The 64,588-nt window shown below is 45.7% G+C and overlaps 1 protein-coding gene across 1 annotated transcript; it reads left to right on the top strand.

Annotated features, from left to right (window-relative positions):
• Positions 1–4,433: 4,433 nt before the first annotated feature.
• LOC123491661 lies at positions 4,434–39,929 on the top strand. The gene is made up of 8 exons (XM_045223281.1): positions 4,434–4,715; positions 5,649–5,789; positions 6,009–6,112; positions 10,654–10,802; positions 17,179–17,407; positions 17,628–17,725; positions 18,111–18,233; positions 39,373–39,929. Exons 2-8 carry the CDS (start codon positions 5,662–5,664, stop codon positions 39,538–39,540), a joined length of 999 nt encoding a protein of 332 aa, XP_045079216.1. The 5' UTR covers positions 4,434–4,715; positions 5,649–5,661; the 3' UTR covers positions 39,541–39,929.
• The last annotated feature ends 24,659 nt before the right edge of the window (positions 39,930–64,588 follow it).

The following is a 64,588-nucleotide window of genomic DNA, read 5'->3' as shown; positions in this document are numbered from 1 at the left end:
GTGTATCAGTGTGTATGTCAGTGTGTATCAGTGTGTATCAGTGTGTGTTACGAACCCCGTGGCTCTAAACGTCTAGGGTGGATGGACATGAGACCCGTAACATAAATTATGCAAATTAGAGTGTGGCATGGAACAGTGAGAACAAATAGGACACAACTACCATGAACTACCGTCAAACACAAATGGTTTATTTCAGAACACACGGTAAGGGTTTGGGGAAAAAGGGCTGAGCAGGACCCAAGAAATGAAACAATAGTGTAAAACCCCCTAAACTGATCTAGCCTGCCTGAAGAACCGCTAGGCTACTGCTACCATACAAAAATACAGTGGGTGGTCCGCTCAGGTCTAACTAGTGTTTATAGACAGTTCTTTCTACGGGAAATGTACGCCCAAGGGCAGCTAGCTCAAACTCCCCTTTTCCCAGAAACACACAACAGTTACCAAACAGAGTAACCAGCAACTTAGTGAGTACTCTAAACAAAGGACATCACAGTATCCATTACTCACATACAAAACAGTAGTCTAACAGAAGTACCAATCATAGTAAACAGCAACTTAGTGAGTAATCAAAACCAGGACACCACCGTGTCCATACTCACATACGGAAATATTCTCTCTCTCTCTCCAACAAACACAAGACTGGTTTTTATACAATGGGATGTGTGATTGAACAAACGAGTAACAGGTGGTGCAATGCACAGGAATGTTCACTGATTGGTCCAATCAGCAGACACCTCAACGACCACCAATCAGGAACATACAGGACACCTGTGATTAGGGCAGAAGGAGAGAAACACACAAAAACACAGGATACCTGTATCCGTAACAGTGTGTATCAGTGTGTATCAGTGTGTATCAGTGTGTATCAGTGTGTGTCAGTGTGTGTGTCAGTGTATCAGTGTGTATCAGTGTGTATCAGTGTGTATCAGTGTGTATCAGTGTGTGTCAGTGTATCAGTGTGTATCAGTGTGTGTCAGTGTATCAGTGTGTATCAGTGTGTGTCAGTGTGTGTATCAGTGTGTGTATCAGTGTGTATCAGTGTGTGTATCAGTGTGTGTATCAGTGTGTATCAGTGTGTGTATCAGTGTGTGTATCAGTGTGTATCAGTGTGTATCAGTGTGTGTATCAGTGTGTGTATCAGTGTGTATCAGTGTGTATCAGTGTGTATCAGTGTGTATCAGTGTGTATCAGTGTGTATCAGTGTGTGTATCAGTGTGTATCAGTGTGTATCAGTGTGTGTATCAGTGTGTATCAGTGTGTATCAGTGTGTATCAGTGTGTATCAGTGTATCAGTGTGTATCAGTGTGTATCAGTAGCTCTTTGTGTATCTTAGGTCCAAAAAAAGATAATATTATACTTTCAAATGAAAAGCATTGCCACACCACAAAACATTGAGTAGTCTTGCATCTGAGAACTTGCAGATCATTTTGTGATCTATGCTACCTCAAGAACACTAGAAATGCCCATAGCATTATGCAACACCTCAATTGAATTTCCAACGCATCCGTATGATACGTTGAATAACACACATAAAATAAAAAGGTTTCTCCACTTGAAACAGGGCAGCTCATTAATCCACACAATGCAGAGGTATTTCTACAAAAGGCCCTCTTCCCTCACCCTCTCTCTACCGTAGGTGACATTACCCTGAGGCCCTCTTCCCTCACCCTCTCGCTACCGTAGGTGACATTACCCTGAGGCCCTCTTCCCTCACCCTCTCTCTACCGTGGGTGACATTACCCTGAGGCCCTCTTCCCTCACCCTCTCTCTACCGTAGGTGACATTACCCTGAGGCCCTCTTCCCTCACCCTCTCGCTACCGTAGGTGACATTACCCTGAGGCCCTCTTCCCTCACCCTCTCGCTACCGTATATGACAGTGTTCAGTGTTTTCATTGGCTCTCTTTGGCACTGCATTTCTATGTTATCCTGTCCACTACTTTTCAATAACAAGAAATTCAACAATACCAAGCGTTTGCAACAATGCTCGGTTGCACAGTCTTGTCCCGTGCCCACTAATTAGAGAAGTAGCTACATAATTAGAGGTCTTGTCCCGTGCCCCCTAGTTACATTTTAATCATTTAGCAGACGCTCTTATCCAGAGCGACTTACAGTTAGTGAGTGTATTCATTTTTATATTTTTTTCATACTGGCCCCCCGTGGGAATCGAACCCACAACCCTGGCGTTGCAAACGCCATGCTCTACCAACTGAGCTACATCCCTTAGTTAGAGAGATATCTACAGTGAGGGAAAAAAGTATTTGATCCCCTGCTGATTTTGTACGTTTGCCCACTGACATCAGTCTACAATTTTAATGGTAGGTTTACTTGAACAGTGAGAGACAGAATAACAACAACAAAATCCAGAAAAACGCATGTCAAAAATGTTATAAATTGATTTGAATTTTAATGAGGGAAATAAGTATTTGACCCCTCTGCAAAACATGACTTAGTACTTGGTGGCAAAACCCTTGTTGGCAATCACAGAGGTCAGACATTTCTTGTAGTTGGCCACCAGGTTTGCACACATCTCAGTAGGGATTTTGACCCACTCCTCTTTGCAGATCTTCTCCAAGTCATTAAGGTTTCGAGGCTGACGTTTGGCAACTTGAACCTTCAGCTCCCTCCACAGATTTTCTATGGGATTAAGGTCTGGAGACTGGCTAGGCCACTCCAGGACCTTAATGTGCTTCTTCTTGAGCCACTCCTTTGTTGCCTTGGCCGTGTGTTTTGGGTCATTGTCATGCTGGAATACCCATCCACGACCCATTTTCAATGCCCTGGCTGAGGGAAGGAGGTTCTCACCCAAGATTTGACGGTACATGGCCCTGTCCATCGTCCCTTTGATGCGGTGAAGTTGTCCGCCTAGCAGAAAAACACCCCCAAAGCATAATGTTTCCACCATGTTTGACGGTGGGGGATGGTGTTCTTGGGGGTCATAGGCAGCATTCCTCCTCCTCCAAACACGGCGAGTTGAGTTGATGCCAACGAGCTCGATTTTGGTCTCATCTGACCACAACACTTTCACCCAGTTCTCCTCTGAATCATTCAGATGTTCATTGGCAAACTTCAGACGGGCATGTATATGTGCTTTCTTGAGCAGGGGGACCTTGCGGGCGCTGCAGGATTTCAGTCCTTCACGGCGTAGTGTGTTACCAATTGTTTTCTTGGTGACTATGGTCCCAGCTGCCTTGAGATCATTGACAAGATCCTCCTGTGTAGTTCTGGGCTGATTCCTCACCGTTCTCATGATCATTGCAACTCCACGAGGTGAGATCTTGCATGGAGCCCCAGGCCGAGGGAGATTGACAGTTATTTTGTGTTTCTTCCATTTGAGAGAGGTCTTGTCCCGTGCCCCCTGGTTAGAGATGTAGCTACATAATAAGAAAGGTCTTGTCCCGTGCCCCCCTGGTTAGAGAGATAGCTACATAATAAGAAAGGTCTTGTCCCATGCCCCCTGGTTAGAGATGTAGCTACATAATAAGAGAGGTCTTGTCCCGTGCCCCCTGGTTAGAGAGGTAGCTACATAATAAGAGAGGTCTTGTCCCGTGCCCCTGGTTAGAGAGAGGTAGCTACATAATAAGAAAGGTCTTGTCCCGTGCCCCCTGGTTAGAGAGGTAGCTACATAATAAGATAGGTCTTGTCCCGTGCCCCCTGGTTAGAGAGGTAGGTACATAATAAGAAAGGTCTTGTCCCGTGCCCCCCCCTGGTTAGAGAGGTAGATACATAATTAGAGAGGTATTGTCCCGTGCCCCCCTGGTTAGAGAGAGGTAGCTACATAATTAGAGAGGTATTGTCCGTGCCCCCTGGTTAGAGAGATAGCTACATAATAAGAAAGGTCTTGTCCCGTGCCCCCCTGGTTAGAGAGATAGCTACATAATAAGAAAGGTCTTGTCCCGTGCCCCCCTGGTTAGAGAGGTAGATACATAATAAGAAAGGTCTTGTCCCGTGCCCCCCTGTGGTTAGAGAGAGGTAGCTACATAATAAGAGAGGTCTTGTCCCGTGCCCCCCTGGTTAGAGAGGTAGCTACATAATAAGAAGGTCTTGTCCCGTGCCCCCTAAGTAACTACATAAAGAGGGTCTTGGCCCTTCCCCCTGGTTAGAGAGGTAGCTACATAATTAGAGAGGTCTTGTCCCGTGCCCCCTGGTTAGAGAGGTACAGTAGCTAGCTACATAATAAGAAAGGAAGGATGTGGAGGGGGAGAGAACATGTTCCTCCTGTTATTGAATTAAGCACACACACACGCATACCATAAGATCATATGACTTGTTTATGCTAGCCATGTGTCTATGTTCTGCTGGTACGGGAATCTCCCCACAGTCAATGAGCATGGCAATGTGAACTGAATCCTACTGCTCGCTCAGAATTTGACACCTTGGCCCGCCCCATACTTTTTTTTTTATATTGAATTACTTGTTAGTTTGTGTTTCTCCAGTTGAACGTGAAGACTAAAATGTCCAAAAATATATGTATTGCTCCCAAATGACGTGTAGACCGACGTGACATTTTCCTGGGTGAAATCCGACCTCCACGGGGGTTTGTTGTTGACGTCTTCCAGGAACGGAGCCGTGATTGTGAAACGTCGTTCCTGGATAGAATTACACTTTAGCGAGTTGGACGGCTGGAAAGGATATCGGCTGCCTCATCCGCAAAGAGATGCTACAATACTGACTCCTGTTTGCGACTTTCTCTGGCTTTACTAAGGAAGAGTTCAACGTATGTCTCCGTCTGTTGTTCTAACGCATTATCATCTGTCTTGGAATGACTTGGCTTGCTTTTTGCTTTGTTTCCTCCGCATGTCACCGCTTGGTCAAGTTCATGTTTGAGTGTTTGTCGTGAACAAGCAAGCTTGTTGACATCGGCAATATAGAAGTTGGAGCTAAATACAGCGAGCTAATGTAATGATACGTTGTCCAAATAGATTGTAATTAGCTGGGACATGCTGTGCTTGCTCCCTCCAAGAGCACAGTCAAAAACATGTTTTTTCTTTTCTTTTTTAAATGTTGTTACAAGCTATATATTCTTGTTGTTAAGTTGTAGCCGTCTAAATGAGGTTTTACTTTCCTGTAGTGTGATGCGCTTTTATGTCAACATTTATCTAGCTACACCCCTCCACTTCTATAGCAACATACACAAACCATTAGGAACACCTTCCTAATATTGAGTTGCTGCCCTCAGAACAGCCTCAATTCGTCGGGACATGGACTACAAGGTGTCGAAAGCGTTCCACAGGGATGCTGGCCCATGTTGACTTCATTGCAGTTGTGTCAAGTTGGCTGGATGTCCTTTGGGTGGTGGACCATTCTTGATACACACGGGAAACTGTTGAGCGTGAAAAACCCAGAAGCTTTACAGTTCTTGACACACTCAAACCTGTGCTCCTGGCACCTACTACCATACCCCCATTCAAAGACACTTAAATCTTTTATCTTTCCCATTCACCCTCAGAATGATATACAATTCATGTCTCGAGGCTTAAAAAAATCCTTAATTAACCTGTCTCCTCCCCTTCATAGACTCTGATTGAAGTGGATTTAACAGGTGACATCAATAAGGGATCATAGCTTTCACCTGGTGAGTCTATGTTCCCTAATGTTTTGTACACTCAGTTTGTCCCAGTGATTATGAGGTATGGTTCGTTGTTCTCAGATCCACAAGAAGGATGTTTCAGTTTGGAAGCCGGCTGGCCCAGTTCCACTTATCCTCAGGACCCGGTACTGCTACGGCGGCCACCAAAGGAGAGAGTACGCAGCCTACCCTAACGGTACAGGACTTTATCCAACGTGGCAGGTAGGCCCTACGTCAAGGTCTAAATGATTGATTGAACGTGTAAGGGATTTATTCCAGTGTCTTCTGTACGTATGGTGAGGCTGTTAACGAGATGGTCTAGTTTATTCTCTACAGTGGTAGCTAGCTAGACTACAGTATGGGAGGGGTCAGGTTGTACGTAGGCTATATATAGTAAAATGCATAAGGACCTTTGACCCCTTCTTTCCAATATTGTCTTAGGAAACTTGGCGGCCTGAAAAAAGAATACATTTTCTGCAACCTACGAATCCCGACCCAGTTTCAAACCGCCAAGGGAGACGACGTCGACCTTGTCATCCTCACAGGTGCTCGGTCGAGCGTTAAAACGAACTAGGCCTATGTACTGTGTTGTTGACTTGTCTCCTAACCAATGTTCCCTCTCTCATTTTTTTTTTCTGCCACTGAGCAAATTTCAGTTCTGCTGAGCGCAAACTTTAAAATTGTGAAAAATTCTGCACAACTTCCAGCGCACGTTTACTGTGAACAAATCAAATTGTATTTGTCACATGCGCCGAATACAACAGGTGTAGTAGACCTTACAGTGAAATGCTTACTTACAAGCCCTTAACCAACAATGCAGTTTTGAGAAAAATAAGTTAAGTAAAAAATAGATAAGTTAAAAATAACATAATTAAAGAGCAACAGTAAATTAACAGTAGCAAGGCTATATACAGGGGATACCGGTAGAGAGTCAATGTGCTGGGGCACAGGTTAGTCAAGGTAATTGAGGTAAAACGTACATATAGGTAGAGTTAAAGTGACTATGCATAGATAATAAAGAGAGTAGCAGCAGTATAAAAGAGGGGTGGGGGGACAATGCAAATAGTCTGGGTAGCCGTTTGATTAGCTGTTCAGGAGTCCTATGGCTTGGTGGTAGAAGCTGTTAAGAAGCCTTTTGGACCTAGACTTGGCCCTCCGGTACCGCTTGCCGTGCGGTAGCATAGAGAACAGTCTATGACTAGGGTGGCTGGAGTCTTTGACAATTTGTAGGGCCTTCCTCTGACACCGCCTGGTATAGATGTCCTGGATGGCAGGAAGCTTGGCCCCAGTGATGTACTGGGCCGTACGCACTACCCTCTGTAGTGCCTTGCGGTCGTAGGCTGAGCAGTTGACATACCAGGCAGTGATGCAACCAGTCAGGATGCTCTCGATGGTGCAGCTTTTTGAGGATCTGAAGACCCATGCCAAATCTCCTGATGGGGAATAGGTTTTGTTGTGCCCTCTTCACGACTGTCTTGGTGTGTTTGGACCATGATAGTTTGTTGGTGATGTGGACACCAAGGAACTTGAAGCTCTCAACCTGCTCCACTACAGCCCCGTCGATGAGAATGGGGGCGTGCTCGGTCCTCTTCTTTTTCCTGTAGTCCACAATCATCTCCTTTGTCTTGGTCACATTGAGGGAGAGGTTGTTGTTCTGGCACCACACGGCCAGGTCTCTGACCTCCTCCCTATAGGCTGTCTCATCGTTGTCGGTGATCAGGCCTACCACTGTTGTGTCGTCGGCAAACTTAATGATGGTGTTGAAGTCGTGCCTGGCCATGCAGTCATGGGTGAACAGGGAGTACAGGAGGGGACTGAGCACGCACCCCTGAGGGGCCCCCGTGTTGAGGATCAGCGTGGCAGATGTGTTGTTACCTACCCTTACCACCTGAGGGCGGCCCGTCAGGAAGTCCAGGATCCAGTTGCAGAGGGAGGTGTTTAGTCCCAGGGTCCTTAGCTTAGTGATGAGCTTTGAGGGCACTATGGTGTTGAACGCTGAGCTGTAGTCAATGAACAGCATTCTCACGTAGGTGTTCCTTTTGTCCAGGTGGGAAAGGGCAGTGTGGAGTGCAATAGAGATTGCGTCATCTGTGGATCCATTGGGGCGGTATGCAAATTGGGGGTGGGTCTAGGGTTTCTGGGATAATGGCTTTAAGTTACAGTTTTAAGTGGCCTTGTAGGCTACTGTGGCTATTTGATCACATAGAGTGGCCTACCATCAAAAAACAATGGAGAAAATGCATCCCATCATATTTTAACATAGAAATATCTGTTTTGTCATTCAGCCTACAGTAGCAGCCAATGTGTTGTGTTCAACGTAGACCTACATTCCATGAGACTTTTGATAAAAACATGACTGAAAATGTTGTGGTGTTTGATGCAAGAAACCAAAATACAACACTGCCACTTTAAGACAAGAAAAAGCTCTTTACCTGACTGGTTTTTCTAGAAATGTACAACGTTCTGTGCTCTTGTAGGAAGCAATCACTCCCCTATTGCTGACTACAAATGATCTATAACTGGGCTAATAACTCACTAATTAGCAAAGGATGTGAACAAAATGTGCTCACGTGGCTACATGCAGCTCTCGCTTTGATCTCAAAACAAGCGCATCTACTCACGACCGCTCATACTGTAAACACAGTCCAGTTGAAAGTACACGGCACGGATCCATATATGGCAATGGTCTATTTGCATATAGGCCTACTGCAGCTGTGATTGGTTATGCCGCCCTGGTCTGTGTAGAGTAGGGGCTGAGTAGTGCCGGTCTGTGTAGAGTAGGGGCTGAGTAGTGCCGGTCTGTGTAGAGTAGGGGCTGAGTAGTGCCGGTCTGTGTAGAGTAGGGGCTGAGTCATGCCGGTCTGTGTAGAGTAGGGGCTGAGTAGTGCCGGTCTGTGTAGAGTAGGGGCTGAGTAGTGCCGGTCTGTGTAGAGTAGGGGCTGAGTCATGCCGGTCTGTGTAGAGTAGGGGCTGAGTAGTGCCGGTCTGTGTAGAGTAGGGGCTGAGTAGTGCCGGTCTGTGTAGAGTAGGGGCTGAGTCGTGCCGGTCTGTGTAGAGTAGGGGCTGAGTCGTGCCGGTCTGTGTAGAGTAGGGGCTGAGTCGTGCCGGTCTGTGTAGAGTAGGGGCTGAGTCGTGCCGGTCTGTGTAGAGTAGGGGCTGAGTCGTGCGGTCTGTGTAGAGTAGGGGCTGAGTCGTGCCGGTCTGTGTAGAAGTAGGGGCTGAGTCGTGCCGGTCTGTGTAGAGTAGGGGCTGAGTCGTGCCGGTCTGTGTAGAGTAGGGGCTGAGTCGTGCCGGTCTGTGTAGAGTAGGGGCTGAGTCGTGCCGGTCTGTGTAGAGTAGGGGCTGAGTCGTGCCGGTCTGTGTAGAGTAGGGGCTGAGTCGTGCCGGTCTGTGTAGAGTAGGGGCTGAGTCGTGCCGGTCTGTGTAGAGTAGGGGCTGAGTCGTGCCGGTCTGTGTAGAGTAGGGGCTGAGTCGTGCCGGTCTGTGTAGAGTAGGGGCTGAGTCGTGCCGGTCTGTGTAGAGTAGGGGCTGAGTCGTGCCGGTCTGTGTAGAGTAGGGGCTGAGTCGTGCCGGTCTGTGTAGAGTAGGGGCTGAGTCGTGCCGGTCTGTGTAGAGTAGGGGGCTGAGTCGTGCCGGTCTGTGTAGAGTAGGGGCTGAGTCGTGCCGGTCTGTGTAGAGTAGGGGCTGAGTCGTGCCGGTCTGTGTAGAGTAGGGGGCTGAGTCGTGCCGGTCTGTGTAGAGTAGGGGCTGAGTCGTGCCGGTCTGTGTAGAGTAGGGGCTGAGTCGTGCCGGTCTGTGTAGAGTAGGGGCTGAGTAGTGCGTGTCAATGCAATAGAATCCTACTCGGATGCGTTCTGCCTACAACTAAATCTCTTGCGTAGTTAGTTTGGATTCGGGACGTTGCAATGAAAGTGGCTAATATTGCGTTGATTCAATCACAATTGCCACAGTAAAGGTAAACCTCCAATTTAACCTCCCGAGTGGCGCATCCAGGCTCTTTCGTAGCCGGCGCGACCGGGAGACCCATGGGGCGGCGCACAATTGGCCCAGCGTCGTCCAGGGTAGGGGAGGGAATGGCCGGCAGGGATGTAGCTCAGTTGGTAGAGCATGGCGTTTGCAACGCCAGGGTTGTGGGTTCGATTCCCACGGGGGCAGTATAAAAAATAATGTATGCACTCACTAACTGTAAGTCGCTCTGGATAAGAGCGTCTGCTAAATGACTAAAATGTAAAGGGAAACGTTGATAGTGTTAACTAACAGGAAAACTCTAGAAAGTTGAGTGAAGTTAAATCTCGTGCTTCTCTGTGGGCTGATATTTCTTCTGCGCGTGGAAGTCTTGGGGCTACTGCGCGCAGCTTAGAGTGAACATTGACAGGGATGCTGGCCCATGTTGACTCCCAATGCTTCCCACAGTTGTGTCAAGTTGGCTGGATGTCTTTTGGGTGGTGGGCCATTCTTGATACACACAAAAAAACTGTTGAGCGTGGAAAAACCCAACAGCGTTGCAGTTCTTGACACAAACCGGTGCGCCTGGCACCTACTACCATACCCGTTAAAAGGCACTTGCATTTTTTTCAACCTCTGAATGACACACATACACACACAATCCATGTCTCCATTTTTTCAAAGGCTTAAAAATCATAATTTTAACCTGTCTCCTCCCCTTCATCTACACTGAAGTGGATTTAACAGGTGACATCAATAAGGGATCATAGCTTTCACATGGTCAGTCCATATCATGGAAATGTTTTGTACACTCAGTATATATTAGATATACACCGTGCTTACTGGCTGCTTTCAATCAGAGGTGCTAATGAACATACTGAGCATCAACTCTAAATCAAGGCTGTCCAACCCTGTTCCTGGAGAAATACCGTCCCTGTAGGTTTTCACTCCAACCCTGTTCCTGGAGAGACACCCTCCTGTAGGTTTTCACTCCAACACTAATCTAGCCGCACCTGATTCTACTAATTAGCTGGTTGATGAGCAGAATCAGGTTAGTTACAACTGGGGTATCTCTCCAGGAACAGGGTTGGAGGGCCCCTGCTCTAACTTACAACAACACCTCTTCTATCTCTCTCCTAAGGTCACGGGGTGTTCTGCATCGACGTGAAGCCCTGGAGAGGAACAGTGTCTTCCCGGCAGCAGAACTGGCACGTTCAGCTCAAAGAACGGGACCAAAACCTTACCAACACCTCCATAGAACAGGTGGCAGACCCCCTTGAGACCATCATGGTAAATAGGTTACACCTTTAGACCAAAACAACGTATTAAAAAATATATATATATATTTCACCTTTATTTAACCAGGTAAGCCAGTTGAGAACAGGTTCTCATTTACAACTGCGACCTGGCCCAAGATAAAGCAAAGCAGTGCGATAAAAACAACACAGAGTTACATATGGGGTAAAACAAAACATAAAGTCAAAAATACAACAGAAAATATATATACAGTGTGTGCAAATGTAGCAAGTTATGGAGGTAAGGCAATAAATAGGCTATAGTGCAGAATAATTACAATAGTATTAACACTGGAATGATAGATGTGCAAGAGATTATGTGCAAATAGAGATACTGGGGTGCAAAAGAGCAAAATAAATAACAATATAGGGATGTATCAGCCTAGATAACATCCTGCTGAGTCAATCACATAGACTAGTGGTCCGAAAGCATACAGTATGAAGTCTGTATCAGGGGCCCCCAAACTGTTTGGGGGCTGGGGACCCCCTTTTCTTGTGGTAGCAAATTCATCAGGGACCCCCTTCATAACTTGAGTGAGATAAAAAAATGTTTTTTTCTATGACTTTGGCAGTGCATGTTCGGACAGAACAAGTCTCAGGCCCTGGGAAGGAACATTTTAAAGGCTCACCTGTTGGCATCGGAGAGAGTATTTGGCAGTTTTCAAGCGAATTTCCTGCAATTCATCAAATTTTGTCATGGGGCAGAGCGATTTGTTTTTTTTATATATTTCTTTGTCGTTGTTACAGCTTTAAAGCTAATATCCTACAGCTCTACACATTTTGCCATGAGACAGAGAGAACTTAGCAGTTTTACATCTTAAATTACAGTGCATTTATGTAAAATAATGGATAATTGATGTACTGTGGATACCAATATCTCTGAGTCTCCCAGGTCCATGTTGCCCAGGGTTTAAGAACATAAGTTGTAGATAATAATAATATAATATTGTATTGTATTACACCCTGTAAACTTATTCCACAGATCCCTTGGCCAAAATTCGTTAAATCTGTTGTTAGTAATATTAATGTAAAAACTTTGAGGTGTTCTCAAAGTGGGGTCTGCGTACTGCAGGGGGTCCGCGGCCAGATAACAACATTTTATATGACAATTTTTTAATTTTGTCCCATTCCTCCTGACAGAGCTGGTGTAACTGAGTCAGGTTTGTACACTACCGGTCAAAAGTTTGGACACTCCTACTCATTCAAGGGTTTTTCTTTATTTTGACTATTTTCTACATTGTAGAATAATAATGAAGACAGTGTGCAAAGCTGTCATCAAGGTGAAGAATCTCAAATATAAAATATATTTTGATTTGTTTTAACACTTTTTTTGGTTACTACATGATTCCATATGTGTTATTTCATAGTTTTGATGTCTTCACTATTATTCTACAATGTAGAAAATAGTAAAAAAATAAAGAAAAACCCTTGAATAAGTAGATGTTCTAAAAATATTGACCGATAGTGTATATATGTTTTTTTATCTGGCCGCGGACCCCACTTTGAGAACCCCTCGCCTAGATAGCCTGAACAGACGAGAACTGATGCCGATGTGTAGCCTGGTTGGATGTGTAGCCTGGTTGGATGTGTAGCCTGGTTGGATGTGTAGCCTAGTTGGATGTGTAGCCTAGTTGGATGTGGAGCCTAGTTGGATGTGGAGCCTGGTTGGATGTGTAGCCTGGTTGGATGTGGAGCCTGGTTGGATGTGGAGCCTGGTTGGATGTGGAGCCTGGTTGGATGTGGAGCCTAGTTGGATGTGGAGCCTAGTTGGATGTGTAGCCTAGTTGGATGTGTAGCCTAGTTGGATGTGTAGCCTAGTTGGATGTGTAGCCTGGTTGGATGTGTAGCCTAGTTGGATGTGGAGCCTAGTTGGATGTGGAGCCTAGTTGGACGTGTAGCCTAGTTGGATGTGTAGCCTAGTTGGATGTGTAGCCTGGTTGGATGTGTAGCCTAGTTGGATGTGTAGCCTGGTTGGACGTGTAGCCTAGTTGGATGTGTAGCCTAGTTGGATGTGTAGCCTAGTTGTTGTGAGCATTTGCGGTCTGGCACTTAATTCTGCCAGCCAAGCTCCAACCTCCTCTTATCCAACCTCTGCCCCAACGTCGCATCGACAACAGGGGTGTTTATTTCGCCCTGCGGTCTTCACCGAGGTCCGGAGGGCCGCACTTAAAATGGATTAGATTTCCTCTATCCATCGTTGACTGATTAGCTCTCGTTTCCGTGACCGTTAGGAAGCTGGACAGAGAAGGAAGACTATAAATGTCGGTCCATTATCATTTCTACACAGTTTCATATTTGGTTTTGGTCATTTCAATGTTGATTGAGATCCGTTCCCCCCCCTGGAATGAATGGGCTCGCGGACCAGATCTGGCCCGTATGTTTTGACACCCCTGAGGCCCTGATCTACAGTGTATGGAAATGAGTGACTCCTATCCTGCCCTGATAGACAGGGGTGACAGCTGTGTTGAAGCACCTGTTTTCCCCCCTCTATAAAACATAATTACAGCCGTTCAAAATCAAGAGGCCCCTACTTTGGGAGGGAATTTACCGAACCCTGCTCTGCTGTAGTGTTAATCAACTAATTTACATGTAAATGTGTGACTCTGACTCAGTCAAGGTCCAGGACAAAGCAGACGTTTAGATTTAGAGTCCAAAACAAGTCAGTCAGATCTTTTTGAAACTACAGCTTGGTTTAGAAGGATATTTGATCGTCAAATCCTTGCAATGGTGAATTTGGGGTAACATCATTTTCCTAAACTGTGCTTTCCATTTCCACTGTGTTTCAGAAGAACATTACCCACTGAATGAGTCATTATTTGTGGTTGTTACAGCGCTGATAAAATGTAGCTTCACTGCTTGCTGAAGAATATACTATACTTTAAAGACTTGCTAATGATTAGGCCTATGATTATTAGCTAATGATTATTAGCTAAGCTGGTTCCACCATTGGGGTGCCAGGACAGAGAAGAGCTGGGACTGGGCTGAGCGGGAGCTGCCCTCCCATTGGGGTGGGAGGGCCAAGAGACCAGAGGTGGTAGAACGGAGTGCTCTGGTTGGGGTGTAGGGTTGGACCATAGCCTGAAGGTAGGGAGGGGCAGTTCCTCTTGCTGCTCCGTAGGTAAGCACCATGGTCTTGTAGTGGATGGGAGCTTCGACTGGAAGCCAGTGGAGTGTGCGGAGGAGTGGGGTGACGTGGGAGAACTTGGGAAGTTTGAAAACCAGGGGGGGTTACAGCGTTCTAGATAAGTTGCAGGGGTTTGATGGCACAAGCGGGGAGCCCAGCTAACAGCGAGTTGCATTAGTCCAGACGGGAGATGACAAGTGCCTGGGTTAGGACCTGTGTGAGGCAGGGTCGTACTCTACAGATGTTGGAGAGCATGAACCTGCACGAGCAAGTCACTGCCTTGATGTTTGCATAGAACGACACGGTGTTGTCCAGGGTCATGCCAAGGTTCTTTGCACTCTGGGAGGGGGACACCGTGGAGTTGTCAACCGTGATGGAGAGATCTTGGAGCGGGCAGTCCTTCCCCGAGAGGAAGTGCAGCTCCGTCTTGTCAAGGTTGAGCTTGAGGTGGTGGGCCGACATCCAAGCTGAGATATCTGCCAGGCACGCAGAGATGCATGTCGACCAACTGGGTGTCAGAAGGGAGGGGGGGTGGAGAAAAGCAGTTGAGTGTCGTCTGCATAGCAATGATAGGAGAGACCATGTGAGGATATGACGGAGCCCAGTGACTTGGTGTATAGAGGGAAGAGGAGAGGATCTAGAACCGAGCCCTGGCGGACACCAGTCGTGAGAGGACGTGGTGCGGAGACAGATCCTCTCCACATCACCTAGAAGGAGCAGCCTGCCAGGTAGGATTGTGTGTGCAGAGTCTGAGACACCCAGCCCTGAGAGAGTGGAGAGGAGGATGTGATGGTTCACTGTGTCGAAAGCAGTGGATAGATCTAGGAGGATGAGAACAGAGGAGCGTGAGTCAGCTTTGGCAGTGCGGAGAACCTCCGTGACACAGAGAGACAGCAGTCTCGGTTGAGTGACCCGTCTTGAAGCCAGACTGGTTAGGGTCAAGAAGATCGTTCTGAGAGAGTTGGTCAGAGACCAAGTGTTTTGGAAAGAAAAGAAAGAAGGGATACAGGTCAGTGGTTTCTGACGTCAGATGGGTGGAGTGTTGGTTTCTTGAGGAGGGGAGCGACTGGCCATTTTGAAGTTAGAGGGTCAGCCAGGGGTCAGGGATGAGTTGATGAGGGAAGTGAAGGTCTCCAGAGATGGTCTGGAGAAGGGAGGAGGGGATGGGATGGAGCAGGCAGGGTTGTCGGGCGGCCAGACCTCACTAGTCGCAGGATTTCATCTGGAGAGAGAGGGAGAAAGAGGTCAAGGCGTAGGGTAGTTATGTGTAAGTGAGACCAGTGGACTCAATAGGCTGAGTGAATGAGGAGCGGATGTCGTCAACCTTCTTTTCAAAGTGGTTGACAAAGTGGTCCACAGAGAGGGGGTGGAGGATTGAGGAATGGGAGTTATAGGCCTACTCAGGCTGGTTATAGGCAGACTATCACATTCAACTTATAGTTTTGTAAGTATTTTTGTCTGAAACTTTGTTCCCCCTTGTTTCTGTTGGACCCGGTCTCTTGAAAAAGAGATTTTATCTCAATGAGAAAAAACTGTATAAATATAATAGAAAATAAATAGAAAACCATAGCCCATATCCCATCTATCCTATTTAACAACATAAAACTAAAGCACTGATCATTGAGAATGAGATCAGAATGACTGCTAAGGTTTGATCCATCAATTCAATTAAAAAAAGTCTGAAGTTTACATAACACATTTCTTGTTAACAAACTATAGTTTTGGCAAGTTGGTTGGGACATCTACTTTGTGCGTGACACAAGTCATTTTTCCAACAGTTTTTTTTTACAGACAGATTATTTCATTTATAATTCACTGTATCACAATGCCAGTGGGTCAGAAGTTTACATACACTAAGTTGACTGTGCCTTTTAAACAGCTTGGAAAATTCCAGAAAATGATGTCATGGCTTTAGAAGCTTCTGATAGGCTAATTGACATCATTTGAGTCAATTGGAGGTGTACCTGTGGATGTATTTCAAGGCCTACCTTCAAACTCAGTGCCTCTTTGCTTGACATCATGGGAAAATCAAAAGAAATCAGCCAAGACCTCAGAAAAAGAATTGTAGACCTCCACAAGTCTGGTTCATCCTTGGGAGCAATTTCCAAACGCCTGAAGGTACCACGTTCATCTGTACAAACAATAGTACGCAAGTATAAACACCATGGGACCACGCAGCCGTCATACCGCTCAGGAAGGAGACGCGAGATGAACATACTTTGGTGCGAAAAGTGCAAATCAATCCCAGAACAACAGCAAAGGACCTTGTAAAGATGCTGGAGGAAACAGGCACAAAAGTATCTATATCCACAGTAAAACGAGTCCTATATCGACATAAACTGAAAGGCCGCTCAGCAAGGAAGAAGCCACTGCTCCAAAACCGCCAGACTACAGTTTGCAACTGCACATGGGGACAAAGATTGTACTTTTTGGAGAAATGTCCTTTGGTCAGATGAAACCAAAATAGGACTGTTTGGCCATAATGACCATCATTATGTTTGGAGGAAAAAGGGGGACTCTTGCAAGCCGAAGAACACCATCATGCTGTGGGGGTGCTTTGCTGCAGGAGGGACTGGTGCACTTCACAAAATAGATGTCATCATGAGGAAGGAAAATGATGTGGATATATTGAAGCAACATCTCAAGACATCAGTCAGGAAGTTAAAACTTGGTCGCAAATGGGTCTTCCAAATGGACAATGACCCCAAGCATACTTCCAAAGTTGTGGCAAAATGGCTTAAGGACAACAAAGTCAAGGTATTGGAGTGGCCATCACAAAGCCCTGACCTCAATCCTATAGAAAATGTGTGGGCAGAACTGAAAAAGCGTGTGCGAGCAAGGAGGCCTACAAACCTGACTCAGTTACACCAGCTCTGTCAGGAGGAATGGGCCAACATTCACCCAACTTATTGTGGGAAGCTTGTGGAAGACTAACCAAAACGTTTGACCCAAGTTAAACAATTTAAAGGCAATGCTACCATTATTTACTAATTGAGTGTATGTAAACTTCTGACCCACTGGGAATGTGATGAAAGAAATAAAAGCTGAAATAAATAATTCTCTCTACTATTATTCGGACACTTCACATTCTTAAAATAAAAGTGGCGATCCTAACTTGACCTAAAACAGGGGATTTTTTTTACTAGGATTAAATGTCAGGAATTGTGAAAAACTGAGTTTAAATGTATTTGGCTAAGGCGTATGTAAACTTCCGACTTCAACTGTATTGTATCTATATTCCCTCCAGACCAAGACAGCTAACCTGTGGCAGTACATGAGGAGGAGCGGGGTGTCGGTGCGTCAGGAGCTCTTCCTTCCCAGACTAGTCTTCCTCGCCCCAGACTGCCAGCTGGATGAAGAGTTGAGGAAGAGGAGGGAGCTGGTCTCCCACAGTCAGATCGACGAGTTCCTGCTCTCCTTCAGAGAGGGCTATGTAGCCTGGGTATCAGATGCACTCACTCCTGCCTGGCTGTCTGGTGAGTGGAGGAAGCATTGAGGGTTTCTGAGTCACAAATACTTTTTTAAAACAAAAATGGATGCCTTGAATAGACAGATGTGCACCTTACTGTAGTCCTGAAGGTAGACAGATATATACATTTGCATGTGTTTTTAAGTGTCTTTGGGAAAAAGCGCTGTTTATTATTATTGTTATTATTATTATTATTATTGTTGTTGTTGTTTCTCCCTGTCCTGCAGGTCACCTGTCGTACGGTCAGACAGGGGAGCTGAAACAAGTCCTGAGGAAAATGGGGACCTGGGACCTGGTCAGACTGCAGGGAGGAGAGCAGCTCAAGGTGGCTTTTTACAACCCAACGGGAACAATAATATCTGCCATTTAGCAGACGCTTTTATCCTAATCCACTAACAGTCGTGTGTGCAAACATTTTTGAAGTATAGGTGGCCCCGGGAATCGAACCCACAATCCTGGCATTGCAAGGGCCATGCTCCACCAACTGAGTGATACAGGACCACCATAACCTTGTATTCATTTATTTTATTAATACAAGTAATAAGCAGGCCAACACTACTTTATCTAGTGCTGTTCTGAAACCCAAAGACACCGTTATTACCTTTTTTTTTGGATTGTTTTATCTCTGTTGTTTTTATAATTTTACTGTAAAATGTGTCATGATTTTAAATGCAGTTTTAAAATGAAGTTTGTCTGTACTTGGTTTGAAGGGAGACTACCAGAGCTGTCCTTACATCGCACTGAACCGCCAGGAGACGGACACCATGGAGTTCTTCAAGATCAAAACCATGTCTGCTAATTCACTGTGGGCTCTGCTGGGACACGCCCCTCAGGTTAGTGTCAGAGCACCCGCCCCCCGCCGCCCGTCGTCATGACAACCAGCACACGACATTTGAGATGTGGACTGGTTGTGCCGTTCTGATTCCGCTCACTGACTGAAAGACCCAACACAAGGGCTTAGAAAGGGGAGGGTCTGGCTCTGCAACTCCTTGGACAGACTAGGAGCTGAGTCGGTGCACAGAAGCCTGAAAAGCCTGTGTTAGGGATCGGGTCTTAGCATACTGGCACTTTCTCAACATACTGTCTCAGTTTTTTATTTTTTCTCTGAAATTACAGGACACCACTTGAGAATATAATAGGTGAAACTAGAACGTTAAGCTACAAGCGGAGGGCACTGCTACGGCAAAGTCCTGCAAAAGAGAAATCGACTAACTGTACTAGACAAGATCCCCTGGAGATGGAGCCAGTACATAGAAATACTTATTTACGTCATTTTAGCAGACGCTCTTATCCAGAGCGACTTACAGTTAGTGAGTGCATACATTTTTCATACTGGCCCCCTGTGGGAAACGAACCCACAACCCTGGCGTTGCAAACGCCATGCTCTACCAACTGAGCTACACAGGGCCATTTTCATTCTAAGTGCATTAAATAGCAAGATGGATCTGAAAATGAATGCCTTTTTCAAAGTAAAAGTTGAATGATTTCCAGGCCCATGTTAATCAGAGTAACACCCTTTGTTTCCCCTCCTTCCTTCCCTCCCTCCTTCCCTCACTCCGCTGTATGGAAATAAGTTCTCAGATCTCCCCACATTAACATTGGCATGCTGCGTGTTAATTACACACTTACTGGCCTTTCTCTTTCATTCTCTCTCTCTCGATCACTCCCTCTCTCCCTGCTAAGACGCTCATTAACTCAACACAATTGGTTGTAGTAGGAGGTAATTGCATGCAAACGCTGCTGTCTAAAAGCTGCATTCTAGATTTGATTTGTTTGTTTCAGGGAAAGGTAATTGATTGATTTGACTAATGAAGTAAATGCAGGTGGCATTAGTCACTCTGACAGAGTGCTTAGGGACCCTAACTGCTGTATTGTGATGTAACAGGAATTAAATTACATTTCCAACTATGAAATTCACACAACATATTGCAGTGGTTACTTCATTTTTTAAATGATATTTGCTCAGTTGGCAGCATAATTTGGATGCAATTTAATATGTTGAAATATTTCTGCTTCTTGGTTCAGATATCCGACTTTATTGTCCGTGTTACGACAAACAACAGAAATGTGTTTTATAGATGATATAGCTGTTTTGAGGGAAGTCGAGGCTAGGGCTGTGACGTGTCGTCAGCCGGTGATTGGTCAAGCAAATAACTGTTGGCCTCACGGTAATTGACCGTTAATTAACATAAACACATTTAGCATCTCCTGTCTTCCACTCATAGCCTACAAGCCACTGATGCAGACCTTTGGAACATCTACATTTAAAAAAAGTCTAATACATCCATGTAATATCGCCTACACCTTCACAATAAATCCATTATTTATTTTAGACCGGTCTAAAGAAACATGATATGAAGAAAATGTAGTCTATTTCAGAAGAACAGAATGGCATACTCTGAGTTGTCCTTATGTTAGGTCGTGATCTGGCTATGCCAAATGGCTGTGGGCTACACTAGTTCATTTAGCAGACAAGATTTACTTAGAATTCCGTGGCATTATTTTTATAATATGAAGAATACAACTGAACATGGCTGAATAAAATAGAAAGGATATTTTCTCCAAACGATTTGAGGGAGTGCGCACATGCGGCTATTCTGTGTTGAGCGGTTAACAAAGAAACAGGTCCTCCTATATGCTTAATTTAGAGATATTAATGTAACTTTAGTTGTGAAACAAACGTTGGGCTAAATGTTTAGATTTTTAATACATTGTAAGGCTGCATGATGAGACTCTAATGATGATTTGAAAAATGTCGCTTGAAAGGCATGAGCTCTGCTTAGTTTTTTGCGCAGGCTGCACACACTTCATCAATCTCTCATTCACAATTTGACAAGCACTTGATAATGCCTCGAATTTCACGGCGGCATCCCCTTTGTGTGGCCGTAATGCACCCTAAGAAAATCCATGCCTTTTGTGGCCGTTGTGCCGTTCTCCCTGAGTGCTGCGCGCTCCGAAGCACCTCTAACTCACACGGCTCTCCATCACGTGATCGGGTCTTTCTCACAGGCTACAAGTGAAGACAGACACATCGGGGGACTCAACTGCGCGCGTCCTTATCCAATTCCGAGGCGCATATTGAAGATATTGGAAGAACTGTCCACATTTACTTTTCGTCAGCCAACAAGATGAGTCGGCCTAACGAACAGCAAAAGCACTAGTCTATGTCAATCTACTATCCCCCATAGTACAAAGGTCGACCTGTTCTATTCTGTGAGATAAATAAATATTTCAAACATAGTCTGGGACAGTTGTGGGATGCGATAGATCCCAAATGAATACAACCACTAGCATCAAAAAACATTTTTACGCAACAGATCAGAACGTTTAGCTTAATAATAATAAATAATAATATGCCATTTAGCAGACGCTTTTATCCAAAGCGACTTACAGTCATGCGTGCATACATTTTTTTTTTTGTGTATGGGTGGTCCCGGGGTTCGACCCCACTACCTTGGCGTTACAAGCGCCGTGCTCTACCAGCTGAGCTACAGAGGACTACAGAGGAGCTTAAAATGTTGATAAACGATTAGACTATTTCTTCACATTATAAGCGCAGCAATGTGCACACGGCAGTAGGCTGTAAGTGTGAATGTTCCATTAGCAGGAAAACACCATTCTCAAAAGTGACCGCAAATGCAATTATGCATGTGGTGCTTTTATTACAAAGGTGCATTTTTATGGTAAATGATCTTCCCCAAACTTGAAACTCACACACTGCTTATGTATGCCAGTTAGGCTCTACACCCCTTGTAAAGCGGATGAATGTGCTTCATTTTAAAAAGTTATTTGGCCACTTTAGTTGTGATACAAGCCTTATTAAAACATATAGGCCTATGGGCTAGGCTACATGAGGTGTGCCACTATGATTCGAACAAGTACAAAAAAAGGCATGCTCTGTTTTTTGCCTTACAGCACACAAGCTCGGCATAATTCACAAGTGATAATAAATAATTCACAAGTGACAGGCTAATATTCTCACCAATCAGACCTTTCTTGATTTAATCTCGTCTTTAGATATACTAAATAATATATGTGTGAAATTTGTTTTGATTTAGAATGGACCACTATCATGCACCTGTATCAAAACAGGGGCAGCGGGAAAAAAATACATGTCATCTATGCACTTAAATAGCGAATGGAGGACGCTTTTCCTGTGGTTTATTTTCATGCGAGCCAGGTAGGCTGTACTTATGGTCCTCTGTAGCTCAGCTGGTAGAGCATGGCGCTTGTAACGCCAGGGTAGTGGGTTCGATCCCCGGGACCACCCATACGTAAAAATGTATGCACACATGACTGTAAGTCGCTTTGGATAAAAGCGTCTGCTAAATGGCTTATTATTATTATTATTATTATTATTATTTGTAAAGAGAAGCAATGAGCTTAATATTAGGAAAGCTGAGAAATAAATATAGTAGGCCTAGCCTATAGAAAGCTGATGGGATCCTCCTCTTTTTAATAGAGGCCATCACTCTGTTTTCTCGCACAATTGCATAGCCTATAGAAATGTTGCACAACATGAGCTCATGGGCTCTCATGAAGTGTTTGATTATATTTTCAATTACATTTGCATTGATGTCAGAGTGATTAGAGGGACAATAGAGTGCCGAGTACCAGGCAGTTAGCAAGTTTGGTAGGCTACTAATGACCATCAGCAGCATCAGAGCTTGGAGAAGCCTAGTTACCGTGACTAAACGGTCACGTGGAATTTGCCTGCCTTCATGACTCGTGACCGCCGGTGTGGCGGTAATATGGTCACCGCAACAGCCCTAGTCAAGGGTACATTGATCAGAAGTCACAACATACTGGGTCCAGTGACATGACATTGATCAGAGGTCCCTGATCAATGGACGGCAGGTAGCTTAGTGGGTAAGAGCGTTGTGCCAGTAACTGAAAGGTCGCTGGTTCTAATTCCCGAGCCGACTAGGTGAAAAATCTGTCGATGTGCCCTTAAGCAAGGCACTTAACCGTAATTGCTCCTGTAAGTCGCTCTGGATAAGAGCGTCTGCTAAATGACTAAAATGTAAAAATGTCCCGACATACTGGGTCCAGTGACATGACATTGATCAGAGGTCACGACATACTGGGTCCAGTGACCATGACATTGATCAGAGGTCACGACATACTGGGTCCAGTGACCATGACATTGATCAGAGGTCACGACATACTGGGTCCAGTGACCATGACATTGATCAGAGGTCACGACATACTGGGTCCAGTGACCATGACATTGATCAGAGGTCACGACATACTGGGTCCAGTGACCATGACATTGATCAGAGGTCACGACATACTGGGTCCAGTGACCATGACATTGATCAGAGGTCACGACATACTGGGTCCAGTGACCATGACATTGATCAGAGGTCACGACATACTGGGTCCAGTGACCATGACATTGATCAGAGGTCACGACATACTGGGTCCAGTGACCATGACATTGATCAGAGGTCACGACATACTGGGTCCAGTGACCATGACATTGATCAGAGGTCACGACATACTGGGTCCAGTGACCATGACATTGATCAGAGGTCACGACATACTGGGTCCAGTGACCATGACATTGATCAGAGGTCACGACATACTGGGTCCAGTGACCATGACATTGATCAGAGGTCACGACATACTGGGTCCAGTGACCATGACATTGATCAGAGGTCACGACATACTGGGTCATGACCTTTACAAAGGCTTCAATTACAGATGTAGCCTACACCCATCTCCAGAGCTGCTGACCCGGACACACTCACACACACACACACACACGCACACACACACACACACACACACACACTGTACGCGGCCCTACCAGCCCTTCCACTCGATACAGGCCCCAGCTGTCATCAGACTAGTCTCCAGTGGGTCCTGCCCCCGGGGGCCTCGCTGTGTTACAACATATTATATTTTCAACTAAATATTAGTAAATGGAGGCTGAATGGCCATCCATCATAAGGCATAAGGAAACCCACCTTACACACACACACACCCACCTTACACACACACACACACACACACACACACATCATCCATATGTCACAAAGAAACATAACACTCCTATGATAGATACCCTAGAATGTATGCCTTGAGGAAAGGCCCCCTGCCTTGTTACGTCCGTCTTGCTTACTGGGCGTTGTGATCCATCAGTGCTTTCTCAGCTCTACTCAGACTGGATGACAAGGCACCTGGGGCGGCAGGTAGCTTAGTGGTTAAGAGCGTTGTGCCAGTAACCGAAAGGTCGCTGGTTCTAATCCCCGAGCCGACTAGGTGAAAAACCTGTCGATGTGCCCTTGAGCAAGGCACTTAACCCTAATTGCTCCTGTAAGTCGCTCTGGATAAGAGCGTCTGCTAAATGACCTATTTATTTATTGTCACCCTGTTCCTGTCAGAATATACAGGGTCGTCAGGGAAGATCTAGTCAATGATGTTTTCTCCCAGCTGGTCTTTTTACAGAGCCACTTAGGAAATATCATCTCATAAAAGAAACAGAGTATTTAGAAAATGTTCAGTGATTTTATTTTTATATAATGCTATTTGTATTTATTTTTTACAGTCCATAAATGAATGAATGGAGCTCTTGAAATATAATATTATTAATAAACGAAGTAGCGAGTTTGCTAATATCATAATATCCTCATAATACATTATATTTATATAATATAATTGGCAATGAATAGCTTTTCCATTAGGAAACCTCCATGCTACAAATGTAATTATCCCGTCAGTGTGTTCAGTCCCTTTCTCCAACAGGCAGCACAGCTCTTAAATCTCTTAGGTGGTTTGGACCAGCTGCTCAGGGTGGATAGAGTGGTGCTGAGATACCCGGTGTCTCCCCCAGACCCGGTTTCAGACCCGGTGTCTCCCCCAGACCCGGTTTCAGACCCGGTGTCTCCCCCAGACCCGGTTTCAGACCCGGTGTCTCCCCCAGACCCGGTTTCAGACCCGGTGTCTCCCCCAGACCCGGTTTCAGACCCGGTGTCTCCCCCAGACCCGGTTTCAGACCCGGTGTCTCCCCCAGACCCGGTTTCAGACCCGGTGTCTCCCCCAGACGCGGTTTCAGACATCAGACCCGGTGTCTCCCCCAGACACGGTTTCAGACACGGTTTCAGACCCGGTGTCTCCTCCAGACACGGTTTCAGACATCAGACCCGGTGTCTCCCCCAGACACGGTTTCAGACACGGTTTCAGACCCGGTGTCTCCCCCAGACACGGTTTCACACATCACACCCGGTGTCTCCCCCAGACACGGTTTCAGGTTTCAGACCCGGTGTCTCCCCCAGACACGGTTTCAGACCCGGTGTCTCCCCCAGACACGGTTTCAGGTTTCAGACCCGGTGTCTCCCCCAGACACGGTTTCAGGTTTCAGACCCGGTGTCTCCCCCAGACCCGGTTTCAGACCCGGTGTCTCCCCCAGACACGGTTTCAGGTTTCTGTAATCAGTGTCTGTCTCTGTAATCAACAGTGTTGTGTTGGCTAGGTGCCTGTCTCTGTAATCAACAGTGTTGTGTTGGCTAGGAGCCCTGTCTCTGTAATCAACAGTGTTGTGTTGGCTAGGAGCCTGTCTCTGTAATCAACAGTGTTGTGTTGGCTAGGTGCAGCAGCATCCGACTGGTGTTGGTAATGAATGGAAGAGAAAGGCTAGGAGCTGGAGACAGGCCTTTTACTGACTGTCAGTGTCAAGCCTGCCGCTAAACAGAGCATACAAATCTATTTTTCAAGAGAGACGTGGACGAAGACAACGGCGTACATGAGGGGATACATTACAACACTGATATATATATATAAGCAAAACATTTCTATCAAATCAACGTTTATTTTGTCACGCACACCGGTTACAGCAGGTTGAAGTGATGCAGTGAAGTGTTTGCCTTCTGATGCTGTTAAGTCTCAGCCGGTTGCTTTTCATTGGTCATTTTCTAAAATGGAAGTCCTAAACATAAGATCTAGTATTGAATGTCCCTTCAATTTCAGAGAAACATTAGACTTCTCATATTAGGAGTCTTTGTTGCACTATAGTAATACAGATGTTTATTTTAGGACTGTAAACTGTACTCACTGTGGTTGTTGGCTCAGATCCTGTAGATTACAACCTAAGCTATCTTCTTTATTCATTCATTCATTTACATATTTAGCAGACGCTCTTATCTAGAGCGACTTACAGGAGCAATTAGGGTTAAGTGCCTTGCTCAAGGGCACATCGACAGATTTTTCACCTAGTCGGCTCAGGGATTAGAACCAGCGACCTTTCGGCTACTGGCACAACGCTCTTAACCACTAAGCTACCTGCCGTGAAGTGTGTGGGGGTGGGGGGGCTCCAGTAATTTCATAAAAAAACGAAAAGCATTTTTCAACAGATGAAAATTGTGGTGGAAATTACCATCGTTTTTCAGATTTCTCATAATTGGAATATAGCTCTTCAAAGAAAAGGCTGTGATTCGAAATAATTTGCTCCAGAGTGTGTGTGTGTGTGTGTGTGTAGGAAGCCCTTGCTCCAGAGTGTGTGTGTGTGTGTGTGTGTAGGAAGCCCTTGCTCCAGAGTGTGTGTGTGTGTGTGTGTGTGTGTAGGAAGCCCTTGCTCCAGAGTGTGTGTGTAGGAATCCCCTTGAGAAAGCGAGCTGCGCAATTACACAAGACGAAGAGCGCGGCAGAATCCCAGGCGTCTGTACTGAACTAGCTCTCCAGCACAATGCCCACTCGCTGCAGAATCCCAGGCGTCTGTACTGAACTAGCTCTGCAGCACTCCAGCACAATGCCCACTCACTGCAGAATCCCAGGCGTCTGTACTGAACTAGCTCTGCAGCACAATGCCCACTCACTGCAGAATCCCAGGCGTCTGTACTGAACTAGCTCTGCAGCACTCCAGCACAATGCCCACTCACTGCAGAATCCCAGGCGTCTGTACTGAACTAGCTCTGCAGCACAATGCCCACTCACTCGGCACCAGACCAGTGATGAACGCTACCTTGTAACAGTTGGGGGTGATTTAAAAAAAAAAAAACTTTTGTCATTCTATTATCTCTGCTGAGCTCCAAGCCACAGTGAAGAGTACCGTGGAGAGATCCCATGTCCGTCAGTAGGAAGATGACTCAATAGGTCCACCGTGTATTCAGTCCAGCCACCCCCTTGTAATAAGTACTATGCCATCATTCTCAAGCACTCTTTTTTTGTTCATTTGGTGAAACATTAACATGTGGAAATCATGTTTTATATTTAACACAAAGGGTTAGAAGATGAGGACATCTGCAGTTGTAATCAGAATTGACTATTAATATATTTGAATACATTTTTTTTATTATTTTTTTTGCCCTCAAAATTCTCTTTACATTCGTAATGAAACGAGGTTTCCTGGGATGTGTGTGGCGTGGGATGTGGTTGTACAACAAGATCAATAAAATGTGCTGTGAATGTAATGAAATGCCTGCAATATAGAGTTACACCAGTCCTTGTATTGGCTACTTTTCCAAGTAGTGTATTTATATATTTCTGCCAAGACCATAAGTTCTATTAGCTCTAAATGAATTGGGTGTGTGTGTGTGTGTGTGTGTCATATCCAATATTCTACCCGTGTCCAGGGGCCACAGTCACATACAGTGCATTCGGAAAGTATTCAGACCCCTTGACATTTTCCACATTTTGTTATGTTACAGCCTTATTCTAAAAAAAATTTTTGTCAGGTTGGATGGGGAGCGTGGCTGCACAGCTATTTTCAGGTCTCTCCGGAGATGTTCGAACGGGTTCAAGTCCGGGCTCTGGCTGGGCCACTCAAGGACATTCAGAGACTCATGCCGAAGCAGCTCCTGCGTTGTCTTGGCTGTGTGCTTAGGGTCGTTGTCCTGTTGGAAGGTGAACCTTCGCCCCAGTCTTAGGTCCTGAGCACTCTGGAGCAGGTTTTCATCAAGGATCTCTCTGTACTTTTCTCTGTTCAGCTTTCCCTCGATCCTGACTAGTCTCCCAGTCCCTGCTGCTGAAAAACATCCCCACAGCATGATGCTGCCACCACCATGCTTCGCCTTAGGGATGGTGCCAGGTTTCCTCCAGACGTGACGCTTGGCATTCAGGCCAAAGAGTTCAATCTTGGTTTCATCAGACCAGAGAATCGTGTTTCTCATGGTCTGAGAGTCCTTTAGGTGCCTTTTGGCTAACTCCAAGCAGGCTGTCATGTGCCTTTTTACTGAGGAGTGGCTTCCGTCTGGCCACTCTACCATAAAGGCCTGATGGTGGTTCTCCCAGAGATGGTTGTCCTTCTGGAAGGTTCTCCCATCTCCACAGAGGAACTCTAGACCTCTGTCAGAGTGACCATTTGGGTTCTTGGTCACCTCCCTGACCAAGGCCTTTCTCCCCTGATTGCTCAGTTTGGCCGGGCGGCCAGCTCTAGGAAGAGTCTTGGTGGTTCCAAACTTCTTCCATTTAAGAATGATGGAGGCCACTGTGTTCTTGGGGACCTTCAATGCTGCAGAAATGTTTTGGTACCCTTCCCCAGATCTGTGCCTTGACACAACCCTGTCTCGGAGCTCTACGGACAATTCCTTCAATCTCACGGCTTGGTTTTTGCTCTGACATGCACTGTCAACTGTGGGACCTTATATAGACAGGTGTGTGCCTTTCCAAATCATGTCCAATCAATTGAATTTACCACAGGTGGACTCCAATCAAGTTGTAGAAACATCTGAAGGATGATCAATGGAAACAGGATGCACCTGAGCTCAATTTCGAGTCTCATAGCAAAGGGTCTGAATACTTATTTAAATGTGATATTTCTTTATTTTAATTTTTAATTTACTAACATTTCTAAAAACCAGTTTTCGCTTTGTCATTATGGGGTATTGTGTATAGATTTGAGGGGGAAAAAACAATTTTAATCAATTTTAGAATAAGGCTGTTGCTTAACAAAATGTGGAAAGAGTCAAGGGGTCTGAATACTTTCCGAATGCACTGTATATCAAAACAATCTGTGTTGTAACGTTTTTGTTATGAGTTGGTGATGTCACACTCTCTGCATGTCCCCTGCCTATGGGCCCTGGTCAAAAGTAGTGCACTAAATAGGGATGCCATTTGGGACGCACCCTAGATTCTAATTCAGAACCCTGTTTCCCATCTGTTATGGTTATGTTGAATCCCAGATAAACCAGTTAGCAGACACTTTGGTCCGTTGTCTGTTGTCTTGATAATCAGCCTTAATAACGCTGGGCATCAATATGCTCTTTTAAACCCCATTTTGCTTTAGTTAATGGAGTCACAGAGAGGCGGTCAGTGAATGCACCGGGGTTAACAACATTAAGACATGTTTGTGAAGGGCTAAATGAAATCAGTGCTAGATTTGTAGCTCTCTCAAGTCCAGTCAAGCCAGACGACCAGACAACCCCCCCATTGAAGAGAGAAAAAGGGGGGACGTTCATATTTTAACGTCTCACAGAAATGCACTTATGTTGTAGAGACATAAAGTAAGCGGTCTGGGTCTGGGATGTGAATGGATCTAAAATAGTTATTGGTGCTAGCTGGGCCTCTAATGGCTTCCGGCTGGTCCTGTTGTTAGCCCTGTTACGTCATCATTTATGCTGCTGCTGCCCTGTTTATCGGGCGGCAGGTAGCTCTAGTGGTTAAGAGCGTTGTGCCAGTAACCCGAAAGGTCGCTGGTTCGAATCCCCGAGCCCGACTAGGTGAAAAATCTGTCGACGTGCCCTTGAGCAAGGCACTTAACCATAATTGCTCCTGTTAGTCGCTCTGGATAAGAGCGTCTGCTAAATGACCTATTATTATAATTATATCATATATCCTGATGCCTAGTCCCCTTACCCCTATACATATCTACCTCCATCACTCCAGTATCCCTGCACATTGTTAATATGGTACTGGAACTGACCCTGTATATAGTCACCCTAACCCTATACATATCTACCTCCATCACTCCAGTATCCCTGCACATTGTTAATATGGTACTGGAACTGACCCTGTATATAGTCACCTTACCCCTATACATATCTACCTCCATCACTCCAGTATCCCTGCACATTGTTAATATGGTACTGGAACTGACCCTGTATATAGTATCTACACTACCGTTCAAAAGTTTGGGGTCACTTAGAAAAGTCCTTGTTTTCTAAAGAAAAGCAATTTTTTTGTCCCTTTTTTAAAATAACATCAAATTGATCAGAAATACAGTGTAGACATTGTTAATGTTGTAAATGGCTATTGTAACTGAAAACGGCTGTTTTTTTTGTTTTTTAATGGAATATCTACAGAGGCGTACAGAGGCCCATTATCAGCAACCATCAGTCCTGTGTTCCAATGGCACGTTGTGTTTGCTAATCCAAGTTTATCATTTTAAAAGGCTAATTGATCATTAGAAAACCCTTTTGCAATTATGTTAGCACAGCTGAAAACTGTTGTGCTGATTAAATAAGCAATAAAACTGGCCTTCTTGAGACTAGTTGAGTATCTGGAGCATCAGCAATTGTGGGTTCGATTACAGGCTCAAAATGGCCAGAAACAGAGAACTTCCTTCTGAAACTTCGTCAGTCTATTCTTGTTCTGAGAAATGAAGGCTATTCCATGCGAGAAATTGCCAAGAAACTGAAGATCTCGTACAACGCTGTGTACTACTCCCTTCACAGAACAGCGCAAACTGGCTCTAACCAGAATAGAAAGAGGAGTGGGAGGCCCCGGTGCACAACTGAGCAAGAGGACAAATACATTAGTGTCTAGTTGGAGAAACAGGCGCCTCACAGGTCCTCAACTGGCAGCTTCATTAAATAGTACCCGCAAAACCTCAGTCTCAACGTCAACAGTGAAGAGGCGACTCCAGGATGCTGACCTTCTAGGCAGAGTTGCAAAGAAAAAGCCATATCTCAGACTGGCCAATAAAAATAAAAGATTAAGATGGGCAGTCCTGAGATATGGCTTTTTCTTTGCAACTCTGCCTAGGAAGGTCAGCATCCCGGAGTCGCCTCTTCACTGTTGAATTCTGGATATTTTTATATTTTTTACAATATTTCTTATTTTTATTAGTGAATACAATAAAGTATTTTTTATTTTTTATTTTTTTTACATTTAAAGATAAACAAATTATCTGGAACCATTCAGAAAATTTGGCCATACCGGAGTTGGCTTCATTAATTAGTAAATCAAAATTATTTTGTGATAAAATCAAATTGGTATCATCAGCAAAGAGAATTGGAAGTACGGTAGAAGACACAGCAGCAAGGTCATTGATATAGATTAGGAATAACAAAGGTCCAATTATAGAATCCTACAGGTAGACCACAGGGACACCAGTATCCATTCTCAGTCAGAGAAGATAGATCACTATCTGTCAGACATTTACAACATAAGTCATTTCCCTCAAAGGAAATGGAGCTGTCTGTCTGTCGTCAGCTCTGAGAGGGTGGAAGGGTGAACCAGCGGTAGGATGTGTGACTTACCAGCCGGGAAAATAAAGGAAAAGTTGTCTTGTTGAAATGTGAGGGCTGAGGGTTGGATGAAGTCATCCTGACCAGTCCCCTGACACAGAAAGTAAGAGGGTTAGGAGGGAGGAGATGGAGAGAGGGGTAGAGAGAGGGGGTGGAGGGGGAGGGGAGAGGAGATGGAGAGAGAGGGGTAGAGAGAGGAGGGGAGGGGAGGAGAGGGAGAGAGGGTAGAGAGAGGAGGGGGAGGGGGAGAGGAGATGGAGAGAGAGGGGTAGAGAGAGGAGGGGGGGAGGGGAGAGGAGATGGTTAGTCCTCTGTGTGACTCCCCTCCACTCCCATCCTTCTCCCTCAGGGCTCTGTGCTCTCAGTGGAGGCTCACACACAGGCCTCCCCCTCCCCCCTCCTCTCTCTACCCCTCTCTTCTCTCATCTACCCTCCCCCTCCTCTCTCTACCCCTCTCCCTCCTCTCCCCCTCCCCCCTCCTCTCTCTCCTCTCTCCCCCCTCTCTCCTCTCCTCCCCCTCTCCTCTCGCTCCCACTCTCTCCTCTCCTCTCGCTCCCCCTCTCTCCTCTCATCTTGCTCCTCCTCTCCCCCTCTCCCCCTTTCTCCTCTCCTCTCTCTCCCCCTCTCCTCTCTCCCCCCTCTCCCCCTCTCCCCTCTCCGTGCCTGGACCAGTAGCAACCCCCTAAGGTCTTCTCTGAGGATAATATCTCTAACTGTAGACAGAGACCAAATCAGAGGGAGAAACAGTATCTAAGCTTAACCACCACTGTGTAATACACCTGTACACCATGCTAGTATGGATATTGAAACTGGGACAAAGTTGTGAGTGGACTAGGGTTGAAATAGCCTGGGTGAATTATCATGTAGCCTGGGTGAATTATCATGTAGCCTGGGTCAATTATCATGTAGCATGGGTGAATTATCATGTTGCCTGGGTGAATTATAATGTAGACTGGGTGAATGATAATGTAGCCTGGGTGAATGATAATGTAGCATGGGTGAATTATAATGTAGCCTGGGTGCCAGTCTGTTTCTGCTCTCTTGCCAACTCCTAATGGAACTGTTTGGCTTGACAATGAAAATGGAGAAGGCAAAAGCAGAAACAGATCTGGGACCAGGCTAGTGAGATAAGATCTGGGGCCAGGCTAGTGAGATCAGATCTGGGGCCAGGCTAGTGAGATCAGATCTGGGGCCAGGCTAGTGAGATCAGATCTGGGGCCAGGCTAGTGAGATCAGATCTGGGGCCAGGCTAGTGAGATCAGATCTGGGGCCAGGCTAGTGGGATCCGATCTGGGGCCAGGCTAGTGAGATCAGATCTGAATATCAGTATATCTCTATAGTTGTGAAGATAACAGATAGGTCAGTGTAGGTCCACTGTGGATCATATCAGACACAGATCATCTTCTCTTCACTCAGACGCTTGTCTCAAGTGTCAGAACATCTGTCTGTCTGTCTGACACCCTATGTCACATCTGTCTGTCTGTCTGACACCCTATGTCACAGCTGTCTGTCTGTCTGACGCCCCATGTCACAGCTGTCTGTCTGTCTGACACCCTATGTCACAGCTGTCTGTCTGTCTGACACCCTATGTCACATCTGTCTGTCTGTCTGACGCCCTATGTCACATCTGTCTGTCTGTCTGACGCCCTATGTCACAGCTGTCTGTCTGTCTGACACCCTATGTCACATCTGTCTGTCTGTCTGACGCCCTATGTCACAGCTGTCTGTCTGTCTGACACCCTATGTCACAGCTGTCTGTCTGTCTGACGCCCCATGTCACAGCTGTCTGTCTGTCTGACACCCTATGTCACAGCTGTCTGTCTGTCTGACACCCTATGTCACATCTGTCTGTCTGTCTGACGCCCTATGTCACATCTGTCTGTCTGTCTGACGCCCTATGTCACAGCTGTCTGTCTGTCTGACACCCTATGTCACATCTGTCTGTCTGTCTGACGCCCTATGTCACAGCTGTCTGTCTGTCTGACACCCTATGTCACAGCTGTCTGTCTGTCTGACACCCTATGTCACAGCTGTCTGTCTGTCTGACACCCTATGTCACAGCTGTCTGTCTGTCTGACACCCTATATCACAGCTGTCTGTCTGTCTGACACCCTATGTCACAGCTGTCTGTCTGTCTGACACCCTATGTCACAGCTGTCTGTCTGTCTGACACCCTATGTCACATCTGTCTGTCTGTCTGACACCCTATGTCACAGCTGTCTGTCTGTCTGACACCCTATGTCACATCTGTCTGTCTGTCTGACACCCTATGTCACAGCTGTCTGTCTGTCTGACGCCCTATGTCACAGCTGTCTGTCTGTCCGACGCCCTATGTCACAGCTGTCTGTCTGTCTGACACCCTATGTCACATCTGTCTGTCTGTCTGACACCCTATGTCACAGCTGTCTGTCTGTCTGACGCCCTATGTCACAGCTGTCTGTCTGTCTGACGCCCTATGTCACAGCTGTCTGTCTGTCTGACACCCTATGTCACATCTGTCTGTCTGTCTGACGCCCTATGTCACAGCTGTCTGTCTGTCTGACGCCCTATGTCACAGCTGTCTGTCTGTCCGACGCCCTATGTCACAGCTGTCTGTCTGTCTGACGCCCTATGTCACAGCTGTCTGTCTGTCTGACGCCCTATGTCACAGCTGTCTGTCTGTCTGACGCCCTATGTCACAGCTGTCTGTCTGTCTGACGCCCTATGTCACAGCTGTCTGTCTGTCTGACACCCTATGTCACAGCTGTCTGTCTGTCTGACACCCTATGTCACAGCTGTCTGTCTGTCTGACGCCCCTATGTCACAGCTGTCTGTCTGTCTGACACCCTATGTCACAGCTGTCTGTCTGTCTGACACCCTATGTCACAGCTGTCTGTCTGTCTGACACCCTATGTCACAGCTGTCTGTCTGTCTGACACCCTATGTCACAGCTGTCTGTCTGTCTGACGCCCTATGTCACAGCTGTCTGTCTGTCTGACGCCCTATGTCACAGCTGTCTGTCTGTCTGACACCCTATGTCACAGCTGTCTGTCTGTCTGACGCCCTATGTCACAGCTGTCTGTCTGTCTGACACCCTATGTCACAGCTGTCTGTCTGTCTGACGCCCTATGTCACAGCTGTCTGTCTGTCTGACACCCTATATCACAGCTGTCTGTCTGTCTGACACCCCTATGTCACAGCTGTCTGTCTGTCTGACGCCCTATGTCACAGCTGTCTGCCTGTCTTGACGCCCTATGTCACAGCTGTCTGTCTGTCTGACGCCCTATGTCACAGCTGTCTGTCTGTCTCGACGCCCTATGTCACAGCTGTCTGTCTGTCTGACACCCTATGTCACAGCTGTCTGTCTGTCTGACACCCTATGTCACAGCTGTCTGTCTGTCTGACGCCCTATGTCACAGCTGTCTGCCTGTCTTGACGCCCTATGTCACAGCTGTCTGTCTGTCTGACACCCTATGTCACAGCTGTCTGTCTGTCTGACACCCTATGTCACAGCTGTCTGTCTGTCTGACACCCTATGTCACATCTGTCTGTCTGTCTGACGCCCTATGTCACAGCTGTCTGTCTGTCTGACACCCTATGTCACAGCTGTCTGTCTGTCTGACGCCCTATGTCACAGCTGTCTGTCTGTCTGACGCCCTATGTCACAGCTGTCTGTCTGTCTGACGCCCTATGTCACATCTGTCTGTCTGTCTGACGCCGTATGTCACAGCTGTCTGTCTGTCTGACACCCTATGTCACAGCTGTCTGTCTGTCTGACGCCCTATGTCACAGCTGTCTGTCTGTCTGACACCCTATGTCACAGCTGTCTGTCTGTCTGACGCCCTATGTCACAGCTGTCTGTCTGTCTGACACCCTATGTCACATCTGTCTGTCTGTCTGACGCCCTATGTCACAGCTGTCTGTCTGTCTGACGCCCTATGTCACAGCTGTCTGTCTGTCTGACGCCCTATGTCACAGCTGTCTGTCTGTCTGACACCCTATGTCACAGCTGTCTGTCTGTCTGACACCCTATGTCACAGCTGTCTGTCTGTCTGACGCCCTATGTCACAGCTGTCTGTCTGTCTGACGCCCTATGTCACAGCTGTCTGCCTGTCTTGACGCCCTATGTCACAGCTGTCTGCCTGTCTGACACCCTATGTCACAGCTGTCTGTCTGTCTGACGCCCCATGTCACAGCTGTCTGTCTGTCTGACGCCCCATGTCACAGCTGTCTGTCTGTCTGACACCCTATGTCACAGCTGTCTGTCTGTCTGACGCCCCATGTCACAGCTGTCTGTCTGTCTGACGCCCTATGTCACAGCTGTCTGTCTGTCTGACACCCTATGTCACAGCTGTCTGCCTGTCTCTGTCTGTTTGTTCGTTCTGCCTGTCAATTAAATTAATATGGAGTTGGTCCCCCCTTTGCTGCTATAACAGCCTCCACTCTTCTGGGAAGGCTTTCCACTAGATGTTGGAACATTGCTGCTGGGACTTGCTTCCATTCAGCCACAAGAGCATTAGTGAGGTCGGGCACTGATGTTGGGCGATTAGGCCTGGCTCGCAGTCAGCGTTCCAATTCATCCCAAATGTGTTCAATGGGGTTGAGGTCAGGGCTCTGTGCAGGCCAGTCAAGTTCTTCCACACCGATCTTGACAAACCATTTCAGTATGGACCTCGCTTTGTGGACGGGGGTATTGTCATGCGGAAACAGGAAAGGGCCTTCCCCAAACTGTTGCCACAAAGTTGGAAGCACAGAATCGTCTAGAATGTCATTGTATGCTGTAGTGTTAAGATTTCCCTTCACTGAAACTAAGGGGCCTAGCCCGAACCATGAAAAACAGCCCCAGACCATTATTTCTCCTCCACCAAACTTTACAGTTGGCATTATGCATTGGGGCAGGTAGCGTTCTCCTGGCATCCACAAAACCGAGATTCGTCTGTCGGACTGCCAGATGGTGAAGCGTGATTCATCACTCCATAGAACGCGTTTCCACTGCTCCAGAGTTCAATGGCGGCGAGCTTTACACCACTCCAGCCGACGCTTGGCATCGCGCATGGTGATCTTAGGCTTTTGTGCGGCTGCTCGGACATGGAAACCCATTTCATGAAGCTCCCGACGAACAGTTCTTGTGCTGACGTTGCTTCCCAGAGGCAGTTTGGAACTCGGTAGTGGAGTGTTGCAACCGAGGACAGACGATTTCAGCACTCGGCCGTCCCGTTCTATGAGCTTGTGTGGCCCACTACATTTTATACACGTTTAGTAACAGGTGTGGCTGAAATAGCCGAATCCACTAATTTGAAGGGGTGTCCACATACCTTTTGGCCATGTAGTGTATATCTAAAGTAAATGATTTGTGACGTGGTGTCTTGTCTTTTGACAGATCTTAAGGACAGCTAGCAGATAGGGCGTGCTGCAGGTGATGAGGGCTGTGTTTTTGTAGTGCGCTATATAGGGAATAGGGTGTGATTTTTAGGAGGGCTTCAGGAGGTGTAGCACTACCCACTCTTATCAGTCTCCTGACCCACCAACCTCTTCACTATTAGAATCATCATCTTCAATGGCAGACACAGGACTAAGGCGGTGTCCTATACGACACCCTATTCTCCACTCAGTGCACTACTTTTGACCAGAGCCATAGGGAAATAGGGTGCCATTTAGACCCTCAGGCTAACTCCCAACATGCAGGGTGTTTTCCCACCTCCTGATGGACACGATTCTTATGTCTTTTTGATGTTCTCTGTAATAAAAGACCTAATTGGGCGTCCACAATGTGACTCCCACGGCGGACAAGGACAGATACACTGGGACTCCTACTGTCTCCGCCATTTTAACTGAAAGGCTCCCCAACCATTTATGGATGGAGTACCTGGAACATGAAAGAACATGGGGACAAAATAATCATTTGAAAAATGGTCTACTCTACGGTGGGTTAAAGCTAGAGAAGATTAGAACTGTGTAAAGGGCGTTGTAATGTAGGTTCCCTAATCCCTCTTGGACATGCAGATAAATAAGAAATGTACAAAAATAAGTATTCTTTTGAAATGGATGTTCTTTCCGATAACCTGAAAGTCTAAATCTTGTTAAGAGATCTATTGTCACTCAGACTAAAGCATGAATAGGTGATCTTGAAGAAGCGTATTAAGTCCAATGGATGCAGGGGCTAAAACTTCAAGACATGAACAATGGCAGTTAGATAAAAGCTATCCCTAGATGTTGTAAAGCATCAGATATAAGGGGTGCCACTTGGATACAAAAGAAAAGGCAATACCAAACAATACACCACATGACCAGAAGTATGTGGACACCTGCTCGTCCAACATCTCATTCCAAAATCATGGGCATTAATATGGAGTTGGTCCCCCTCCTTTGCTGCTATAACAGCCTCCACTCTTCTGGGAAGGCTTTCCACTAGATGTTGGAACATTGCTGCAGAGACTTGCTTCCGTTCAGCCACAAGAGCATTAGTGAGGTCGGCCACTGATGTTAGGCGATTAGGCCTGGCTCGCAGTTGGCGTTCCAATTCATCCCAAAGGTGTTCAATGAGGTTGAGGTCAGGACTCTGTGCAGGCCAGTCAAGTTCTTCCACACTGATCTCGACAAACCATTTCTGTATGGACCTCGCTTTGTGCACGGGGGCATTGTCATGCTGAAACAGGAAAGGGCCTTCCACAAACTGTTGCCACAAAGTTGGAAGCACAGAATCGTCTAGAATGTCATTGTATGCTGTAGCGTTAAGATTTCGCTTCACTGGAACTAAAGGGCCTAGCCCGAACCATGAAAAACAGCCCCAGACCATTATTCCTCCTGCACCAAACTTTACAGTTGTCAGTATGCATTGGGGCAGGTAGTGTTCTCCTGGCATGCACCAAACCCAGATTCGTCCGTCGGACTGCCAGATGGTGAAGCGTGATTCATCACTCCAGAGAACGCGTTTCCACTGCTCCAGAGTCCAATGGCGGTGAGCTTTACACCACTCCAGCCGACGCTTGGCATTGCGCATGGTGATCTTAGGCTTGTGATTGGCTGCTTGGCCATGGAAACCCATTTCATGAAGCTCCCGACAAACAGTTATTGTGCTGACGTTGCTTCCAGAGGCAGTTTGGAACTCGGTAGTGAGTATTGCAACCGAGGACAGACGATTTTTACCCTCTACGCGCTTCAGCACTTGGCGGTCCCGTTCTGTGAGCTTGTGTGACCTACAACTTCGCGGGCTGAGCCTTTGTTGCTCCTAGACGTTTCCACTTCACAATAACAGCACTTACAGTTGACCGGGGGCAGCTCTAGCAGGGCAGAATGTTGACGAACTGACTTGTTGGAAAGGTTGCGTGCTACGACGGTGCCACGTTGAAAGTCACCGAGCTCTTCAGTACAGGCCCATTCTACTGTCAATGTTTGTCTATGGAGATCGCATGGTTGTGTGCTCGGTTTTATAAACCTGTCAGCAACGGGTGTGGCTGAAATAGCCGAATCCACTAATTTGAAGGGGTGTCCACATTTTGTGTGTGTATATATATATATATATATATATATATATATATATATATATATATATATATATATATAGTGTAAATCCACTGATTGTTACAGTATTCCCCAGTAGGAATAGATTAAATGTCTACGTTTCCCTTTCTTCTCTGATGAAAGAGGGACTCCGTCACAATGGATTCATAGTATTCTATTATTAAACTGAATTAGGTAGCCTATTTCTTTTTTTGGAAACCTGTCTTCTGGGCGGCAGGTAGCTTTAGTGGTTAAGAGCGTTGTGCCAGTAACCGAAAGGTCGCTGGTTATAATCCCCGAGCTGACCAGGTGAAAAATCTGTCGATGTGCCCTTGAGCAAGGCACTTAACCCTAATTGCTCCTGTAAGTCACTCTGGATAAGAGCCTCTGCTAAATGACCAATTTCTATTATTATTGTTATTTTTATTTTTTTGGAAGCCGTTCTTTCACTGGCAGCTCTGATCATGAGGTAGCGACACCTGGGCCCAGATTGAATGGAATAGAATAGGGCCCGGGGTTCAGTTCCATCGCGGGTTATAGGCATTGCCTCATTTTCTGATGAGCCGACATATGCAGCGTTTACCGTGAATAGGATATCCGCGAACGCGGGACCATTGCCTTTGAAGGCCACAAGGCCTATAACCTGCAGTGTGATTGAATCCCAGCCCAATGCTTTATTTGTTCCTCCTTTCCTCTGCTCCCTCACAGCCCCCCCAGACAGAGGAAGCAACAGCTTGTCAATATAGCTAGAGGTCAGAGGTGAAGGCCATGAGTGTCTGTAGAGGTATAGACCTGAGGTCAGAGGTCACAGTCCCCACTGACCCCTGAGAGAGGTCACAGACGGTCAGAGACACCTTCACCTCTAAGCCGACCATCAAACAATAGTTTATTAGAAAAATTTATTTAGTTTATTAGAAAATGTATTTAGTTTCTTAGAAAATGTATTTGTTTATTAGAAAAATGTATTAGTTTATTAGTTTATGAAATTAGATGGACGCTTTACATGTGGAGGACCACTATGGAAATAAAGATACAACAAATAAGATGATTCACCCTACATCTCCTCTGTCCTCCTCTGCCCCTGTAGATGACAGTAAAGATGTTTAAGCGTGGAGCTCCAGGCTGGCTGGGAAAGTCCCTGACGGCCACCAGCACCATCCCCAACAACACACACGTCATCTTCAGGATCAATGGAGAGGAAACAGACGCCAGGATCCCTGCTAACACCATCCAAAGCATCACACTCAGCATATGACCTTTAACCCTGGTCACGGCCCAAATGGCACCCTGTTCCCTATATAGTACTTCACATGGAATAGAGTACCACTTGGGTCCTCACAGACAGTGGATCTGGATCAGGTATGAGAAACTAGCCTATTCTTCACGATCTGCAGGTTTTAGATGTGTGCAGTTTTCTAAACTGCCAGGTTAGGCATCTGTTGAATCAGACTCCATTTAAACTAATTTACCAAAACTAGCTTTTTGGCCCTTAAGACCAGAAAGGCTTCAGGGGCCTCATATTCTATTCTAGCTGTCACACAACAATTAAAATATATACATTGGTGTTTTTAATGAAGTATAAGAGAACCTTTTTATCACATAGATCACTCAGTTGTTGCTAATGATTTCGTTTTTGTTGTTTTGTTTAACCACAGCTCCACAACATCCTGCAGGCTACCAAACATCCCTTAACCACAGCTCCACAACATCCTGCAGGCTACCAAACATCCCTTAACCACAGCTCCACAACATCCTGCAGGCTACCAAACATCCCTTAATCACAGCTCCACAACATCCTGCAGGCTACCAAACATCCCTTAACCACAGCTGCACAACATCATGCAGGCTACCAAACATCCCTTAATCACAGCTGCACAACATCCTGCAGGCTACCAAACATCCTGCAGGCTACCAAACATCCCTTAACCACAGCTCCACAGCATCCTGCAGGCTACCAAACATCCCTTAACCCCAGCTCCACAACATCATACAGGCTACCAAACATCCTTTAACCACAGCTCCACAACATCCTGCAGGCTACCAAACATCCCTTAACCACAGCTCCACAACATCCTGCAGGCTACCAAACATCCCTTAACCCCAGCTCCACAACATCCTGCAGGCTATCAAACATCCCTTAACCCCAGCTCCACAACATCCTGCAGGCTACCAAACATCCCTTAACCCCAGCTCCACAACATCCTGCAGGCTACCAAACATCCCTTAACCAACAGCTACACTTGTCACCCTGTAGTCAAACATGGTTATGCTGAAAATCTGTTCCATTATCAGCACAGCCGACAGTGTGAACTCCCCCATTCACACGCCAGTGGAACTCAACTCATATAGACTCGCCTCGTTCCATCCGCGGTGGCCTGTCATACTCAACGGCAATATTATGTTAATGAAGATGGTTCAGAACAATTAGCCTGATTAAACTTACTCTTGTTTTGAATGACAATTCTAGTGTCTGGCCCCTGCCACTAAAGTAGACATTAATGAACCATTTATGTCAGTTGGTTTGATTGTGTCACCGCTACACGGTTCAGCTGCGCCGTGTGTACCTAACATGCTAATTGTTACAGTTAAAAACTGCTGGCCCCTAATGAGGGCTAGAGAAGTTATTACCAGTATTACTGGCTGTATTGGTCTGATGGTTACTGGATGTATTGGTCTGATGGTTACTGGATGTATTGGTCTGATGGTTACTGGATGTATTGGTCTGATGGTTACTGGATGTATTGGTCTGATGGTTACTGGATGTATTGGTCTGATGCTTACTGGATGTATTGGTCTGATGGTTACTGGATGTATTGGTCTGATGGTTACTGGATGTATTGGTCTGACGGTTACTGGATGTATTGGTCTGATGGTTACTGGATGTATTGGTCTGATGGTTACTGGATGTATTGGTCTGATGGTTACTGGATGTATTGGTCTGACGGTTACTGGATGTATTGGTCTGACGGTTACTGGATGTATTGGTCTGACGGTTACTGGATGTATTGGTCTGACGGTTACTGGATGTATTGGTCTGATGGTTACTGGATGTATTGGTCTGACGGTTACTGGATGTATTGGTCTGACGGTTACTGGATGTATTGGTCTGATGGTTACTGGATGTATTGGTCTGACGGTTACTGGATGTATTGGTCTGATGGTTACTGGATGTATTGGTCTGATGGTTACTGGATGTATTGGTCTGATGGTTACTGGATGTATTGGTCTGATGGTTACTGGATGTATTGGTCTGATGGTTACTGGATGTATTGGTCTGATGGTTACTGGATGTATTGGTCTGATGGTTACTGGATGTATTGGTCTGATGGTTACTGGATGTATTGGTCTGATGGCGAGTGTTTTGTAAGCTGTTTTATTAATACGCTCTTCTCTCTGGCAAGAGGGTTCAAATACTATTTAAAATAATTTTCAATACTTTAGCTGTGCTTGATTGAGCTTGCCTGTTTCAATGGAACCAATAGAAAAGTCCCAAAAGTACAAACCCCATCCTGCACTCCAGGCAGGCTTAAGCAAACGCTTGAAGTATTTGAAAGATTGCAAATAGTATTTTAACCCAGGTCTGGTTCAGCCAGCCAGCGCAGTACCATTCATTTCTAGCTTTAGTGTTACTTCATCAGTTACACTGCCTGTCACTCAACTGCTTTAGTGTTACTTCTCATCGGTTACACTACCTGTCACTCAACTGCTTTAGTGTTTACTTCATCACTTACACTGCCTGTCACTCAACTGCTTTAGTGTTACTTCTCATCGGTTACACTACCTGTCACTCAACTGCTTTGCTAACAGCTAGCAATTGTATTTACTGTGTCTGGTGTTGGGCCTAAATGATGTAATTTCCACCAGGATATCAGTGCCTTGAGCTAATTCAGGAGGGAAACCTCTGTGGCATCTCCCTGACTAGCATCTAGCATCTCTCTACCTGAAACAACACTAGGTCTGTTTCCACATGTGTCCGGGGTTAGGATGTCTGTTGGGTTCCACGTGTGCCCGGGGTTAGGATGTCTGTTGGGTTCCACGTGTGCCCGGGGTTAGGATGTCTGTTGGGTTCCACATGTGTCCGGGGTTAGGATGTCTGTTGGGTTCCACGTGTGCCCGGGGTTAGGATGTCTGTTGGGTTCCACGTGTGCCCGGGGTTAGGATGTCTGTTGGGTTCCACGTGTGCCCGGGGTTAGGATGTCTGTTGGGTTCCACGTGTGCCCGGGGTTAGGATGTCTGTTGGGTTCCACGTGTGCCCGGGGTTAGGATGTCTGTTGGGTTCCACGTGTGCCCGGGGTTAGGATGTCTGTTGGGTTCCACGTGTTCCCGGGGTTAGGATGTCTGTTGGGTTCCACGTGTGCCCGGGGTTAGGATGTCTGTTGGGTTTGGAAGCACTAAGCAGCGCTGCCCCTTTTTAATGTATATGAACCTACTCCATACTCTCTGTTCTCAGTGAAACCGTGGTTGCCTTGGGGTAGCCATTTTTCAAGAGATTGTTTGTTTTGAATGTGTTTGGCGTTCTATTTTTTGTTTTATACCTATGGTTGTGCATTTAGAATATATGTATATTTGTCCGTTTTTATATGTAACTATACCATGTCTTACTTTCTGAATGTGTCATTGGACTTGATATATGTTCTCCTGCTCAGCCATGCTCAATGGTGTGTTCTCAGGAAAATTGATATTTTGAGATGCCATGCTCAACTAGTTTTACAAAGACAGTAGACCTGCTGTGGGAGTCTGAAGATAGATCTAGGCCTGCAGATATACTGAACACTTTAAACAGTCTGATCTAGGCCTGCAGATATACTGAACACTTTAAACAGTCTGATCTAGGCCTACAGATATACTGAACACTTTAAACAGTCTGATCTAGGCCTACAGATATACTGAACACTTTAAACAGTCTGATCTAGGCCTACAGATATACTGAACACAGTCTTGACAATACTAAAAGCATTTGCACCATTTCTATTCGAAGGCATAATTAAACCGTACTCTGCATGCTCATTTTATCATGTATATATTACTTTTTATAGAAATCTTAATTGATTAATGAAAGATCTATTCAAATGTTTGTACTACTTCATGTTTAAAAATAAAATGGTTTGAAAAAATAATCTTGGTAGTGTACTTGTTGTGTATCCTGAAGTCTCTCACAGTACATGTAGGTCTCCTCTGCACTCACCACAACTACACTGAACAAAAATATAAAGTGTTGGTTTCATGAGCTGAAATAAAAGATCCCCGAAATGTTCCATACGCACAAAAAGCTTATTTCTCTTAAATGTTGCGCACAAATTTGTTTACGTCGCTGTTAGTGAGCATTTCTCCTTTGCCAAGATAATCCATCCACCTGACAGGTGTGTCATATCAAGAAGCTGATTAAACAGCATGATCATTACACAGGTGCACCTTGTGCTGGGGACAAAAGACCACTCTAAAATGTGCAGTTCTGTCACAAAACAATGCCACAGATGTCTCAAGTTTTGAGTGAGCATGCAATTGGCATGCTGACTGTAGGAACGTCCACCAGAGCTGTTGCCAGATAATGTAATGTTCATTTCTCTACCATAAGTAGAGATCCATAGATTAGGGTCTAATGAATGTATTTAAATTGACTGATTTCCTTATATGAACTGTAACTCAGTAAAAAAATACAAAAATGTTGCGTATATATTTTGGTTTAGTGTATATTATGAACCTGCAATGCATGGTGTAACTTCTCTAATACAGAACCCCACTTTCCATGTCATTATCTATCACTACTTTCCATGACATCATCTATCACTGCCTTCCATGACATCATCTATCACTACTTTCCATGACATCATCTATCACTACTTTCCATGACATCATCTATCACTACTTTCCATGACATCTATCACTACTTTCCATGACGTCATACAGTGCCTTCAGAAAGTATTCAGACCCCTTGACTTTTTCCACATTTTGTTACGTTACAGCCTTATTCTAAAATGTATTAAATTGTTTTTTTTCCTCATCAATCTACACACAATTCCCCATAATGACAAAGCAAAAACAGGTTTTTATACATTTTTGCTAATTTATAAAAAATAAAGAAACGGAAATATCACATTTACATAAGTATTCAGACCCTTTACTCAGTACTTTGTTGAAGCACCTTAGGCAGCGATTACAGCATCGAGTCTTCTTGGGTATGACGCTACAAGCTTGGCACACCTGTATTTGGGGAGTTTCTCCCATTCTTCTCTGTAGATCCTCAAGCTCTGTCAGGTTGGATGGGGAGAATTGCTGCACAGCTATTTTCAGGTCTCTCCAGAGATGTTCGATCGGGTTCAAATCCGGTCTCTGGCTGGTCCACTCAAGGACATTCAGAGACTTGTCTCGAAGCCACTCCTACGTTGTCTTGGCTGTGTGCTTAGGGTCGTTGTCCTGTTGGAAGGTGAACCTTCGCCCCAGTCTGAGGTTCTGAGCGCTCTGGAGCAGGTTTTCATCAAGGATCTCTCTGTACTTTGCTCCGTTCATCTTTCCCTTGATCCTGACTAGTCTCCCAGTCCCTGCTGCTGAAAAACATCCCCACAGCATGCTGCTGCCACCACCATGCTGCACCGTAGGGATGGTGCCAGGTTTCCTCCAGACATGACACTTGGCATTCAGCCAAAGAGTTCAATATTGGTTTCATCAGACCAGAGAATCTTGTTTCTCATGGTCTGAGAGTCTTTAGGTGCCTTTTGACAAACTCCAAGCGGGCTGTCGTGTGCCTTTTACTGAGAAGTGGCTTCCGTCTGGCCACTCTACCATAAAGGCCTGATTGGTGGAGTGCTGCAGAGATGGATGTCCTTCTGGAAGGTTCTCCCCATCTCCACAGAGGAAGCTCTGTCAGAGTGACCATCGGGTTCTTGGTCACCTCCCTGACCAAGGCCCTTCTCCCCTGATTGCTCAGTTTGGCCGGGCGGCCAACTCTAGGAAGAGTCTTGGTGGTTCCAAACTTCTTCCATATAAGAATGATGGAGGCCACTGTGTTCTTGGGGATCTTCAATGCTGCAAACATTTTTTGGTACCCTTCCCCAGATCTGTGCCTCGACACATTCCTGTCTCGATGCTCTACGGACAATTCCTTCGACCTCATAGCTTGGTTTTTTGCTCTGACATGCACTGTCAACTGTGGGACCTTATATACAGGTGTGTGCCTTTCCAAATCATGTCCAATCAATTGAATTTACCACAGGTGGACTCCAATCAAGTTGTAGAAACATCTCAAGGATGATCAATGGAAACAGGATGCACCTGAGCTGAATTTCGAGTCTCATAGCTAAGGGTCTGAATACTTATGTAAATAAGGTATTTCTGTTTTTTATTTTTAACAGATGTGCAAAAATATCTTTAAACCTGTTTTCACTTTGTCATTATGGGGTATTGTGTGCAGATTGCTGAGGAAAATGTTTTATTTAATCAATTTTAAAATAAGGCTGTAACATAACAAAATGTGGAAAAAGTCAAGGGGTCTGAATACTTTCTATGTCATCTATCACTACTTTCCATGACATCATCTATCACTACTTTCCATGACATCATCTATCACTACTTTCCATGACATCATCTATCACTACTTTCCATGACATCATCTATCACTACTTTCCATGACATCATCTATCACTACTTTCCATGACATCATCTGTCACTACTTTCCATGACATCATCTATCACTACTTTCCATGACATCATCTGTCACTACTTTCCATGACATCATCTATCACTACTTTCCATGACATCATCTGTCACTCATTTCCATGACATCATATATCACTACTTTCCATGTCATCATCTATCACTACTTTCCATGACATCATCTATCACTACTTTCCATGTCATCATCTATCACTACTTTCCATGTCATCATCTATCACTACTTTCCATGACATCATCTATCACTACTTTCCATGTCATCATCTATCACTACTTTCCATGTCATCATCTATCACTACTTTCCATGTCATCATCTATCACTACTTTCCATGACATCATCTATCACTACTTTCCATGACATCATCTATCACTACTTTCCATGACATCTATCACTACTTTCCATGACATCTATCACTACTTTCCATGACATCATCTGTCACTACTTTCCATGACATCATCTATCACTACTTTCCATGACATCATCTGTCACTACTTTCCATGACATCATCTATCACTACTTTCCATGACATCATCTATCACTACTTTCCATGACATCATCTATCACTACTTTCCATGACATCATCTATCACTACTTTCCATGACATCATCTGTCACTACTTTCCATGACATCATCTATCACTACTTTCCATGACATCATCTATCACTACTTTACATGACATCATCTATCACTACTTTCCATGACATCATCTATCACTACTTTCCATGACATCATCTATCACTACTTTACATGACATCATCTATCACTACTTTCCATGACATCATCTATCACTACTTTACATGACATCATCTATCACTACTTTCCATGACATCATCTATCACTACTTTACATGACATCATCTATCACTACTTTACATGACATCATCTCACTACTTTACATGACATCATCTATCACTACTTTACATGACATAATCTATCACTACTTTACATGACATCATCTATCACTACTTTACATGACATCATCTCACTACTTTACATGACATCATCTATCACTACTTTACATGACATAATCTATCACTACTTTCCATGACATCATCTATCACTACTTTACATGTCATCTATCACTACTTTCCATGTCATCATCTATCACTACTTTACATGACATCATCTATCACTACTTTACATGACATCATCTATCACTACTTTCCATGACATCATCTATCACTACTTTACATGTCATCTATCACTACTTTCCATGTCATCATCTATCACTACTTTACATGACATCATCTATCACTACTTTCCATGACATCATCTATCACTACTTTCCATGACATCATCTATCACTACTTTCCATGACATCATCTATCACTACTTTACATGTCATCTATCACTACTTTCCATGTCATCATCTATCACTACTTTCCATGTCATCATCTATCACTACTTTCCATGTCATCATCTATCACTACTTTCCATGACATCATCTATCACTACTTTCCATGTCATCATCTATCACTACTTGGCCACAAGGTTTCATCAAAGTCTCTTTGGGGAGATGGAAGATATTTATCCATCAGCAGTGGTCCTTGATCCCCCTAGCCTTCAAAAGCGTAGCAGGCGTGATGTCTGAACCATGGCGGAGGGGCAGGGATTAGGAACGGATGAGCGGATGGCTGGCCACAGGTGGACAATGGGGGCTCTGTCAGCACTGGTAGGGTCGTTGGGAGGGGACGGGGGGGGGACGTTCCACACACACAGTTGGGACGTCTAGTTGGAGACCAGAACACAGAACACGGTGCGACCTACAAGGTAACAAGGTAAACTGATCCAGGCTGGAATTCCACAGGAACAGCAGCAGATCAATGAGGGTTCTGTTAAAAGGGGGAAATCCTACAGGATATTGAGCTGAGGCAGTGAACCCATCAAATTATACATGCATCCTGTTGTGACGGTCTCTTTTGTGATGGCTGTGTAAATGAGCTGAAGATTTAACAGGGTTTACAGCTATACCTATCCGTTTCATTGAATGTATTTAACCAGGATAGTCGACTCAGTGACAATGTATTTATTTCACCAGGATAGTCGACTCAGTGACAATGTATTTATTTCACCAGGATAGTCGACTCGGTGACAATGTATTTATTTCACCAGGATAGCCGACTCAGTGACAATGTATTTATTTCACCAGGATAGCAGACTCAGTGACAATGTATTTATTTCACCAGGATAGTCGACTCAGTGCCAATGTATTTATTTCACCAGGATAGTCGACTCGGTGCCAATGTATTTATTTCACCAGGATAGTCGACTCGGTGCCAATGTATTTATTTCACCAGGATAGTCGACTCAGTGCCAGTGTATTTATTTAACCAGGATAGCCGACTCAGTGCCAGTGTATTTATTTAACCAGGATAGTCGACTCAGTGCCAGTGTATTTATTTAACCAGGATAGCCGACTCAGTGCCAGTGTATTTATTTAACCAGGATAGCCGACTCAGTGCCAGTGTATTTATTTAACCAGGATAGCCGACTCAGTGCCAGTGTATTTATTTAACCAGGATAGCCGACTCAGTGCCAGTGTATTTATTTCACCAGGATAGCCGACTCAGTGCCAGTGTATTTATTTAACCAGGATAGCCGACTCAGTGCCAGTGTATTTATTTAATCCAGGATAGCCGACTCAGTGCCAGTGTATTTATTTAACCAGGATAGCCGACTCAGTGACAGTGTATTAATTTAACCAGGATAGTCGACTCAGTGCCAGTGTATTTATTTAACCAGGATAGCCGACTCAGTGACAGTGTATTTATTTAACCAGGATAGTCGACTCAGTGCCAGTGTATTTATTTAACCAGGATAGCCGACTCAGTGCCAGTGTATTTATTTAACCAGGATAGCCGACTCAGTGCCAGTGTATTTATTTAACCAGGATAGCCGACTCAGTGCCAGTGTATTTATTTAACCAGGATAGCCGACTCAGTGCCAGTGTATTTATTTCACCAGGATAGTCGACTCAGTGACAGTGTATTTATTTAACCAGGATAGTCGACTCAGTGACAGTGTATTTATTTAACCAGGATAGTCGACTCAGTGAGTAGTGCCACTGCTGTCCAGGGAGTCCTGGGAGTTTGTGCTAAAAAGGGAGAAAAAGGTCAAAAGCAGGAACGTTCCGATTCTACTTTTAACAATAAAGACGTTTATTTTATTTTATTTCATTGACCTCCAAGAGTTGCTAAATTTCCCTCCTCTCTACCCATTGGTAGACCCAGCCCAGCTATAAGAGACTGGCAGCTATAAGAGACTGGCAGCTATAAGAGACTGGCAGCTATAAGAGACTGGCAGCTATGAGACTAGCAGCTATAAGAGACTGGCAGCTATAAGAGACTGGCAGCTATAAGAGACTAGCAGCTATAAGAGACTGGCAGCTATAAGAGACTGGCAGCTATAAGAGACTAGCAGCTATAAGAGACGGGCAGCTATAAGAGACTAGCAGCTATAAGAGACGGGCAGCTATAAGAGGCTAGCAGCTATAAGAGGCTAGCAGCTATAAGAGACTGGCAGCTATAAGAGACTGGCAGCTATAAGAGACTAGCAGCTATAAGAGACTAGCAGCTATAAGAGGCTATAAGAGACTGGCAGCTATAAGAGACTAGCAGCTATAAGAGGCTAGCAGCTATAAGAGACTGGCAGCTATAAGAGACTGGCAGCTATAAGAGACTGGCAGCTATAAGAGACTGGCAGCTATAAGAGACTAGCAGCTATAAGAGACTGGCAGCTATAAGAGACTAGCAGCTATAAGAGGCTAGCAGCTATAAGAGGCTAGTAGCTATAAGAGACTGGCAGCTATAAGAGACTGGCAGCTATAAGAGACTGGCAGCTATAAGAGGCTATAAGAGACTGGCAGCTATAAGAGGCTGGCAGCTATAAGAGGCTGGCAGCTATAAGAGAACTGGCAGCTATAAGAGACTGGCAGCTATAAGAGGCTATAAGAGACTGGCAGCTATAAGAGGCTATAAGAGACTGGCAGCTATAAGAGGCTATAAGAGACTGGCAGCTATAAGAGGCTGGCAGCTATAAGAGACTGGCAGCTATAAGAGACTGGCAGCTATAAGAGACTGGCAGCTATAAGAGGCTATAAGAGACTGGCAGCTATAAGAGGCTGGCAGCTATAAGAGGCTGGCAGCTATAAGAGGCTAGCAGCTATAAGAGGCTAGCAGCTATAAGAGACTGGCAGCTATAAGAGACTGGCAGCTATAAGAGACTGGCAGCTATAAGAGGCTATAAGAGACTGGCAGCTATAAGAGGCTAGCAGCTATAAGAGACTGGCAGCTATAAGAGACTGGCAGCTATAAGAGACTGGCAGCTATAAGAGACTGGCAGCTATAAGAGACTAGCAGCTATAAGAGACTGGCAGCTATAAGAGACTGGCAGCTATAAGAGACTAGCAGCTATAAGAGGCTATAAGAGACTGGCAGCTATAAGAGACTAGCAGCTATAAGAGACTAGCAGCTATAAGAGACTAGCAGCTATAAGAGGCTATAAGAGACTAGCAGCTATAAGAGGCTAGCAGCTATAAGAGACTGGCAGCTATAAGAGACTGGCAGCTATAAGAGACTAGCAGCTATAAGAGACGGGCAGCTATAAGAGACTAGCAGCTATAAGAGACGGGCAGCTATAAGAGACGGGCAGCTATAAGAGACTGGCAGCTATAAGAGACTAGCAGCTATAAGAGACTAGCAGCTATAAGAGACTAGCAGCTATAAGAGACGGGCAGCTATAAGAGACTAGCAGCTATAAGAGACGGGCAGCTATAAGAGACGGGCAGCTATAAGAGACGGGCAGCTATAAGAGACGGGCAGCATAAGAGACGGGCAGCTATAAGAGACGGGCAGCTATAAGAGACTAGCAGCTATAAGAGACTAGCAGCTATAAGAGACGGGCAGCTATAAGAGACGGGCAGCTATAAGAGACTAGCAGCTATAAGAGACGGGCAGCTATAAGAGACTGGCAGCTATAAGAGACTGGCAGCTATAAGAGACTGGCAGCTATAAGAGACTGGCAGCTATAAGAGGCTATAAGAGACTGGCAGCTATAAGAGACTGGCAGCTATAAGAGACTGGCAGCTATAAGAGGCTATAAGAGACTGGCAGCTATAAGAGGCTAGCAGCTATAAGAGACTGGCAGCTATAAGAGACTGGCAGCTATAAGAGACTGGCAGCTATAAGAGGCTATAAGAGACTGGCAGCTATAAGAGACTGGCAGCTATAAGAGACTGGCAGCTATAAGAGACTGGCAGCTATAAGAGACTGGCAGCTATAAGAGACTGGCAGCTATAAGAGACTGGCAGCTATAAGAGACTGGCAGCTATAAGAGACTGGCAGCTATAAGAGGCTATAAGAGACTGGCAGCTATAAGAGACTGGCAGCTATAAGAGACTGGCAGCTATAAGAGACTGGCAGCTATAAGAGACTGGCAGCTATAAGAGGCTATAAGAGACTGGCAGCTATAAGAGACTGGCAGCTATAAGAGACTGGCAGCTATAAGAGGCTATAAGAGACTGGCAGCTATAAGAGGCTAGCAGCTATAAGAGGCTAGCAGCTATAAGAGACTGGCAGCTATAAGAGACTAGCAGCTATAAGAGACTAGCAGCTATAAGAGACTGGCAGCTATAAGAGACTGGCAGCTATAAGAGGCTATAAGAGACTAGCAGCTATAAGAGACTGGCAGCTATAAGAGGCTAGCAGCTATAAGAGGCTATAAGAGGCTGGCAGCTATAAGAGACTGGCAGCTATAAGAGACTATAAGAGGCTGGCAGCTATAAGAGACTAGCAGCTATGAAGAGACTGGCAGCTATAAGAGACTGGCAGCTATAAGAGACTGGCAGCTATAAGAGACTGGCAGCTATAAGAGACTAGCAGCTATAAGAGACTGGCAGCTATAAGAGACTAGCAGCTATAAGAGACTGGCAGCTATAAGAGACTGGCAGCTATAAGAGGCTATAAGAGACTGGCAGCTATAAGAGACTGGCAGCTATAAGAGGCTAGCAGCTATAAGAGGCTGGCAGCTATAAGAGGCTAGCAGCTATAAGAGGCTAGCAGCTATAAGAGACTAGCAGCTATAAGAGACTGGCAGCTATAAGAGACTGGCAGCTATAAGAGACTAGCAGCTATAAGAGACTGGCAGCTATAAGAGACTGGCAGCTATAAGAGACTGGCAGCTATAAGAGACTGGCAGCTATAAGAGACTGGCAGCTATAAGAGACTAGCAGCTATAAGAGGCTAGCAGCTATAAGAGGCTAGCAGCTATAAGAGACTCGCTATAAGAGACGGGCAGCTATGAGACTGGCAGCTATAAGAGACTAGCAGCTATAAGAGACTGGCAGCTATAAGAGACTGGCAGCTATAAGAGGCTATAAGAGACTGGCAGCTATAAGAGACTGGCAGCTATAAGAGACTGGCAGCTATAAGAGACTGGCAGCTATAAGAGACTGGCAGCTATAAGAGACTGGCAGCTATAAGAGGCTATAAGAGACTGGCAGCTATAAGAGGCTAGCAGCTATAAGAGACTGGCAGCTATAAGAGGCTAGCAGCTATAAGAGACTAGCAGCTATAAGAGACTGGCAGCTATAAGAGGCTAGCAGCTATAAGAGTCTGGCAGCTATAAGAGACTAGCAGCTATAAGAGACTAGCAGCTATGAGCAGCTATAAGAGACTGGCAGCTATAAGAGGCTAGCAGCTATAAGAGACTGGCAGCTATAAGAGACTGGCAGCTATAAGAGACTGGCAGCTATAAGAGACTGGCAGCTATAAGAGACTGGCAGCTATAAGAGGCTATAAGAGACTGGCAGCTATAAGAGGCTAGCAGCTATAAGAGGCTAGCAGCTATAAGAGGCTAGCAGCTATAAGAGACTGGCAGCTATAAGAGACTGGCAGCTATAAGAGACTGGCAGCTATAAGAGACTAGCAGCTATAAGAGGCTAGCAGCTATAAGAGACTGGCAGCTATAAGAGACTGGCAGCTATAAGAGGCTAGCAGCTATAAGAGACTGGCAGCTATAAGAGACTGGCAGCTATAAGAGACTGGCAGCTATAAGAGACTGGCAGCTATAAGAGACTGGCAGCTATAAGAGACTGGCAGCTATAAGAGGCTGGCAGCTATAAGAGACTAGCAGCTATAAGAGGCTAGCAGCTATAAGAGACTGGCAGCTATAAGAGACTAGCAGCTATAAGAGGCTGGCAGCTATAAGAGGCTAGCAGCTATAAGAGACTGGCAGCTATAAGAGACTGGCAGCTATAAGAGACTGGCAGCTATAAGAGACTAGCAGCTATAAGAGACTGGCAGCTATAAGAGACTGGCAGCTATAAGAGACTAGCAGCTATAAGAGACTGGCAGCTATAAGAGACTGGCAGCTATAAGAGACTGGCAGCTATAAGAGACTGGCAGCTATAAGAGGCTATAAGAGACTGGCAGCTATAAGAGGCTAGCAGCTATAAGAGGCTAGCAGCTATAAGAGGCTAGCAGCTATAAGAGACTAGCAGCTATAAGAGGCTAGCAGCTATAAGAGACTGGCAGCTATAAGAGACTGGCAGCTATAAGAGACTGGCAGCTATAAGAGACTGGCAGCTATAAGAGCTAGCAGCTATAAGAGGCTAGCAGCTATAAGAGACTGGCAGCTATAAGAGGCTAGCAGCTATAAGAGACTAGCAGCTATAAGAGACTGGCAGCTATAAGAGACTGGCAGCTATAAGAGACTGGCAGCTATAAGAGACTGGCAGCTATAAGAGGCTAGCATATAAGAGGCTAGCAGCTATAGGAGACTAGCAGCTATGAGACTGGCAGCTATAAGAGACTGGCAGCTATAAGAGACTGGCAGCTATAAGAGACTGGGCAGCTATAAGAGGCTAGCAGCTATAAGAGGCTGGCAGCTATAAGAGACTAGCAGCTATAAGAGACTGGCAGCTATAAGAGGCTAGCAGCTATAAGAGACTAGCAGCTATAAGAGACTGGCAGCTATAAGAGACTGGCAGCTATAAGAGACTGGCAGCTATAAGAGACTGGCAGCTATAAGAGGCTAGCAGCTATAAGAGGCTAGCAGCTATAAGAGACTAGCAGCTATAAGAGACTAGCAGCTATAAGAGACTGGCAGCTATAAGAGACTAGCAGCTATAAGAGGCTATAAGAGGCTAGCAGCTATAAGAGACTAGCAGCTATAAGAGACTGGCAGCTATAAGAGACTGGCAGCTATAAGAGACTGGCAGCTATAAGAGACTGGCAGCTATAAGAGACTGGCAGCTATAAGAGACTGGCAGCTATAAGAGGCTAGCAGCTATAAGAGGCCAGCAGCTACAGAGACTAGCAGCTATAAGAGGCTATGAGGCTAGCAGCTATAGAGACTAGCAGCTAAGAGACTGGGCAGCTATAAGAGACTGGCAGCTATAAGAGACTGGCAGCTATAAGAGACTGGCAGCTATAAGAGACTGGCAGCTATAAGAGACTGGCAGCTATAAGAGCTAGCAGCTATAAGAGGCTAGCAGCTATAAGAGGCTAGCAGCTATAAGAGAGACTAGCAGCTATAAGAGACTAGCAGCTAGGTAAGAGACTGGCAGCTATGAGACTAGCAGCTATAAGAGGCTATAAGAGGCTAGCAGCTATAAGAGACTAGCAGCTATAAGAGACTGGCAGCTATAAGAGACTGGCAGCTATAAGAGACTGGGCAGCTATAAGAGACTGGCAGCTATAAGAGACTAGCAGCTATAAGAGACTGGCAGCTATAAGAGACTGGCAGCTATAAGAGACTGGCAGCTATAAGAGACTAGCAGCTATAAGAGGCTAGCAGCTATAAGAGGCTAGCAGCTATAAGAGACTAGCAGCTATAAGAGACTAGCAGCTATAAGAGGCTAGCAGCTATAAGAGGCTAGCAGCTATAAGAGGCTAGCAGCTATAAGAGGCTATAAGAGACTAGCAGCTATAAGAGACTAGCAGCTATAAGAGACTGGCAGCTATAAGAGACTAGCAGCTATAAGAGGCTAGCAGCTATAAGAGACTAGCAGCTATAAGAGACTAGCAGCTATAAGAGACTAGCAGCTATAAGAGCCTAGCTCAGTCACCTGCACCTAATAGCACAACAAGTGGAAGGTTAAAGGTCACAACCTCAACGGTGACACCAGGCCTCTGACCCTGACCTGTAAGGCTGTGACCATGGAGACCGTCCGCTGGGCTGCACAGCCAGGTGACTGCCTTGACCTGACCCTCTAAAGTGGACATCTGACCTAAGGAGATCTGGACAGACGGGACAGGGGAGTCCGGGACAGACCATCTGGACAGACGGGACAGGGGAGTCCGGGACAGACCATCTGGACAGACGGGACAGGGGAGTCCGGGACAGACCATCTGGACAGACGGGACAGGGGAGTCCGGGACAGACCATACAAATACATCGACTAAAATAAAAAGTAATTTCTATGGGACAGAGCCTTCTTAGAGCTGCCATATGTGAAAGAGAGAGAGAGAGATACAGAGGGAGTGAGAGCAGGCTGGACTGCCAGGTTGACCTACTGAATGGTCTACTGGTCATTTTCTCTCCTGTGACGTCTGGAGGCTGGAGTATCACTCACTGCAGTTTTTCATTTCATTCAACACTTGTACGTTTCATTCACCATTTCTTTTGACTTCCACTCCTCATCAGAAGCAGGCTTTATATATGTTGCCTAGGTCAGGTGGGATCTGAACCATGGTCTCCCACGGGACAAACCAACGTCTTTACCCTCTTGGAAATTCCCTGATTTTGAAGTCGTAAGCGGGGCTACCTCATCAGGAGTCTGTGAGCATGACTCATGACCGTTACACAGTGTAATGATGAATGACCCTTGACTCATGACCGTTACACAGTGTAATGATGAATGACCCCTGACTTATGACCGTTACACAGTGTAATGATGAATGAGCCTTGGCCTAGATGTCCTTCTGTTAAGGTAGATCTTTGCAGAGATATCTTTGTTTGTGTTTTATCATATATTCCTGGACTCTCCTTTTCCATGGTTTCCACATTGAAAGTTTGTCAGCTGACAGTTTCCTTCACTGTTCCATACCAGACTAGATTCAATCCGGACCTCGGGAAGATCTGTGTTATAGTGAGATGGACATTTAAAGGTAATTTCCAATTGAGCCGACAAGCAGCGTTTACCGTGAATGCGGTCTTGGCGAACGCAGAAACATAGCCTTTAAAAGGTGCATAGCCGAAAAGGGGAGAAGGGATTGAATCTGGCCCTTAGTTTGAACAAGATGATTCATGTATAATGAGTTTGCTGCTGTCTGAATCCAATTGTTACAAAAGTTGTCTACACAGGCAGAGTGGTTTGGCCTTTGACCCTATCCAGCTCAGCCAGCTCCGGTAGATGTAGCACTGTAGTTATGACAGTACACGGGGTAACGCCAGAGAGAGGTCAACACACTCTTTTCAACAGGAATATTTTCTGAGAAGCAGGCCTGTTTGGCCTGGTGAGGGCCCTAGACAGTGAATTGTGTTGTTTCTGAGAGTCTGACCTCACAGTGAACGTTGTGTTTATTCTAACTGGTGAAGCAGACAGACAATATATTCAGCAAGAGCATCGGAAGGACTTCTACTGTGATTGCTGAGGATGTGTACACATATACACACTGAGGAATGGAACACACACACACACACACACACACTGAGGAATGGAACATACACACACACATACACACACTGAGGAATGGAACACACACACACACTGAGGAATGGAACATACACACACACATACACACACTGAGGAATGGAACACACACACACACTGAGGAATGGAACATACACACACACTGAGGAATGGAACATACACACACACATACACACACTGAGGAATGGAACACACACACACACTGAGGAATGGAACACACACACACACACACTGAGGAATGGAACACACACACACACTGAGGAATGGAACACACACTGAGGAATGGAAAACACACACACACTGAGGAATGGAACACACACTGAGGAATGGAACACACACACACACTGAGGAATGGAACACACACTGAGGAATGGAACACACACACACACACACTGACGAATGGAACACACACACACACACTGAGGAATGGAACACACACACACACTGAGGAATGGAACACACACACACACTGAGGAATAGAACACACACACACTGAGGAATGGAACACACACACACACTGAGGAATGGAACACACACACACTGAGGAATGGAACACACACACACACACACTGAGGAATGGAACACACACACACACTGAGGAATGGAACACGCACACACACACTGAGGAATGGAACACACACACACACACTGAGGAATGGAACACACACACACACACACACACTGAGGAATGGAACACACACACACACACTGAGGAATGGAACAAACACACACACACTGAGGAATGGAACACACACACACTGAGGAATGGAACATACACACACACACACTGAGGAATGGAACACACACACACACACACACACACTGACGAATGGAACACACACACACACACTGAGGAATGGAACACACACACACACACTGAGGAATGGAACACACACACACTGAGGAATGGAACACACACACACACACACACAGAGGAATGGAACACACACACACACACACTGAGGAATGGAACACACACACACACTGAGGAATGGAACACACACACACACACTGAGGAATGGAACACACACACACACATTGAGGAATGGAACACACACACACACTGAGGAATGGAACACACACTGAGGAATGGAACACACACACACACTGAGGAATGGAACACACACACACACACACTGAGGAATGGAACACACACACACACACACTGAGGAATGGAACACACACACACACTGAGGAATGGAACACACACTGAGGAATGGAACACACACACACACACACTGAGGAATGGAACACACACACACACTGAGGAATGGAACACACACACACACTGAGGAATGGAACACACACACACACTGAGGAATGGAACACACACACACTAAGGAATGGAACACACACAAACACACTGAGGAATGGAACACACACACACACTGAGGAATGGAACACACACACACTGAGGAATGGAACACACACACACTGAGGAATGGAACACACACACACACACACTGAGGAATGGAACACACACACACACTGAGGAATGGAACACGCACACACACACTGAGGAATGGAACACACACACACACACTGAGGAATGGAACACACACACACACTGAGGAATGGAACACACACACACACACACTGAGGAATGGAACACACACACACTGAGGAATGGAACACACACACACACACTGAGGAATGGAACACACACACACACATGAGGAATGGAACACACACACACACACTGAGGAATGGAACACACACACACACACTGAGGAATGGAACACACACACACACACACCTGAGGAATGGAACACACACACACACACACATGAGGAATGGAACACACACACACACACTGAGGAATGGAACACACACACACACACTGAGGAATGGAACACACACACACACACACTGAGGAATGGAACACGCACACACACTGAGGAATGGAACACACACACACACACACACTGAGGAATGGAACACACACACACACACTGAGGAATGGAACACGCACACACACACTGAGGAATGGAACACACACACACACTGAGGAATGGAACACACACACACACACACTGAGGAATGGAACACACACACACACACACACACTGAGGAATGGAACACACACACACACACACTGAGGAATGGAACACAGACACACACACACTGAGGAATGGAACACACACACTGAGGAATGGAACACACACACACACACTGAGGAATGGAACACGCAAACACACACTGAGGAATGGAACACGCACACACACTGAGGAATGGAACACACACACACACACACTGAGGAATGGAACACACACACACAGAGGAATGGAACACACACACACTGAGGAATGGAACACACACACACACCGAGGAATTGAACACACACTCACACTGAGGAATGGAACACACACACACACACACTGAGGAATGGAACACACACACACACACACACTGAGGAATGGAACACACACACACTGAGGAATGGAACACACACACACACACACTGAGGAATGGAACACACACACACTGAGGAATGGAACACACACACACACACACACTGAGGAATGGAACACACACACACACACACACTGAGGAATGGAACACACACACACACACACCTGAGGAATGGAACACACACACACACACACTGAGGAATGGAACACACACACACACACACACACACACTGAGGAATGGAACACACACACACACTGAGGAATGGAACACACACACACTGAGGAATGGAACACACACACACACACACACTGAGGAATGGAACACACACACACACACACTGAGGAATGGAACACACACACACACACACTGAGGAATGGAACACACACACACACACACACACTGAGGAATGGAACACACACACACACACTGAGGAATGGAACACACACACACACTGAGGAATGGAACACACACACACACACACTGAGGAATGGAACACACACACACACACACTGAGGAATGGAACACACACACACTGAGGAATGGAACACACACACACACACACTGAGGAATGGAACACACACACACACTGAGGAATGGAACACACACACACACACACACTGAGGAATGGAACACACACACACACACTGAGGAATGGAACACACACACACTGAGGAATGGAACACACACACACACACACACACACACTGAGGAATGGAACACACACACACACACACACTGAGGAATGGAACACACACACACACACACACTGAGGAATGGAACACACACACACACACTGAGGAATGGAACACACACACACACACACTGAGGAATGGAACACACACACTGAGGAATGGAACACACACACACACTGAGGAATGGAACACACACACACACACACTGAGGAATGGAACACACACACACACACTGAGGAATGGAACACACACACACACACACTGAGGAATGGAACACACACACACACACTGAGGAATGGAACACACACACACACACACTGAGGAATGGAACACACACACACACACACTGAGGAATGGAACACACACACACACTGATGAATGGAACACACACACACACACACACACTGAGGAATGGAACACACACACACACACACACTGAGGAATGGAACACACACACACACTGAGGAATGGAACACACACACACTGAGGAATGGAACACACACACACTGAGGAATGGAACACACACACTGAGGAATGGAACACACACACACACACTGAGGAATGGAACACGCACACTGAGGAATGGAACACACACACTGAGGAATGGAACACACACACACACACACACTGAGGAATGGAACACACACACACACTGAGGAATGGAACACACACACACACACACACTGAGGAATGGAACACACACACACACACTGAGGAATGGAACACGCACACACTGAGGAATGGAACACACACTGAGGAATGGAACACACACACACACTGAGGCCATTATGGGGCACTGAAGTAGTCAGTACATTTATTTCTGGTACTGGAAAGTGTGGAAATGGCTGTGACTCATTAGGACTGTGGTGAAATGGCTGTGACTCATTAGGACTGTGGTGAAATGGCTGTGACTCATTAGGACTGTGGTGAAATGGCTGTGACTCATTAAAACTGTGGTGAAATGGCTGTGACTCATTAGGACTGTGGTGAAATGGCTGTGACTCATTAGGACTGTGGTGAAATGGCTGTGACTCATTAGGACTGTGGTGAAATGGCTGTGACTCATTAGGACTGTGGTGAAATGGCTGTGACTCATTAGGACTGTGGTGAAATGGCTGTGACTCATTAGGACTGTGGTGAAATGGCTGTGACTCCATTAGAACTGTGGTGAAATGGCTGTGACTCATTAGGACTGTGGTGAAATGGCTGTGACTCATTAGGACTGTGGTGAAATGGCTGTGACTCATTAGGACTGTGGTGAAATAGCTGTGACTCATTAGGACTGTGGTGAAATGGCTGTGACTCATTAGGACTGTGGTGAAATAGCTGTGACTCATTAGGACTGTGGTGAAATAGCTGTGACTCATTAGGACTGTGGTGAAATGGCTGTGACTCATTAGGACTGTGGTGAAATGGCTGTGACTCATTAGGACTGTGGTGAAATGGCTGTGACTCATTAGGACTGTGGTGAAATGGCTGTGACTCATTAGGACTGTGGTGAAATAGCCGTGCATCTCATTTGTCACAGTGGGACTGTAGTGTATGCCCTCTGTTTATCGAGAATAAAGAGATTGTTCTGATTAAAATGAATATGAGCAAAACTATTGTACCGATTGAGTCTCCTCCATCATGATAAACATTTATGTATATTTCATAAACAGTATTTTCTGAACAAAGTCTAGTGTCCAGGATGTTAACTCAACTGGTACCACACTCCTGCTCTGAACAAAGTCTAGTGTCCAGGATGTTAACTCAACTGGTACCACACTCCTCCTCTGAACAAAGTCTAGTGTCCAGGATGTTAACTCAACTGGTACCACACTCCTCCTCTGAACAAAGTCTAGTGTCCAGGATGTTAACTCAACTGGTACCACACTCCTCCTCTGAACAAAGTCTAGTGTCCAGGATGTTAACTCAACTGGTACCACACTCCTCCCTCTGAACAAAGTCTAGTGTCCAGGATGTTAACTCAACTGGCACAACACTCCTCCTCTGAACAAAGTCTAGTGTCCAGGATGTTAACTCAACTGGTACCACACTCCTCCTCTGAACAAAGTCTAGTGTCCAGGATGTTAACTCAACTGGCACAACACTCCTCCTCTGAACAAAGTCTAGTGTCCAGGATGTTAACTCAACTGGTACCACAGTGCTGTACAGTGATGATAATCTATACCTCGTCAGTTGCATTCAACCGAAATGTGTCTTCGTATTTAACCTAACCCCTCTGAATCAGAGAGGTGCGGGGGGGCTGCTTTAATCGACATCATTGGCGCCCCGGGAGCAGTTGTTGTTGGGGGTTAACTGCCTTGCTCAAGGGCAGAACGGCAGATTTTCCACCTTGCCGGTTCGGGGATTCGAAAAAGTGACCTTTCAGTTAATGGCCCAACACTCTTAACCCCTAGGCTACCTGCAGCGATACTAGTGGTTCCAATGGGATGAGGATGTTTGGTGTCTTGTATTTTATATACACTATATATGCAAAAGTATGTTGACACCCCTTCAAATTAGTGGATTCGGCTATTTCAGCCACACCCGTTGCTGACAGGTGTATAAAATCAACCACACCGCCATGCAATCTCCATAGACAAACATTGTCAGTAGAATTGCCTTACTGAAGAACTCAGTGACTTTCAACGTGGCACAGTCATAAGATGCCACCTTTCCAACAAGTCAGTTCGTCAAATTTCTGCCCTGGTCAACTGTAAGTGCTGTTATTGTGAAGTGAAAACGTCTAGGAGCAACAAAGCCTCAGCCGCGAAGTTGTAGGTCACACAAGCTCACAGAACGGGACAGCCGAGTGCTGAAGCGCCTAGCGTGTAAAAATCGTCTGTCCTCGGTTGCAACACTCACTACCGAGTTCCAAACTGCCTCTGGAAGCAACAATAATTTTTCGTCAGGAGCTTCATGAAATGGGTTTCCATGGCCGAGCAGGCGCACACAAGACTAAGATCACCATGCGCAATGCCAAGCGTCGGATGGAGTGGTGTAAAGCTCGCCGCCATTGGACTCTGTAGCAGTGGAAACGCGTTCTCTGGAGTGATGAATCACGCTTCACCATCTGGCAGTCCGACGGACGAATCTGGGTTTTGCGGATTCCAGGAGAACACTACCTGCCGCAATGCATACTGACAACTGTAAAGTTTGGTGGAGGAGGAATAATGGTCTGGTGCTGTTTTTCATGGTTCGGGCTAGGCCCTTTAGTTCCAGTGAAGGGAAATCTTAATGCTACAGCATACAATGACATTCTAGATGATTCTGTGCTTCCAACTTTGTGGCAACAGTTTGGGGAAGGCCCTTTCCTGTTTCAGCATGACAATGCCCCCGTGCACAAAGCGAAGTCCATACAGAAATGGTTTGTCGAGATCGGTGTGGAAGAACTTAACTGCCCTGCACAGAGCCCTGCCCTCAACCCCATCGAACACCTTTGGGATGAATTGGAACGCCGACTGCGAGCCAGGCATAATCGCCGAACATCAGTGCCCAACCTCACTAATGCTCTTGTGGTTGAATGGAAGCAAGTCCCCACAGCAATGTTCCAACATCTAGTGGAAAGCCTTCCCAGAAGAGTGGAGGCTGTTATAGCAGCAAAGGGGGGACCAACTCCATATTAATGCCCATGATTTTGGAATGAGATGTTCGACGAGCAGGTGTCCACATACTTTTGGTCATGTAGGGCGGCAGGTAGCTTAGTGGTTAAGAGCGTTGTGCCAGTAACCGAAAGGTCGCTGGTTCTAATCCCCGAGCCGCCTAGGTGAAAAATATGTCGATGTGCCCTTGAGCAAGGTACTTAACCCTAATTGCTCCTGTAAGTCGCTCTGGATAAGAGCGTCTGCTAAATGACTATTATTATTTTTTTTAAATAGGAAGCCAAAGGCTCATTTCTACATTGGGTGGATAATAAAGTTTTTATATTCTGTTCTCCAGACAACGGGCTTGTTCTCCAGACAATGGGTTTATTCTCCAGACAATGGGCTTGTTCTCCAGACAATGGGCTTGTTCTCCAGACAATGGGTTTATTCTCCAGACAATGGACTTGTTCTCCAGACAATGGGTTTATTCTCCAGACAATGGGCTTGTTCTCCAGACAATGGGTTTATTCTCCAGACAATGGGTTTATTCTCCAGACAATGGGTTTATTCTCCAGACAATGGGCTTGTTCTCCAGACAATGGGTTTATTCTCCAGACAATGGGCTTGTTCTCCAGACAATGGGTTTATTCTCCAGACAATGGGCTTGTTCTCCAGACAATGGGTTTATTCTCCAGACAATGGGCTTGTTCTCCAGACAATGGGTTTATTCTCCAGACAGTGGGCTTGTTCTCCAGACAATGGGTTTATTCTCCAGACAATGGGTTTATTCTCCAGACAATGGGCTTGTTCTCCAGACAATGGGTTTATTCTCCAGACAATGGGCTTGTTCTCCAGACAATGGGCTTGTTCTCCAGACAATGGGTTTATTCTCCAGACAATGGGTTTATTCTCCAGATAATGGGCTTGTTCTCCAGACAATGGGTTTATTCTCCAGACAATGGGCTTGTTCTCCAGACAATGGGTTTATTCTCCAGACAATGGGTTTATTCTCCAGACAATGGCTTGTTCTCCAGACAATGGGTTTATTCTCCAGACAATGGGCTTGTTCTCCAGACAATGGGCTTGTTCTCCAGACAATGGGTTTATTCTCCAGACAATGGGTTTATTCTCCAGACAATGGGCTTGTTCTCCAGACAATGGGTTTATTCTCCAGACAATGGGCTTGTTCTCCAGACAATGGGTTTATTCTCCAGACAATGGGCTTGTTCTCCAGACAATGGGTTTATTCTCCAGACAATGGGATTGTTCTCCAGACAATGGGCTTGTTCTCCAGACAATGGGTTTAT

Source organism: Coregonus clupeaformis, chromosome 1 (assembly GCF_020615455.1).
Source record: "Coregonus clupeaformis isolate EN_2021a chromosome 1, ASM2061545v1, whole genome shotgun sequence".
NCBI lineage: Eukaryota > Metazoa > Chordata > Actinopteri > Salmoniformes > Salmonidae > Coregonus > Coregonus clupeaformis.
This window is presented reverse-complemented; position numbering and strand designations above follow the sequence as displayed.

What these genes read in the sequence shown, in the direction of transcription:
- LOC123491661 (XM_045223281.1), top strand. Translation starts at nt 5,662, where the DNA reads ATGTTTCAGTTTGGAAGCCGGCTGGCCCAGTTCCACTTATCCTCAGGA. An exon ending in ACCCCCTTGAGACCATCATG is followed by an intron (nt 10,803 to 17,178) that starts GTAAATAGGTTA and finishes TATTCCCTCCAG; the next exon opens with ACCAAGACAGCTAACCTGTG. An exon ending in TGCTGGGACACGCCCCTCAG is followed by an intron (nt 18,234 to 39,372) that starts GTTAGTGTCAGA and finishes CTGCCCCTGTAG; the next exon opens with ATGACAGTAAAGATGTTTAA.